The sequence below is a fragment of the Dermacentor variabilis genome, chromosome 9 (genome assembly GCF_050947875.1).
Source record: "Dermacentor variabilis isolate Ectoservices chromosome 9, ASM5094787v1, whole genome shotgun sequence".
Classification (NCBI taxonomy): domain Eukaryota; kingdom Metazoa; phylum Arthropoda; class Arachnida; order Ixodida; family Ixodidae; genus Dermacentor; species Dermacentor variabilis.
This window is the reverse complement of record NC_134576.1, coordinates 33,601,392-33,673,480: the sequence shown is the minus strand read 5'-3', so window position 1 is coordinate 33,673,480 and position 72,089 is coordinate 33,601,392.

Genomic DNA, 72,089 nt, shown 5'->3' with positions numbered 1-72,089 from the left:
TACAAAAAATCGTTAGCAGTAAGAGACAGAGAAAGCAAAGACAGGAAAGGTAGAGCAGTCAACAAGGCGAGCTTGCGGCTTGCTCCCTGTATATACTGAGGCAAACGAAAGGGTGAACTGAGAGAGAAATAAAATGAGAGAGTGAACACCGTGAACATGTAGGAGAATGCATGGGCCGTCACTCAAGCTGCTGCACTTCAAGTTTTGCCTAGCCATTCTAGGGCAATCGCAGTTCCTAAACGTAATTCCCCGAAAACCTCTAGGACCTTGTCCTATTTCAAAGTTTGTGCGTAATGGTTAAAAGGTAGTTATTAGGAAGTTTCTGAAGGGTATGAAAATGGTGTTATTGTAGTTAACGGTTAGCCTCTATAGTCGGTGACAATCTAAGAATTCTATGCAAGCCGTAGAAGCGCTGTGCACCGACCCTTCACCAGCTGGCTCGGCACTCATCGCTAAGTAACTTTGCTCGGCTAATGCTAGGCTAATAGGAAAACAGAAGCTTGCGGATGAAAAATCACCAGACAGGCGCTGGTGCCTGGTGTCCACAAACTAAATACGTAGCTGAGCCCGCTCAACCAGGCGGAAGCCCGACTCCGCCGATTCTACTGCTGCTCACGCACCGTCAGCATGCTGGGCGTGTCGTATTTTGTGACCGGACTATCGTGACACGTAGTAGTGCGCTACAAGCTCTTTGTTTCAAGCTGAAAATTACCTTTGGCGGCGCACTGATATCAGCATCAGCCATAAAATTTGCCTAGGCGTTCAGGTTCTCTCCTAAAACCAGTGCCACAAAGGCAGATTTGTACGGAGAAAATAGTCGTTTCAAACGCGCAAAACCTCTTCACGTAAGGGAAATAAGCAAATTTGATTGACTAGCGCATCTATGCAAACTGTGTTTGAGTTGGACAGCATACATACAACCGTTTATTCTTCGATTGCCACTGACTATAGCAACAGTTGTCAAACTACTGGTCGAACAAGTGCATATTCTATTTACTGTTCTAATCTAATGTTGCGAGATATTTTTGTGGGGGCCGATCCCAGATTTTGTGAACGCTGCGCTGCTAAACGCAAAAATGCGCTCACTGCCTGCGTCGCGCCCAATCAATCTCGTCCACGCTACACAGCGGACAGCTGCGGCTAGCTGTTGCTGTTTGCGGAGTGATCGTAAACGCCGCTGTCTGATGACGTCATGAATGGCGCCACACCACACGCGGCGTTTTTCCGCCGTTTCAGATGCGTGGATTAGATAAGAACGAGGTCAGCCGTGTTGCTCGAGGGTTCGCAAAACTCGCGGCTATGCGATGACGTCACAGCAGTGTCCATCGATAACTCTCTATGCCACTAGTACTGTCCTAAAAAGAAACGAAAGAAAGGAAGGATCGAACTACACGCACATGCACGCAAACAAGAGGGAGTGGAGTGGCCACTTCGCTGTTTTTTATCTGTCGAGGTAAACTTCTATTTGCTTTTGGTTCTTTTAGAATATTGCAACCAACCCGCCAACGCGTAGTTCACTGCGTCCCATCTTACGAATTCCATGCAGCATTCGGTGAAAGCATCCGACCACTGCGGCACTTATTAGCGTATTACCTTACGATGCCACCTGCCGCGGGGCTTTACTGGTTGTGGTTTCCTGCTACTACGTTCGAGGTCGTGGGTTCGACTGACAGCTGTGGCAGCTCCATTTCGACGGGAAACGGTAAGACGTACGTGTAGGCTCTTCGCCGATATAAAAGGGAGCATATCAAGGGAACCCGTATCAACGAATCGCACAAACGAATAAGTCGGAGTCTCACTAATTGAATTATTTGCTTCCAATCTGCAAACATCCCCGAAATTTCCGTAGAGCTTGCGAATTCTGGCTAGTTCTACCATTTTACGAATATTTCGTCATGTTTTACGAAAAATAAATTCAGCCTGCTAAAAAGCTTCGCTCGTCGCTATTAGATCATTCTCTTGGAAGTCTGGCAATAGCGGAAGGACGCTAGATTGGCGCCTGCCGAGAGCAAGCTTATTCAGACATATTTCGCCTGAAGCTGGAGGAATCGGCAACAGCTCAGTAGCTGAAAACGTCATCGAGATCTAAAAAAAAAAAAAAAGAGAGCTACAGGGTCTCTTAAGATCTCTCTTAAGAGGTGAACGGCGAAAGCCTACTCTTGTTCCTCTTATCACTCGCCTCATTAGTAAGCATTTTTAGCCATTTGTTATCAGTTTTAGTCGTTACAATTCGTCGTTAGACCTATTGGCCATTAGCAGTCATTACTAATCATTACAAGTCATTTCAGTCATTATTAGTCATTATTGCGGACTACTAAGTATTTTTAGTCATTTGTAATCGATTTTGGTCATTAAAAGACATCGCTAGACATGATCAATCAATCAATCAATCAATCAATCAATCAATCAATCAATCAATCAATCAATCAATCAATCAAAAAGTGAGCTTTATTTAAACAATTCAAGGCATGCGTACAAAAATAGTTGGACCAATTGTCTATGTGGCTAGTAGCTGGTCAATGCACAAAAATACATATACAGGTCAAGCAAGTACACATCTGCTCAATGAGTTAAGGGATTGCGAAAGTGTTAAAACTGCGGTTGATGTAGATCTACCTTAAACAAAGCCATGCTGCTGCGGGCAGATAACGTTATTGCTTACAAGAAACGCATTTAACTGTAGTACAATGAGGTTTTCAAATAGTGTGTTAACTGCACTAAGAATTGAAATTGGTCTGTAACTACTCGGAGGGTTCGGATCACCAGCTTTGTACACAGGAATAACCTTTGGCACTTTCAGTATATTTGGGCAAACATTAGTACTTATCCCCGGCCACGGCGGCCGCATTTCGATGGGGGCGAAATGCGAAAACACCCGTGTACTTAGATTTAGGTGCACGTTAAAGAACCCCAGGTGGTCGAAATTTCCAAAGTCCTCCACTACGGCGTGCCCCATAATCAGAAAGTGGTTTTGGCACCTAAAACCCCATAATGTAATTACTACTTATCGCATGGTTAAACACTTGATAAAGGGGCAGGCATAAGACATCACTATTGTTTTTCAATATCTTAACCTGAATACCATCAGGTCCGGATGCCTTATGAGCCGATTATTTGCCTATGATACTTTTTATTTCGTCAAGAGTTATTTCACGAAACGAAAAATCACTGTGGACGCTTTTGTGGATCCTGGTTGTGGGAATTGCAAGAACAGACTATATATTGTCACCAATTTTCGAGAAACAAGCATTGAAGTCATTACCAATCTGAGGGGACATATTTTCAGGAGTAAGATACTGTTTATCTTGTAATCCTACTACATCTATGACTATTTTCCATGTTTGCCTTCCATTGACACTTAGTCGTTTAATGAAGTTCGCATAATAGATCTTTGAGTGGCGAAGTAGCATAACTGATTTGTTTCGAAAAAAATTAAACTGGATTTTGTTGTAGTCGTTAGTTTGTTATGTTGTAATTTATTATTTCATTTCATTTCATTTATTTGTTGTTTGAGACATACAGCTGTCTCAGGTGCTGCAGCAAAAGGCAGTATTCTTGCCTGACAAAGGCTGCAGCACCCAAAACATGTTGACAATCTGCAGCAAACAATGGCACGTGTTACAATTTTCGAAATGTGATAACATATCAAAAACGATTAACAATACGAATCTCAATCAGACCATCTTAAAAAGGAAAACAAAACAATAACATTGTGGTACATAAGGAAGTTATACAATAAAGCAGCGAAGAAAATACGTTTTAACCGATTTCTTGAACCTGAAGCTTGATTTCGAGGTTTGTAATTGTTCCAGAACAGTGGGATTATTGTTTAGTAACGTCGATATTTGAAAGTGTAATGCCTGTTTCCCGTAGTTCGTGCGGGTAAGCGGTATAGAGATTGAGTCATGTCTGAGATTATGCGGAGTTTCTTTAGTGGCGAAGGTCTGATTAAACTGTATGTGATCAGCTTGACGGAGACGGAACGCCTCGAGCGATAGTTTATGCAAAAACAGGTGGTCTATATGGAGTATGCCAAGCTTATCAAAAAACGGTTTAGTATGTGCAAAACTACCCTTACGGCTCTTTTTTTCAGCCTATATAGTGACATAAGGCTAGTTTTGGTAGTAGTTCCCCAGACCAGATGGGAATAGTGTAGACGAGATTGTATTAGAATGTAATATAGCTGTTTCTTTAATTTCATTGGAATAAGATGCTTTAACACGTTAATCATTCCCGTCGCTCTACGAATGTCGGCTCTGACGGTCTCTACATGAATGGACCAATACAGGTTTTCGTTAAACCATACGCCTAAAAATTTTACGCACTTCGTATTTTCTATAATATATTTTACCCCAATATTTAACTCGTAGTGGCCCATCAACTGCTTTCCTTTAGGTCTAAATATGACATACTTTGTTTTTTCGCAGTTCAGTTGTATTTTATTCGAATTTATCCAACATTTGACGTCCCCCATTCATCTATTGGCTGCGTTAAATGCTTCTTGAATGTTATGATCAGAGAAGAAAACGCTGGTGTCTTCTGCATACAAAGTTATACACGGTGTGTTTGGGATGTTTACAATCATTTTTATAGAGAAGAAACAAAGTTGGGCCTAGGATTGAGCCTTGAGGAACACCGCAGTTTAAATCAAGAAGTTGGGACTTAGTATCTTTTAGGCAAACAAACAGCTTACGAGAGCTGAGATAGTTCTTAATTAAAGCATATGCTATACCTCTTATGCCATACCAGGGTAAATTTCGGAGCAAGATATCGTGATTAATAGAGTCAAAAGCCTTTCGGAAATACAAAACACTCCAATAGTGTCTGTTTTTCAAAGTTCTTAATTAAGTGGTCTTCCGCATGCAAAAGCGCTTGCTCAGTAGACTTTGGTTTCTGAAACCCGAATTGTGCTGGTACTATTGCTTTGTTTTTTGTCAAGTGCCCAACTATTCTTATATTTAAAATGCGTTCAGGGATTTTAGAAAAGATAGGAAGAACTGAGATGGGTCTGAAATTATTGAGGTTATCTGACGCACCCCCCTTATACAGTGCCACTACTCTCGCAATTTTCATGAGCACGGGAAATTCACCAGTCGATAAGGCGAGGTTGCGGATATGCGAAAGCGGGTGACATATCACTTGCGCTACACTCTTTATAGGCTTTGTACTTATTTCCTCCTCCGCTCCGCATGCGCAGTTATTCTTTAGCGTAGATATGACGTCTGCTATCTCGGCTGGGCTTGTTGGGTAGAGGAATATAGTGGGCATATCAGAACATCTATTGTTTGCTTCGCATCGGCCTACAGGAGCATCGCTACACTGCGCTGCAGAAACCTTGAAATGCGAGTTAAATTTGTTGGCTAGGCATTCCGCTGATAATGCTATCCCGTCGATAACTATTGACTGAGGACAGTTCGCTTTGTTGCCCGTCATTAATTCTCGAAATGTTCTCCAAAGCAGTGAAGAATTGTTTGCAGCCGCAGTAAACTTATTCTGATAGTACTCGCGTTTAGCCTTTTCATTTCTGAGTTTGTTTTAAAAAACAAAAACAAAACGAAAGATCACCGTGGACGCTTCTCTGGATCCTGTTGTGGGAATTGCAAGAACAGACTGTTTATATATATTGTCACCAATTTTCGAGAAACAAGCATTGCAGTCATTACCAATCTGAGGGGACATATTTTCGGGAGTAAGATATTGTTTATCCTGTAATCCTACTACATCTAAGACTATTTTCAGTATTTGCCTTCCATTGCCATTTTGTCGTTTAATGAAGTTCGTATAATAGATCTCTGAGTTTCGAATTAGCATAACTGATTTGTTTCGAAAAAATTTAAACGGGCTTTTGTAGTAGTTGTAAGTTTTCTTATGTTGTAAGTTATTTTAATAGTAATTTTACTTTTCCGTAGGGCAAGTATGGACTCATTTATCCACAGACATATGACGTAATCATAGCTTTGTTGTGAAGCGTACCGCAATTCTTCTATCGCATTTGTAATGCAGTCAACAATGTTTTGACATTCCGTGTGAGCGGTGTCGTTGTAGAGGTTATCGAAATTTGTAGTGACTAAGATGCTGCGTACACGTGGATAGTTAAGTATTGTCGAATATCTGCGGGGAGTTTGGCGAAAAAAGCGCAAACAATCCCGAGGCAGAAACAAACATGCAAATGACAAATGTTGGTCATATCATAGTCATCAGTAGTCAATAGCAGTCATTTCAGTCATTATTAGTAATTACTGGTCATTACTAAGTATCTTTAGTCATTTCTAATCAGTTGTAGCCGTTACAATTCGTCGTTAGACATATGGGTCCTTTCGTAGTCATTTCGGTCATTATTAGTCATTACTGGTCATTACTAAGCATGTCTATTTATTTCAAATCAATCATTGTCGTTACAAGTAGTCGTTAGACATATTGGTCATTTCATAGTAATTATTAGTCATTACAAGTCATTAGTAGTCATTATTAGTCGTTACTGCTCATTAATAAGCATTTTAGTAATTTGTAGTCAATTATGGTCATTGTAAGGCGTCGTTAGACATTGGTCATTTAGTAGTAATTAGTAGTTATTAAAATTTATTAGCAGTCATTTTATTCATTACTACTCATTACTAGACATTTCTAGTCATTTCTAAAGAATTGTGGTCATTACAAGCCGCCGCTAGACATATTGGTCATTTCGGAGTCATTATAGTCATTAGAAGTCATTAGTAGTCATTACTAGTCATTACTAGTCATTATTAAGCTCTACAAATCTCTATTATAACGTTATCATTCACTAACGGTCAGTATCAATCATTGTCATTCTTTAATCTGTCTTTAACCTGTCTTCATATTGGCCTCGAGCTCCACCACTGGAAAAGCTGGCGCCACCGTCGGCGTGACGTGCTAGGAGGGATCACGTGGACATAGCGGCCGCGTCGGCTGCTTCGGGAGCGCCGAAGCGAGCTGAAAACGAGTTTGAATTCCCTCGTACGCTGCGGTCCTCATTTAGTGGCGAAGTTTTCCCGCTTCGAGTGTCTCCTTTACAACGCTTGAAAGCATTACAATAGGTAGTGGCTGCCTTTGAAGGCGCGCAACATGGTAGGCTGCTGCTCGGTGCCGCAGGGCCGGACGCACGTAACGGAGGCCGGTGTCAGCCTTATTCACACGTAGCCGCAGGACAAGAAGCTGCGTGAAGCTTGGCTCGGGAAACATGAAACCGGCAAACAGTCATCGGCTACAACTCGGGTATGGAGCAAGCACAGACGCGCGGAAGATTTCTGCAACGGCGCCCGGTCTGCGATGTTCTGAAAACGCGCACTGAGACGCTCGCCCGAGTCTGCTGCACGACTAATGTTATGACGGTTTGGTCTATCAACTTGTCGATGCTATAGATACTGGCAAGTTCAGTGGAGTAGAAAGGCAGCGGTAAGAAGCACATTTAAAAAAAAAGCACGGCATATGTCGTGTTTGTGTTATCAATTAATGCACTGGATTGCAAAAAAGGAGCAGCGGGAAATTGCGCGCTGAGAACACCGATAAACATACAGTGCGACGCAACTCGAAAAATAATATTGAAAAGTCAAATAATTTAGAAAAAAAAAGATTGAATCGTCGCGACGGCACATCATAGTCCCTGTAGGCGTCGAAGTCTCTACAATGAAGTTATTTTTGAACAGCTCTGATAGCTCCCACGCAACAATGGTTGCTTGTATACTGTCAAATGCTCATATTCTGCGGCCTAAAGCTCATGGCACGGTGCGAGAACGCGCGCGCGGAGAAAGCGAAACAGTGCGCCGACAAGCATGCAGACGCGCAGTCGGTCGCTGCCAATCTGCGCGATCGCTGCATTGAGGCTTCTTTCTATTACGCTCCATTTAGTTATACAAACACTATAAGAACATATTTCACATATTTTTCTCTCAGCGTTTACTTACCTTTCACGCAAGAAGCCGGTTCAGGAGACTCCATCGCGGCGACCGCGCGCAGTGGCGTTCACTGTACGTATTCGGTAAAGAGCGTCTGTAAACGATTGTGTGCTTTCAGTTTGCCCAAGGTTATTATTTAGACAGTAAACAACTTCTCTCGTATCGAAAGTACTTACAGAAATGTCCGGGAGAGCTCGCGCGTGGTGTTTTCAGTGAGCGCGGACAGCAAAACCTATGAGGAGCGCGCCGCGTGATCCCTCATACTACGCCAGCGAAACGCTTCCGATAGATGGCGACTCCGCAACTCCTCGCTGCCAATAGCGCGAAGACGCTTCGGCGGACACTCCGGCGGTCAGGTCTGCTGGCACAAACTTTACCATGAACCTCGAAAGGCTTTCGCCTTGAAACAGAGTGTGGATTGCCAACTACAAATTTGTTCTGCTGCCTGTGTGCTGTACGTGTAAAGGTTAGTAGATTTGTGAGCTGTTAATAGAGTGTGTGCGCATCCCACAAAATGTTTGTGCTGAGAACAAACCTTTTAAAAAATTAAAAAATAGAGCGAAAAAAAAAGAAAAAAAAAAGAAGCCATTTCCCTTCTTCTCCACCCTGTTAGCGCTATCATTTCCCACCTTTCTTTCTTTTAATTTTAAGGTACTTTCAAGTTACAAGTATATTTCGTTTCACAAAATTAACTCCTCAAAATCCGCAAAAAATATTACGTTCACAGGTTGGCAGATAGGTTTGTATACGCATTCTCATTCCAAAAATCCTCTTATGACAATTTCGTTTTCTTTAGGCGCAGCAACAATTTGTCGGATTTAGGCGCACATCTAATGTTGCATTTTAAGAACCCCTAATAATTGCGCTAACTTACTTGCATGGTATAGGAACCTTCAGGTGGTTAAAAATGATCCAGATTCAAACAACATGGCGCACATCATAGCTCACTGTGCAAGTGTGGCACGCAAGCGAGCGTGATTTCTTTTTTTTTTTTTTTGCACTGTCCATGCAGTCGGCGTTCGAAGAACCTCAGGATACTGGGAATACTACGGATACTACGTTTTCAACGTAGTGAAACTAAATCGAAGGAGCAGAGGCAGGAATGACGCTAAACAAACAGTTGAGAAACAACCATTCCATTCTGTGAATATGGAATGGCAATGAAAGCTGACGACAGTCAAAGCTCTCAAACGAAAAGCAAAGTGCCTTCGCTGCCATTACATCTCCACAGAGTAGAATAGTTGTCCTTTTTTCGTGCAGCATCGCGGGAACGTTCTTCGTTGGTGGTCGTTTCGCGCCTATGCCGTTTAAAATCTCGTTACTGTTCCCTCCGGCGCTCCTCGTACGCATGTTGTTCTTCGGGTGTACGAACTATACGTGCCCGCCCCATCGACAACGCAGCTGTTTTTAGCGCCGGTACCTCTCCTGCTTATATACTGCGATAAAATTGACGTTGCGCTATTTTTCTCGGCGAGCGTTCAAATCGGTTCCGCATATTGACATTTGCGCCGCCGTACTGCACCCGTACGTGATCGCCCACAAAGCAAAAAATGAAACCCATTCTGTATGGGTTTGTTAGAAATTGCTAAGTCCGTTTCTGTTGCTGGACGCGGAAAAAATTACGGAAGGTTAGTCATACACAGCTTTCGCTGTAAAAGGCACAGTTTTTAAGAAGAAACGTCGTTCAAGAGGATATTCTGGTTCAATTAATTAGAGGTTCTGTAAGTCAGACTCCACGTAGCAAGAGTGCACTGTGTAGGTGCGCCGCGCTAGTACAGACTTTGTTGTGCCATGTGTCAAGTAGCATATCGGCGGGATTCGGGCTGGGATGGCCCTGACACTCCTCGTTACCTGAGTCGGGGCAACGGCAACGCTTCCCCAAGAAAAAAGAAACGTGCTCGAGATGCCCGACACATGTTTTCGATGGGCACTGGTGGAACGCGTGTAATCAGGCTGAATAGGCTGAGAAAGACCCGACAGAGGGCAGGTGTGCATGTATATTAAAAAAAAACATTCTTGTGTGAAGGGCAACTAGTTTTCAGAGAGATCACTGCAGTTCCAGCGCGATTTTTCTTTCTCCTTATGCCTTGCGGTTAATCCTTCGTTAAGTATTATTATTATTATTATTATTATTATTATTATTATTATTATTATTATTATTATTATTATTATTATTATTATTATTATTATTATTATTATTGTTATTATTATTATTTGTCTTGAACACATATATACAATTAAGAGGAAAGGGAAAGCGAGGAGCAGGCTGGCAACTGCCACCGGAAGGGGCACAACACCTGCCTACTCTTCAGAAGAGAGGTGACAGCAACACAAAAATGGAAGATAGGAATCACTGACATTTCTGAACATGCTGCTTTAGTTACGCCTCCGCCTCCAAAAGATGTCACGAAACACTTATTCCCTATTTACCTTACAATCCTTGACTTACACAAAAAGTCTGATATACCTGTTTCGGCAATATTCCAATTGGCTCAGTCTCCCATGTTCCAAAAGTTTCCAGATTATCTTCAAGTATTCACAGATGCATCTGTAGACAGCGACAGTCAAGGCGCCTCTGCAGCTTTTTTTTTTTGCCCTTGGACTCAAGTACGGCGTATCTTTCAAATCCCTCATCCAACTTCGTCAACAACTGCTGAGCTAGCAGCGATTAATGTTGCACTGAAATACATGCAAGAGGAGTTAACTACATCGAAGATTGTCATCTTTACGGACTCCCGCGCTGCCCTTAGCAGGTTACAAAGCAGTGAGATTGATTGTCCACTTGTGCGCAGCATTACTGACTCTGCGAGCAAAATTTCATCACGTGGCGTATCTCTCGTTGCTCAATGGATACCTTCACACGCAGGAATCGCCGGAAGTGAAGAGGCTGATCGACTCGCTTCAACTTGCGCTCATGACAACTGTGACTGCCCAGAAATATTGTGCAAGCTTGATGACGCTCGCCTGCTGATTCGTCGTCACCTACTCCAGCGGCATCCAGACCAGCGCGTCGCAAATGGAACGCTCCCGCCCCGTGTTCGCTGTCCAGGCTTGCCTCGATGCGCTAGAACACAACTGCTCAAGCTGAGGGTGGGCTGTGTGAACGTGCACGAACGTTTATACAGAGAAGGACGTGTGGCGAGTCCATCATGTACGTCTCGTGGCCGCTGCGAGACACTTCAGCATCTTATATTTGAGTGTCCCGCTTTCAGTGCGCAGCGCATGTCGCTAGTGAGAGACTATCATCTCCTCGGCCTGCGGTGCACGACACTCGACGAGTGTTTGTACGCCAGTGGTTGTGCGTCTAAACAAAAAGCCAGGAGACTACAACCATTCACTGGCTCTGAGCTCACCCATTCCTACAGCAGCTTTATCTTATACCGGTAACCACCGTCTTCAGTAGTGTGGTGAACTAGTCTGGTTGGTGCATTATTAAAAGGAAATAGAAGGGCGCTTTAGACAAGACGGAAGTAATAACGACAGGAAAGTGCCTGTCGTATTTACTTTGTCCTATCTGAAGCGCTGTTCTATTCCCTTGTATGAGATCACCATCTTGTCTGCTTGCTTGTATATCTCAACGGGGCAGGGTTATGGCCAAGAAGCAGGCGATCTTTAAAATATCTGTCGGTGGGGGGCGAGGGTGCGGTTGAGGGATAATGTATTGAGAACGGGGGGGGGGATAAGAATATGGGAAAGACCAATTAGATAATTGAAGTAGTATTCAAAGAGATAACGACAAATTTGTTGATGTTAGAGTAGGAAAGGCGTTCGTTAAGTAAATAGTACTGTGCAAGAGAAAGAACTCCGTTTGACGCAATGGTTCTGCGGAAACCCGCAAGGTGGAGAGAAGTAATTAATAAAGGGAAAATGAGACCTCCACCTAAACGTAGCTAAGTGCTACAAAGGAAACCCATACGGGCTCCTCGAAAGGTAAGTTTCGCAGTCGACGAAAAATTCGTCGTGGTCCGGGACTCGAACCCGAGACCACCGCCTTTCCGGGCAGCCGCTCTACCATCGGAGCTAACGAGGCGGCTAGCAGATGGCAGGCAAAGTCTAATTTCTCTCCACCTTGCGGGTTTCCGCAGAACTATTACGTCAAAGTCTTGCCTTTGCTTCTGAGTTGTTGATAAGTTCGACTTCGCCCTGCCATCTGCTAGCCGCCTGGTTAGCTCAGATGGTAGAGCCGCTGCCCCGGAAAGGCGGTGGTCCGGGGTTCGAGTTCCGGGCCAAGATGAATTTCTCTTCAACTGCGAAGCTTTCCTTTCGAGGAACCGGTATGGGTTTCCTTTGTAGCACTTAGCTACGTTTAGGTGGATGTCTTATTTTCTCTTTATTAAGAGAACTCCGTCTAGAAGAAAGAAACAGTCATCTCCGAAAGCTCTTCCGCTAAAGACTCTTCGATGCGAGACGATAGAAGCGACGCGAAAGAAGAGCCCGCTCGACGACGCAGAATGGGGGCTCCTGGTGGGCGCTGTGCTCGCAGCCGCGACAGCGAGAACGCCAGTTTCACGTTGCACGGCACTGAATGGAAATAGGAGGACGGATTCTTGCGCCAGCCTGTTGGCATGCAGTGCGAGACTGGTTTGGGTTGCGGCTTGCGAACGCAGAAACGCTGGCCGAGAGTCTGCAGAGATCGAGCGCATATATGCAGCGATTTCCCGTGTTATCGCGGCTGGCGCGCCTGTTTGTTTCAAGCGATCGGAGAGCTTCGCAGAACCGCGTATTACGTAGGTACCACGCAAAATGTTCGGTCATTGGGGCGAGTTTCGAGAAATGCGCGCGATTTGCATGTACATTTGCGCACGTGTGCGTCAGGCGCCGTGAGCGCCTTACCTCACGCTTACCTTACGAGCAGCGGTGACGTAGCGCCGGCGCGATCACCTGCGCAATGCGTTCGTGCAGATAGAGACGCGGGGGAGGAACAGCGCAACTTTAAACCGACGAATAAAGAAGAGACACACCACTTCGTGCATGTAATGTTATGCTATTTTTTTTTCACCATGCATCTATGCCAATTCGCCTGAATGTCAGCTCACATAGACGTAATTTGCGCGCGTAGACATACGCTAAAAGGGGAGAGAAAAAAATGCCCCCGCTGTTTTCGATTTCCACGGCTAACGCGCTATGCCAAACCATTTCCAACTAACGCTAGCAAGTACAAGTGATCAACTGGGGTCAAGGGGTCAAACGAGCGATGTCCAGGCTGGAGCGAACGTTTCGACACGGGGACATATATATATATATATATATATATATATATTGTTTTGCAGCGAGTACGGACGATACGAGGTAGAGATACACAGGACGAGCGCTGACTCTCGAGCGAAAATTTTACTAATGCGAAAACATTATATATTCCACGAGGCAGAAAATTCGGCGTGATGAAGCGACGGTTGGGAAAAATGGCCGACGGCGCAAAGAGTAAAAAAAAAAAAATGCACGGATTGACGCCAAATTTCTCAAGGAGGTTCCCGTAAACAAAGTGAATTAATGGATTTGGAAGAAAATTTGGCACATTTGGGTCTGGGTAGGAATCAAATCCGGTCCTCGGTGGTGTGAGAAGAGCACGCTTCTCCGGCACCAAGGCGACTCCACGGTTCTCTAACTGAAGGTGTTCCTAGTGCGCGCGTCATTGCACACGTGAGGCGTATGCAATGACGCTCCTCCCCGCTTTTCGTTGTCGTCTCAGCGACCAGCAAAATGGAAGAAAATAAGAAAAAAGAATGAAGATAAGAATAGATCACAGCACAGGTATTCACTATACAACTAATAAAAAAAATCCAGCAGAACCAGTCACACGATAAACGTCGACGTTAATGCGATTAGCATTGAATGAACATGTAGCGACGCATCGTTTGGCGTATAGCATCTGCCGATCGAAGCGCGTCATGCGTGAGGCCTGTGTGCAACCGGGCTCCTCTATCACGCTTCCTTTTGGCCAAATTACACGTACGCTTGCCGGGGCGTGAGAGCTCGCGCCCGCGTGCCTCGCGTTTGCGGCACTTCGCGAGTAACGGCGGTTTGAACCTACAAGACGCGCGCCAACGCGCGTCGACTTGGCTTACATTTTCGTCTCGGTAGACTGGGACGCCTTCCGAAAGAGAAGGCAGGATGACCACGAAAATTACGAGTCATTTGCGGACCTCGCAGCGCAGCTCAAGAAGGACGTAGCTGCGGTCACCAGGACCGTTGAAACGGACCTCAAGGTCGACCGCATGGACGCTCGATTGGCGCACCTGCTCGAAGCCAAGAATTCCCTCACGGCCAGATGGAAGACGCAGAAGCTGAATCGCAACCTCCGGAGGAGGATCACGGCCCTCAACCGCGAGATCGAATCGCACTGCAAGGAGCTCGGCCAGCAGCAGTGGAACGAAGTTTGCGCGTCGGTCGACGGCCAGATGCGTGCGGGAGGCAAGTGGAACCTCCTCAAGCAGTTATTGGACGACACACAGTCCAAGAGAAACCACACTCTGGCCATCGATAGGCTGGTCCACAAGCTCAATAGCGAAGGCGCATCTAAGAACGAAGTGATGGACGAAGTGGCGCGTCGCTACCTCCCCATCGGGCAGTCCGGACCAGAAGATTACCCGGCCTATGGCGGCAAGGCGGACGAGGAGCTCGACTCCCCCTTCTCCGTCTCGGAGGTCAGAGCGGCCCTTCAAGGCCTCAACGGAAGATCGGCGCCCGGGCCGGATGGAATCTCGAACAGACTCCTTCGAAATCTGGACGACGGCTCGATCGAACTGCTCACTAAAGAAATCAACGACGTCTGGGAGTCCGGCATCGTACCGGATGCCTGGAAGGAAGCCACGGTGATCCTAATTCCGAAGCCGGGCAAGACACCAGCCATAGACAGTCTGCGACCCATTTCGCTCACGTCTTGCGTGGGCAAGGTGGCGGAGCATGTCATCCACAACAGAATATCGAGACATGTCGAGGAACGACACCTCCTCCCACCGAATATGGTCGGGTTCAGACCCTCGCTGTCCACTCAAGAGGTCATGCTGCTGATCAAGAGGCAGATAGTCGACGTGGTCACGAGAGACGTCCGAGGCATCTTGGCGCTGGACATCGCCAAGGCCTTCGACACGGTCAAACACAAGCACCTCCTCGACTCTGTGACGAGACTGAACCTTGGCGAACGCTTCCATCCGTACGTGAGCTCTTTCCTAAGAGATCGCAAGGCCACGATCAAGTTGGGCCAGATCAAGTCGGACGGATACGCGCTGAGAGCCTGCGGCACGCCGCAGGGTGCGGTGTTATCTCCACTGCTCTTCAACATCGCCATGAGAGACCTATCAGTCCGACTCGACCGAATCGGGGCCGCCAATCTTAATCACGCTCTCTACGCGGACGACATCACCGTCTGGTGCGGCGGTGGGTCGGACGCAGCGGTGGAGCGGGCCCTGCAAGAGGCCTTGCACGTCACAGAAGAATTCCTCGAGGGCACGGGACTGGTCCTCTCGCCGACCAAGTCGGAACTCTTGCTGTATCGGCCCGACAGAAAAGGCCGCAAGTTCGACACGACGCTGGACCAAGTACCGATTGAACTCAGAACGAAGACGGGTCAGCGTATCCAGAGGGTGGATTCTCTCAGGGTGCTCGGACTGGTCCTCAATGCAAAGGGCAGCAACGCGCAAACGATCGCGCGCCTGAGCGCGAAGACGGAGAACATGCTCAGACTCGTTTCGCGAGTGACGAGCAGGAAGGGGGGCATCAGCGAAGCCGACCTCATCAGGATCTACCACGCCTTCCTCATGAGCCATATCAACTACGTGGCTTCTGCGCTAAGCTGGTCGCGGTCGGAGGAGAACAAGATCGACGCACTCATGAGGAAGAGCATTAAACGAGTCCTCGGCATCCCCGTGACGACTAGCACGGAGAAGCTGATGCAACTCGGGGTCCACAACACCCTGAGCGAAGTGATCGAAGCACAGAAAACGGCACAGATTGTTCGCCTCTCTACCACCAAGGCCGGCCGTCGAATACTCGAGATGGCGGGTCTGGCAGCCATGGCCGAGGAGTCGTGCGCAGTCCCGCTCTGCGAGGGTGAAAGGGACGCCTTTCGAGTCTCCCCCTTCCCGAGGAACGTTCATCCACAGCACAACGAGGCCCGGCGCGCAGCCAGAGCCCGAGCACTCATCAAGACTGCCCTGCAGAACCCAGAGCTCGCGTTCTTTGATCCGGGATACCGCGCCGCGTCGACAAACTCCTACGTGGCTGCGGTGGTTGACCCCCAGGGCAAGATCCTGAATGCGGCGTCTATACAACGTTCGACGGCGTCCGTCGCAGAGCAAGTCGCAGTGGCGCTGGCTTTGTGCGAACCCAGGCGCACGCAGATCTTCACGGACTCCAGGTCGGCGGCGATGGCCTTTCTCGCCGGCTCGGTCTCGGCCGAGGCTGCAGCAGTGCTGAGGACCCGCAAGACAGGCACGACCCGTCACGTCATCACTTGGTTCCCGGCTCACATGGGCCGGGACGTCTCCCCTGGCTCGATCAACCCGAATGAGCTGGCCCACGACCAGGCGCGAGGTCTCATCAACCGCGTCGGTCCGAGGGGCCCGGCTTCGCAGGGGATCGACCGAACCACGGACCCGCTGCTAACTTTCCGCGAGATAACTGCTCACTACCAGCTGGGACGCAGACAGTTTCCGGCTCCTCACCCGAAGCTAGGCAGACCCCAGGCGTCGGTGCTGAGAATGCTGCAGACGGGCTCCTTTCCGTCTCGCTCAAGGCTCAGCCACTACACTCCGGGTGTGGATCCCCGCTGCCCAGACTGCGGTGAGGAACGATCCACTTTGAACCACATGCTGTGGCAATGTTCTGTGTTGCGCCACTCGCCTTTCAACAGGCAAGAAGATTGGGATGAAGCCGTCAAGAGCGACAAGCTTCAAGTCCAACTTCGGGCTGTCCAAAGGGCCTGCGCCAGGGCTGAAGATCACGGTCTTCCGCCCCCGGCGCGGGTGCGGCCCGCGACTACGACAACGTAGTCCCTTCGGACCAATTAAAGTTTCTTGTCTGTCTGTCTGTCTGTCGGTAGACATCGTTTCGTATCTTTCTGTAAGGCAGCCAGAACACCGATGTTTGTCTGGAGCAGATAAACAGCTTTATATTAGCGCTTGTCGCTTTACGTATACAGGTCGGCCCCCTGTTAGAGGGAACACGCGAGCGTGTGGGTCATGCTCCGCGCAGCGCCGTGTACGGGAAGCGGGACAGCGCACCCACTGCTCCTCTAGCCACAATAATCCTGTTGTCGCCATGGCAACGCGTCTCCTTAGGCCTATAGGGGCGCCGGAATCGCAGAACAATCTCACAAATTGAACGCACTAGGCGCTCATGACTGACGTTTCAGGTGCGTTTAGACAAAGCGAAAACTCGTTTATATAGTGCATGCGCAGTCATTCTATTCCCCCTGGACACGCTGCGCCGTCTAGCACCGCCGTCACAAAGTTCGCGCGTGGCGCATGCGTGAATATACAAGTTAGACAAGGTTTTCGGGGTATATACGGCGTGAGTTCGACTGCACCCAGCTGCGGATAAGATTTAAATGATTTCTTTGCTGTTACCATTTAAGAGCTGCACACATCCAGTGACCCAAGTGGGCGGGAAAATGGTTAGAGAAATAAAAATATCCCGTGAAGTGTGCGAAGTATCCTAAGAATGATAACTGCATTAAAATTAAACTCTAGAGTTTTACGTTCCAGAACAGCGATGCGATCTGGAGGCAGCCGGTATGGCGGGGGGCAGCTAATTTTCACTTCCTTGGGTTCTTTAACGTGCTTCACTAACGACTACTCTGCGTCCGTGAACTGCCTTCGAAAAATAAAGTCTTTAGGGGCACCTGTTCCGTCACCTAGTCTTACGTGTCGCCTGCTTTTGTGCAACTTCTCACCGAGATGTGCGCGATTGAAGTTTCTCTGAATTGACCGCAAGAGACCCTTTCCCAAATTCGCAAGTGCGCTTCCCAGCGTTGCTTAGTTGTCCAAGTGATGGCGGCTTCAGCCATGGCTCAAACGAAGACAGAAATGCCACGCACACATGCAGGGGCTTGTCTCTTGTGAGCGTGGTTTCATCTGGAAAGTCACGCATACATTTTCCACGTCAAAAAACAAGCAAACTGCGCTCGCAAAAGTGCGGGTTCCAAAAATGACTGCGTCGTCATTAGCTTGGCAAGCTGCATGTCGGGAAAGCTAGTAAATCAAATTATGCTCTGTATTCCGCGCTTTATCTTTTATATAACTTCTAACCCAAGGGTCCCGTTGCAGTCTCTGACTATGGGACCCTTGTCTGTATATCATTTCTTGTAAAATTGTTATGAACGAATAATAAACTGAAACTGAAACCAAGGACCCTACTGAAACTGACGTGCCGGGACCATGATTTTATTAGGAGGCACACCATAATGTGGGACTGCGGATTAATTTTGACCACCTGGGGTTCTTTTAATGTGCACCTAAAATACGAGGGTGTTTTCGCATTTCACCCCTCATCGAAATGCGGCCGCCGTGGCCGGGATTTGACCTCGCGAACTCGTGCTTAGCGGCGCAGTACCAAAGCCACTAAGCAACCACGGCGGGTCCTCTCGGGAAAGCTAGCTTTACAATTATGAAAGCGTTTCTAATAAATTAGTCGTAATGTATTTCTTGCATCTTTTAATTGTTGTTTAACACACCGGTGCGCTAATATTCCGAAGGTTTATTTACGACACAAACACCCCGAGGGTACAGCTATAATGCGTTATCTGTGAACCTATTGGCGGCAAGAGGTTCGTTTCTGTCTGGCGAAGGCGGCTTTCTTTACTGTTTGCGGCGCCAGCTGAGCGAGGCTCGCCTGAGGCGAAGCGTTGCAATCGGAACCCGATCGCCCTCTCGCATCTGTGCGCTTTCCGGTCCCGAAGCGACGTGACGCAATACTGTGCGCGGCGCCTTGCACCGCCCCGGTAGCGAGGCTCCGTTGCACTGCTTATCTTCGGCGTCGCGCGTTTTATCAAGCAATGATTAAAAAAAATAAAAGACGAGGAAAGAAAATGCCATGGGCAATTCGGAGATCTCGCGACGGAACGGCTACATTGAGGAAAGGAACACGTCTTGTTTGAATGCATTGTCCAATGAACTTCATTAACAAGCCTTGTACGCCTGTGGTTACGCCGCGCTATTCACTATTAGCGTGAAAGTACAGAGCATCTGAAACGCTGTATCCAATTGGTAAAGTGTGGCTAGAAAGCAATCTATCTATGCCATTAGGCTGACCGACGACGCATCGGATTGTTATGTGCAGTCAGCAGCACGATACATCGTTAGATAATTCATGTCACTTAGCGTTTCTTCATCCTGTTCTCTTATTTATTTATCTCTTCTTTATACTTATGGGCCCACTTCTCCCGCTATCGGGTGAGAGCAGAGACCGTTCCCATTGCGCGGGTGGTTATCATAGACCTGTCCTTCCCTCCTCTTGGCTATGCACGATTGTCCTAACGAACGTAAACGGAATGATCAGATTAGTAATGCAAGCAGATTATACTATCAAACCCTCCACCTGCAAGTTCATTACCGGCAGAAGGGCAAATATAGGGAGGAGAAAACGAAGGTTAGGCCCTCCCTCTCAAATTTCGTGTCATATCCCCGTCACTGGTGACGTCGCTGTGACGTCACGGATGTTATTTTTTAAAATTATTACTTATTAAGGGCCTCATAAAAATTCCTTCAGCGATAGTTGCACAACAAGGGTGCTAGAAGAACAGCATATAATGATGGTGCCAGAATAAGCACAAAACTTCAGCGAGGGATAATTATATGCAGAAGAAATGGAGCTATAAATTGAAAATATAGGTAAACATATCGTAAGCAATGGTACAATCACAGTTATAGATTCCAGCGGGCATTGCAATACAGCATAATACAGTTAGAACAAAGGCAACCAATCACCATACAAAATTGTGCAAAATCATGGGCACGGTTAACTTATAGAACGCTGTAATCAAAAAAGCAACAACAGGCACACATTTTTTGATAGGGGAATACAGGATGATTAGGATTGCGAAGAAAAATAATTTGCATACTTTTAAGGAACTTTTCTGGCTGTTGCTTATACATTGCTTTATTTCAGCTCGCTGGGTTTTTTTGCAGTAGAAGTTTGGAAATTCAGCTTGTTCAGCGCGTGTAGGATTCAATGATAATATCATTGCCAACAATAAATAAATAAATAAATAAATAAATGAATAAATAAATAAATAAGAAATAAATAATAAATAAATAAATTGTAAAGGCGTTTATTAGTCACTGGCGTTTGCGACCGACTGTTAGCGCACGGACTCCCGGCATGAGCGGCACTCACGAGCGAACGCGCAGACGACCCACTATATCGTTCCAATCTTTCTCTAGAATTATCCCCGGGAGCGAAAAGGGAGCCACCCGGCGACCTAACAGCTTGTCACTATGAGTGGGTCATAGTAGGTGATGAGACGGTCGACGTCGACGTTGTCCACGACGGCTCATATCCGATGGCGGTTCGACGCGCTCCATCACGTAGTTGACCGGAGATGTGCGCTGGACGACGCGGCGGGGGCCTTCATTCTTGGTTTCGACGAGAGCCCAGCTGCAGTGGAAGGGACCGAGAGCCACATAAGCACTCCGTGGAGGAACGTGGGCGCAGAAGTGGTGTCACCGCGAACGCTCCTTTGGCCCTCTTGGTCATTTAAAGTAAAGGCCCGCGGGAGATCACGACACTCTTCGGCATGTCTGACTGTGGCAGAAATAGGCGCGCACTCAGACGCATCCAGCTTGTACGGAAGGAATGTGCCGATTGTGTGCGAAGGGTGCCGGCCCTTCAATAAGAAAAATGGTGAAAAGACAGTGGGGCTCTGAGTGGTGGTATTGTAAGTGTAGGTTGCGAAGGGCAGAACGGCATCCCAATTTGTGTAGTCGGAAGCTACGTACATTGCGAGCATGTCGCCAAGGGTACGGTTAAAGCGTTCCGTGAGGCCATTGGTCTGCGGACGGTGAGCAGCAGTGGTGCGGTGCGCAACGTGGCACTCTTTGAGGATGGCTTCGACGACTTCCGACAAGAAGACACGTCCGCGATCGCTGAGCAACTCCTGTGGTGGACCAGGACGCAGGATGATCGACGATGCAGGAAGGAGGCAACATCGCGCGCTGTAGCAGCTGGGAGAACGGCAGTTTCGGCGCGTCGCGTGAGGTGGTCAACAGCCATCCTGGCTCAGCGGTTACCAGAAGATGTCAGGGGAAGTGGCCCATACAGATCGATGCCGATGCGCCCGAACCGCCGGGTAGGGCAAGGTTGCAGACTAGTTGCAGAAATAATTGCAGACTCGCTGGCGAGAGGCGCGGGGACGATTTCCGGCTCTGACAATCGGGCCACGAGCGAACGAACTTCTGAACTTCTGAAATAAATAAATCAGATTTGCTCATCTACAGCTCGAGTTGAACGACATTCTGACGGCAGAAACAAGGCACACCTAACTGTGCCTGTGGTTATTGCCTGATTAAGGAACTGTTACTTATCTATTATCTAAGGCTCGCTAGCCGAAACTTGACCTTTAGCACTCAATAGCTGCAAGCAACCAACACAACAAACACAACGACAATTTCAGAAATACGAGCACGGGCGTGCGTGCGGAGGCAGATACACAACTTTTATATAATCATACAAATACAGAACAAGAAATAAGAACGTTTCCAGACGCTAAAGGACAGAGTGTCGTTAAAATAACGTTTTAATGTACCTCAGCGGTAACCGTTTCCTGGAGACGAAGCCCGGGAGTTACATTTAGTCCGAATCGTCGACGAACCTAAGGGGTGACCGTATCGGATCTTTCCTCATAAATCTTTGTCCACGAGGACTTTACTCTGAAGGGTGCATCCCGCAGGCGCCGTGTATGGTTTGGACGCACCAGCCGCTGCAGGGTGTCCGGCGTGTGACGTTCGTTCACGCATGTTCCTCGAACTCTCTTTGTTGAGTGAGGCAGGTGGATACCCCAGAATGTGGATGTGAAAACGTCGCCGTAGAGCATCGCACGCGTAATGCGAAGACGTGGGATCGTTTTCCACCGACGGCCAGTTTTTTTTCATCCAGTTTCATTTCCGTTAATTTATCATTTCTCTAATTCAATATGAAAGTGCAAGTAATTTTCACTATGTTGTCCCTGTTGCCTTCGTTTGGTCATTGTTGTGGCGGTACTAGAGTCGCTTATCGTAGCTCTTTACACGCTGTAAAGCTTCCTTGGCGCCTGTGCTTTTCACACAGGGGAGGCTCACACACCAGCTGCGTCTTATCGCCTTTATCGGAAGGTTCGTTTGAACTAGTGACTACAGACAAGATATGTAAGCCGGCACTGGCTTCATGGATGGTGTTTCTGAATGTTTGTAATCTGAACGTTGAACTTGTTTTCACTGTTGCGCATCCCTCTTTGTATGTCATCATCATCCCTCACCACACCTTTATGTCCCCGTTCCCCTGCCCCCTGTGCAGAGTAGCAGGCTATAGCCCGCTATCTCAGGCCGACCTCTTTGCCTTCTTTCAAATAAATTTCCTCTCTCGTTTGTGGGCTCCTTATGATAAGATTAATAAAAATCGGGCCCATCAGTTCACTTTCTTCTCGTACATCCCAAGACAAGTGACATGGTATGATGCTAATGATGATGATTTATTTGCATCCCCTTTGAAATCGGGCGGTCGCATAATCACCTAGCCAGATTGATTTAATCAGGTATACAATACATGTTCTTTTTTCATTCTAGCGTTTTTGCATTCATCTCCTTAACCTTCTTTTTCTTGCTGAAACCTTCTCTATCTACCGTGTACCACTACCTATGCAACTGTTAGATGACGTTCCACCTGGTGTAATAATATCCTACTGCAATGCAAAGTGAGCTCGTATCGACGGGACGCTACGCGGCGAGCATGTCACATCGCGCGTTTGTTCGAGCGCTATAGGACGCGTTTATAGGACATGTTTCCACTGCAAGCCAGCAAGCGCTGGCGTGGCTCGGGGGTAGAGTAGCCTATTCTCGCGCAGCGGGTCGGAGTTCGTGCCCGGAGGGAAGCGGGACTTTGTTTCTCATTCTCGGCGATAGCTGCTGCGGACACCAGCAACGGTGGCGGCGGCGGCGGCGGGCGACACCGCCAACCGAAACGGCTATTGGAATGAGCCCATTACAGCTTGCGCTGTAATACGCTGTAAAAGACAAATTTACACAAGGAGATATACGAAGAGATGAGAAGAACTGTCTGGCAAAATACCAACGGAAGGGGTGTAGCGCTTGCCAAGATTTCAGAAAAGAGGAGATGCAAGCGTAAGAAGTGGCAGAATGGAAGCAAAGAGGAAATAAAGAACAAGATGACCCACTACACGCACAAGAAAAATAAAAGATACAGTGACGTTTCACTTCGTCAACGCTGGTGACGCGCAAGCGTGTGGGTGCTACAGTGCAAACGGCGCTGTCGGCGCGTGCTGTGCCCAGACGCCTACACTGGTCCGCATCGCAGATCGTATTCAAGACAGGGCTCGCGCGGCCGTGCCATACGCAGCAGCCACCCGAGTAGAAGGCGCCGTTGTAAACATTCGCTTACTATCTAAATTACCTAGCATGGTGTCAACATGCACAGGTAAACATGAACACTTGACAATCGATGACCACGAACATTCGCTGTCAAAACGCTGGCGTGAGGCATCGCGGAAGCAGCAGCGAGCGAAATGACCTTCGTGCTGTCTATCGCTTCAACGCAAACTGAGCTGTGAGAGCACAGCGCGCGCAGAGCTACGAGCCGTCGGCCCACCTAGGCTGTGCCCTCCATCGCAGATCGCTTTAAAGATAAAGCCCGTATTCTTCACTCGTGACAGCTAGCACTTTGAGACGCTGTCGTTGAGACGTTGCGCCTCTCATCGCAGACGCTGCAACCAAAGGCGGTGGCAGGCGCTGCACGGGGTTCCGAGCTAATGCCCATAAATTTATTCCTAACGCGTTGCTTCGGGAAGTGACGCTCGAAGTACCGGTTTACTTCCGCGTAAGGATAAGGCACGGTGGTGAGTGGGAGTACCCTCCATAACAGAGTGTAATATAGTGTCGCAAATAACCACTTCCCAATGCTTGCTCAACGCGTTTCCGAATAGTAAGCGGGGTTGGTCCTTCGTAAGTTTTTTGTTTTGTCATCCATCAACAGGAAACATTTCAGCAGCGCTATTTCAGGCATATGCGTGTCAGAATTTGTGTTCCAAGTGTTAATTTCGAGAGTATGAAGGACACTTAACGATCTTTATCTTCAAATTTCCGCGTTGTCGTTGCCCATAGTGCTAACTAAATGCGCAAACGAAATTTGCAGGCAAACCGGAGCCAGCACAGACGCCCAGGCGCCTTCCTCGTTCGCTTGCCTCTCTGTTTCAAACAAACACCGCCGATTTCACGAGCTGGCCAGTTACGCTTGCTCGTAAAAATAGGCTACAAGTGAGAAGCCAGGTCAGTTGTGCAAATAAATAAATAATTGAAAAGTGAAAGGTTTCGTTTTGTAGCAGGCCATCTCTCCGATGACGTTTTCTCGAGGCGCGATAGACAACACAAGTACCACTTCGATCGAGCCAGATCCACTGAGGCAACTCTTCTGCGGGATCGCGTGTTACGTCATAGCTGAGAGAGTGGTTGGCGAGCCGACAAACTCCGGACATAATGTAATGTACTGGCTTGACTATAGTTCATGACTATAGTCGCCATGGCTGAAATGTAATACTGCACGAAGGATTTGTAGAAGACGGCAACGAGACGTCGGTTCTGTTCTCCACTGTGCAAAAAAAAAAACATAATTGTTACCGTTGCCAATCACACCGGCCTGAATATCACATGGTCCTCGTCTTAGTGATAACGACGACGATGAGCCTTTAAAGCATGACACGTGCTCACAATGGGTGATTAGTCAATAATCGAGTGGGTATGCGTATAGATAAGAGCATGAATTAATTGAAGAACTACAAAGGGTGAAACTGGGAGCAAATATTAATGCATAAATAAATATTCAGACCAGGTGAAAGGATAATTACGAGGGGTATTGGAATATTTAAAATTATGAGTATGAATTGAATAGTCCTTGCTGTTGGATTTGTACGCGATTCAAGACTTCACTGTGCGAAAATTTTGAATAGTTCATGTTCAAGTACGAGGGATAAAGAATCTCTTTGAAATCTCGGAGGAGAAACACGTACCGATGAAAGTGGCGACTGTTTTGAATGATTGTGTGCTGCACAACTTCTGCTCAATATTTTCTAGTCATTCAATGATAACGCCTGCTTTCAGGCTGCCTATATGCGAATATGTTATCTTGAGTTACGCGAAAAAATTTACTATCCATATCAAAGAAAAAGCCACAGCTTCATCCGACGGGCGAATCATTGATTGTGATAGAGAACTATTGGACAGCTACACGAAGTAAGGTTAGTCACTTTATAAGTTCCATAAGCTGCTCTAAAATTAGTTTACTAACTAAATTAACAAGCACGTTGTCACACGCGCACGATCAAACACTAACACATCTCACTCAGCACCAGTGGCACTCGCTATCAGAACGTTGGCGTGATGAAGAGCAGCAGCAGTGGCGAGCAAATTCCCACTCGTGCTGCCTCTCGCTTCACAGCGAACCAGGCCCGCGAGAACACAGCGCACCCGAAACCATCAGCTATTTCAGGTCGGCTAGCCTTCGAACCCAGCGCAGACTGCCTTCAAGATAAGACGCGCGCGGGTGTATTCAGCGGCAGCAGCTGGAGTAAAGAGGAGATGCGGACTAATTGCACCGCCCCCTCCCCTTGCGCGCGTGGGAAGACGGCGCCGTATGAAGCCACCATGCTTCTCGACTCACCGTCGCAAATTTGTGCTCGCACCTACAGCATACGGCGCGCGGCCGCGATTCACACACCGAGCATTTATTCCACAAGTTTAAAATTACCAAAGTGCACGAAATTTATGGGCGTCGACTTTTGCACAAGTTTTATCACATGAACAGGAAAAGTGATCTATCCCTTGTTAAATTATCATGTTTAGAAGAACGTGTCCCCTCACGTTTTACACGAAACACAATACCCTGGACAGTGCACCGTTTTAGAACTAATTACAGCTCACGAATGCTAAAGAGCAACTTACCAGCGCTTTTAAATGTTTACAACAAATCTGGAATTGATATATGTGTCCGTACCCCATCAGAACTTTCTCGACTTAATCAGCGGGACTAATATTCATGTTTATACGGTCAGCTATTTCAGAAGTGCAAATTAGTAGAGTTTACAGCGCTTTGTTCACATATATATTACATACATATGTGTATATATATATACGTTTTTTTTTCATCTGTCATGTGGGAAACGTTCTTGTAACTTGCAAAACTTGCAAAACTGTGCATCTTTGTATTGTTAAAAACACGCGGCAGCTCCGCGCTGCCCATGTCTTGTGGTCATAGGGGTCAGGGTGTTTGTTCAAGCTGCACTTGCAGCTTTTCTTCCCCGTCTCCCCCAATTCATTGGAAATAAAGATATATATTCAAATATTCAAATGTTATCGTATCTATACTTGGACTTTACACGGAACATCATGGCGTTGACGAAGGCGGAAAGTCGCATTGAGTGTCCCGTTAATTCCTATCACAATAAAGTAAAAAGGAAAGAGCAACATACTACCGATGTATAGGGCGCGCATGCTCACATTCGGGAGGCAAACCGGATGCGCGCGCCTTGCTATGCTAATTACTGGTCGACGGCACGCACTGTACATTCAATTAGGCTTCGGGCCGGCGCTCCGCTGTTCGCATTTCAATTATTTCTGAAAGCGCAACAGCAGTCGTGCTGACCGCGTAATCTGATTAGGCAAGACTCTTACACTATAGAATCGGTGATAACATTAACAGAAATTTTCTGTCAAGAAAATTTCTGTTAATGTTCTGTCAAGTGGTAACTGCCAAGTCGCTTCTGCCAAGTGATAACTTCCTATAATTCGCCGAAGGAAGCGGTCACCGGCGAAAGGCAAAACAATGAACGAGCGACATTCTTCTTGTTTTTAATGACAACAATAATACTAACAATAATAATACCATTTAAATATAGGGTAAGCAAGTAAAAGTATATCTCCCTCTTAATCTCTGTGTAGAAGTTCTAGTTTGCCTCATACACAAATGCCTTTATTTAATTACCAAAAATAACCTTGCCAAACAATTTCGCCTTCACTGTTGACGCACTTACCTCCAAGCGTCGCTTGTAAGCGGTGTCACCTAGGTTTCGCTTTTGAACAGTCTGGCGATGGCAAATGCATTTCTCTCATTCGTAATTATGATTAATACGCGATGTCTGCGTAGGCGAGTCTGGAAAAAACGCTCGAAATGCAAATGTCGGAGCGTTTCCGTTCATTGCATATAAAGCACCTAGTCTACTATCTCGCTAAAGGGTGGCATGCTGAAAACGCGGACAGTCGCAAGGCGTGGGTAAGGACGACGGTGAAATGAGATTTGTGCGCGCGATATTGAAGTGCGAACTGAAGATAACAGCGAAAGTGCAATTAAGTTCCTTTTTTATGGAGTAGACGCACAGCAGGATAAATGACGCAAAAGAGCGGCAAGAGTAATGTAATAAAATAGGGCTGTTCAAAAGTACTGCACAGCATAGAAGCAAGCACCTGAAGAACTAAAGAAAAGAAATGCGTCACAATTTGATTATGGGGTCCGACGTCCTTTAGAGAGATACCCGGGCTATACATGGGACATCATATACGGGGTGATCATTCTATTGCGATAGCAATATATAGACACTTCAAGCGCAATTCTGCCGTCGCTGTTGGCGTTGCCATGAGTTTTCGTATAAAGTCCCAAAGCGATAAAATCGTCACCGCGCGCCGTGTGTTGTATGTGCGCGTGAAAGTATGGGAGAGTGAGCCGGAGATCGCGGCTTAATGTCACCCACGCAAGGGAGGAAAGCGGGAGCAAGCGTGCCGCCTTCCGTCGCGCACAGGACTCCGGAAGGAGGATAGGTAGCGGGGGCGTGCATTCTACACCAGGCAGTCCGGACTGCCGCGAGCGCGGCTTCATGTCACTCACGCAAGGGAGGAAAGCTGGCAGGAAGCGCTCCGCCTTCCGTCGCGCTCAAGGCTACGGGGGGAAGATAGGGAGCGGGGGCACATTCTACACCGGGCGGCCCGGACTGCCGCACGCGTCTGCCCGGGTCGCTGTATTTTGAAAGTAATCTGCGACGGGGACAGAGTTGGGGCGAACTGTTTCCGGCGCTTAGTTGACGTTCATGCGAGACGCAGCACGAAGATCAATTCACTCGTTGCTGCTGCTGCACTTCCTCACCATTGTGACAGCGAGTTTCCGCGGTCATCGAGTGAAATGTGTTCATGTTTACATGTGCGCGCGTGATGCCATGCCTGTCAATTTAGTTAGCATGCCTATGTTTACAAGTGTACAAGGCCGATAAAACTACAATCCTTATTTAGTATAGCTAGCTGTCCACTAATTCGCTTTCACAATCGATGCTTCGCCTTTCGGTTTAAACTACGACTTTCTTAATGTTTTATGGAAGCTTTAAAAATCACCTGTTACAGACAGCATTGTTCTTGTCGTTGAGCTGGATTATTCGAAGAGGCCGACATTACGAGAAATCGAAACACATATTCAACTAATTCACAAAAAGTGACTAATTAACTTATTATGTGATTACTTACGGCAGAAATTGCAATTTAGGAATGGCAGCCGGTGAGTTTGCAAGAGTGATCCACTTGAAATGAACTCGCAGGTTGACACCAGTTCAGAAATATTATTTCCTAAAGTGGTGGGGCAATTGGGCGTTCCATTTACTTTTGTCATTCGATGCATAAAAGAGCATTTTGTTTTAAAAATAAGTGGAACAACAGTGCATCTTTACGGCGAGCTTATGGCACATATCTCTAAACTGGTGTCACTCTTGAAATTCATTCCAAGTGGGATACGTCTCGAAAGCTAACCGGCTACAATTCTGTAGCCGTGTAAGAGTACGCTGAAAAGCGTGTACTCTGCTGAATAATATTAAAGTGTTTGCATGGGATGTTGCCGATGTGCCGTAGTGTAGACGGGTGAGTGACAACAAGGCTCGTTTGGTTTGGGCGCAGCTTTGAGCTGGACTAAACTTCCCTTCTGTCTCGGCTTAGAGCCTCATCAACAACATTCCGGGTAGCCCTTCGCCACCAGGGCCGTTTTGAAGTTCTTTGCGTGACTTGCGAAATCTGTCGCATCAGACAAGGTGCGGTGGTATCGATGGGCTTGTGAATACGGGATCGCTGTCTTGGAATGTATACGGGATCGCTGTCTTGGAATGTCGTCGATGGCAATTTGTGAAACGAAGGTATTGTTGGCGGTCAGTTAGTTGGCTTTTTATGCAAGATTGTGAGTACTCGACTGCCTTTAATTTGTACAGTGAGATCAAGAAAGCTTGCAGCTGACTTAGAATAACTGTGTGTGAAAGAGATTGATGGGTCAGTTGAACTAAATCTGCTACAAACTTTAAAAGACTTTTTTCGCTGTGGTGCAAAATAAAGAATATGTCATCTAAGAACCTTTTATACATGAGTGGGTTCAAAGATCTGACCGCAAGAAAGGGTCTTCTAGAGATGCCATAAAAATGTTGGCATAATTAGAGCCACCTTGGTGCCCACTGCCGTTTTGCTTATCCGGAGAAAGTGTTTCTTGTCAAATTCGAAGTTATTGTGGCCTAGTGCTAAGCGCAGTAGTGCGGACACCATGTCCTTGCGTAAACTTACGGCCGTGTTTGCCTTCATGTAAGCGTCGACTGTCGCGTCAATGCCATACGCGTGTGGTAAGTTTGCGTACAGGGACACTAAGTCCATTGAAACGAGGAAGCTCTCTTTTCAGAACCTCGTGTCCAGTTGTTATGCGATGAAAGTTGTTGGTATCCTCAATATAAGATGGAATGGTCAGCTGACTTAGGCCTGTTCCGGACCACCGTCAGTTGCACTTCGCTCCTCGAAAAGGCAGCGCGGGTGTCGAGTGAGCTTCTGAATAACACTTTGCAATGTCGCGAACATGGTGTAAATCATGGATCCGGGACCGCAAGTAGGCGCGACGTAATGCGAACGCATTACTCTCGCATTTACCGTTAAATCGGCACTGACTAGCTTTCCTCTTCAAGCGTTTTTCTTTCTTTTTATTTGTCTGCTCGTGTCTCCTTCTATCATCTGTGATTCCCTTCACCCCCTTATACCAGCACTGGGTAGCCAGCCTGTCTATGTACTGGCTAAGCACTCTATCTCTCACTTCCCCATCCCCCCTCTTCTTTCTCCTGCTCTCGTGTTGCATAAAAGTAAAAAAAAAGATGGCGTCTAACGTCTAGATGGCGTTTCTGCGACAGCCCCGACGCTTCAGGAGAACATCTGATCATCGTGTGCCCTTGACGTGACGAATAGCAAACTTGTGTGTGCAACAGTTTGGACGTGCTCAATGGGCCTGCCCATCTGTCAGTAAAAACACGCTGCGCTCAATCCTTGCGACGCATTCATGATAACACCTGTTCTACGTGGATGTGCTTGTCTGAAAACTAAGATGAATTTCATTATGAGTATTTCATTTCATGTATATAACCCTGCAGTACTCTGTATCTTCTGTATTTCTTTTTCTACAGAGAGTATGTGAAACAGTAGTTCGTGCCTGAAATTTTGATATTGAAAGGTATGCTGTTTTATTTTTAAAGCTTTTGTGCTCACATTATGTTTCAAATGTTAGAGTATCACTGGTTTATCCTACTGTATGCCTTGTAAAGGGGGGTCCGAACCGCTCTGAAGTGAATTAACTTTCACTTTTTAGTTCAGAATTTCCCTCGTTCAATATGGAAATAAACTCAATTCAATTCAATTCAATGTGCTTGCACCGTAGTGACTCCCTGGGTAGCACAGGAGCCCTTCACGATAATTTAGTGAACAGTGAAATATCGTGGGCTGCGTTTGAGTGCTATTGCCTCATCTCTCTCTGCTTTCCATGGTGCTTCCTTTTTCTTAGCCTAAAATTCGAACGTGAGTTTGCGGAGTCCGTCCTTTCCTTTACGCAGTCAGCGTCAATTCGTCATTATCGTGTCGTTTCAGGCAATCTCGTCATTCTCAGCTTCACGCTTGCCATATTGAAAAAAAAAAACAGAAAAAGAAAGCTCCGAAATGAACGAACCTTTGCTCACAGTGACCATGGAGATCAACCCCATGCCACTTCGACGATATGCGCTTGGTAGCCAGGGTGGCCAGACGAGCTAAAAGAAGTGGACGTTATGCGCATCACACACAGACTGAAAAAGGTTATTTTTGAGAGCACTCTACCATATTTTGCTTTTTCATTGCCGATTCTTGTCCATCTGGAAAACCTTCCACAAAATTCCGCCACGACAAATAGGGTTATAAGACTATCGACGTGGCATTTCTTACTTTTCTTCCGTTCTTGCTCTAAACGAATGTCTTCAACTTCAAAACACCAGCAAAAGTACTGCGAGACCTGGGCGCACGCTAATAATTTTGGCATACCAGTTTCTATAAGGTCATTTTCTGTCTAGTTTCCCGGGAGGTACGTGTACTTGTCGTGATGTCATGACACAGAATGCGGTCACGTGGCAGAAGGACATTTTAACGTTCTGGCACTCACTCCGGCTCGCCAGGTTGTCTTCAATAGTCGTCACGCGGCTCAACCTATGACATGTTTATTTATTTATTTATTTACTTATTCAAGGTACCCCTAAGTCCATGAACGTGATGGTGTTACATGATGGGGGGGGGGGGGGGGTAACACGCCACTTTCATAGAACAATCCATCTATCATACCTGACCTCAAGCTTGATGTTTGAGCCAGCCAGCCAGCTCAATGTGACAATTTAGCTTCCGTGTGGAAGCCGAAACGTCTAGCCTCTTCGACAACACCATTTTGGTCGGGATTCTGTTGACTGTCCTTCTAATATGAATTACATGCTGACCAGACAAGATATCACCCAATCATTGATTCACCACAGAAGAAAGACTAGTGAAATTGTAATGTCAAAACAACAACCGAAATGAAAAAAAATAAATAAAACAATATTCGGGGCATCACCCAGAGAAAGAATACAAAACAGTGCAAAAATAAAAAAAGTAATGACCTACAGAAGCTATGTCATAAGAAAAGTCAGGTGTTATTAATGCGTATAAGCTCTTGAAGTTTAGTTTGATCAGTTTCCATGGCGGTTTCTGATGTAAGGTCATTCCAATCTTATTTTTTTTTGCGCGTGCTAAAAATAATCTCGCATAAAAAGATGTGCGCCGTATGGGAAGTTATTTTGTTTGGATTGCCTCGGCACTGAAAGAGAGCTGCTGGTTGAGCGACGAAATCGTCATCAAGCGATGCTTTATGATAAAGCTTGCGAAGGAGTGATAAGTACGAAATATTTCGCCGTATTGATAAATCTTTGACGTCGGCCCGTTTTTTTAAACGCTGTAATTGTTGTGTGGCGTGAACACTTGGAAAAAAGAAAAAAAGAAAACGGACAGCACGGTTCTGCAAGGATTATATATCGTTAACGAACTCTTTTTCTGGGTCTCACATGGCTTATGCGTAGTCAAGTATTGGTCGAGTTAGTGTTGTAGAGACGAGCTTTCGAATATTTAGTCGAGCTTGTTAGAGGTTTCGTCTGAGAAGGCAATGTGAGCGGTGAGCTGCGGCAAGGTTGAGGTTGGTATGGTAGTTTCATGTTAAATCAGGTTGCTAATAGGCACTGAGGTATTCATGTGTCTCAGTAAGTTCTACGGGTCCTGTTGTTTAGCGTGCAGGACGTAAGCATCCTGTGAGTGCGATGTGTAACGGGCATGACTTTTGTTTTAGAAGGATTTAGTGTCATTAGCCAAGAGGAGCACCACGTGGTTACTGCATCCAGGCCAGATTGGAGGGCTAGCTGGTCACTGTCAGAAAAGAGCGACGCGATATATTACGCCGTCGACTGCAGAAAGCAGCATTCAGAAAGAAACAGAAAGTCGTCAATGTAAACTAAAAAAAAAATGGATGGTGTTTACAAACCACGAGAATGCAATCACTTGAAGAAGAGAACAGGTCATAAAAAATCTATAAGTCTCCTAAAAGGCTTATGTTATTTAATGTTGATGCCATGGCCTGTACTTTTATTTTTGTGTATTTGTGGCACACTGTTGCGAGATTTAGGGCTCTGAGCGTTTGTTATGTTCTATTTTTAATTTTATGACTAGTTTTCTTGAGCTCTGTGATCTCCTGTTCTTTTTTGGCAGACTTATGCTTCTCGTGCGACAAGGAGCCGCCGATGCTGATGCCTATTTCTTTAATCGAGTCATTTGAAGAATGTGTGTGTGTGAAGTGATTTTTAAAGAGAAATGGAAGAGATAAGTGCAGTGCCGTAACTGTCTCTCACAGGAGGACACCATTGAAGAATGAGAGTTAGAACCTAGCTCACTAAACGTGTGGATTTAATGAGAGTGACCTACATTATTTGAGAAGTGCAATCTTCCACTCAATTCTTACGAATTCCCTTAGGTGTTCGTCGAAGGTTGAGTGTCTACAGCCGAGTCGTAACGGTCAGCGTGACCTCTGCACGTGCACACTACTGAGCCCCGTGCTAGTGGCATTTCGCATTAGCGCCAAGGACGCAGGCGCCTGAACTGACCTTATTTATATGCAGCGTGCCTACTCGTATGGTACAACGACGGCTCAAACCACCTTGACGACTCGTACACTATCCTCACGGGCAGGCGTGGCCTCTCGTAAAAGGCTGCTACGTTTCCCGACAGCTGTGTCACGATCGAGACGCAAGCGACTGGAGGGTGGGTGACGGTGACGTCAGCGTGTTTGTGTACACGCATGACCCTGCGCGGTATTCAATCGCGTAGGGCAAGGCGCTCGCGCCTACATGAGCCCGGACACGTAGTCCCGTTATAATTGCAGACTCGCCGTTCCAGGCTCGTTCTCATCACACCCAAGATAATCGAGCCTCCAGGGGGTGTACGCTGTTTTTTCTGTGTGTGCATGTGTGCGTGTGCGTCCGTGCGTGCGCGTGCGCGCGAATGCTTGTGTCGTGGCAGTGGCAGCGAGCCTTACAAGTATACAAACGAATTTTGCTGCAGAGTCACGCAGAGCCAATGACTAAAACACGTGCCTACGCCGGCAATTACATAATAGGGGTGGCCGTTGTTAGGACTGTAATTCTGGACATGTGCGTGACCGTATTCGTCAAGACGGGTGGCAGGCTTTATCTCTATTTATTTAATTTATTTATTCAACTACCCTCATCGAGCCTAGGTCGTAGGAGACGGGTTTCGGTAGAATGTTCTATAAAAAGGATTCGATAAGTAGTGAAATGGATGTCCCCCCCCCCCCCCCCCCACATCCTTACCCCTGCCCTAACAGCCATCGCTAGGCTCTTTCATCTCTCTATTTGATTACCGGGTTGCGGTGAAGATTATGCTCTGCAAGGTTTCAACGTTTCGCTCATTGAGCTGTACACGTGTGATGGCTACTCATGCGAGGACGACCCTTCGACAGGGCGTCCTTGGCGACGCCACTAAGGCTACGTTGTACATCTGTATTACTCCGCACGTACGCTTTGCGTATAAGAAAAAAAAAGTAGACTTGTTGCGCGCGTTCGTCAGCACGCGCACTTGTTGGCATGTCGGTGATAAAAAAAATTATGGGGTTTTACGTGCCAAAACCACTTTCGGATTATGAGGCACGCCGTAGAGGACTACGGAAATTTCGACCACCTGGCGTTCTTTAACGTGCACCTAAATCTAAGTACACGGGTGTTTTCGCATTTCGACCCCATCGGAATGCGGCTGCCGTGGCCGGGATTCGATCCCGCGACCTCGTGCTCAGCAGCCCAACACCATAGCCACTGAGCAACCACGGCGGGTCCATGTCGGTGATGAAATGCACTGACACACTTGCTATGACATGGCCAATAGCAATACATGCTCTGTTCGCGTAGCTTAGCGTTATGTTGAAAAAAAAAAAACAATGGACGCATTCAGTGCATTCTGCCATAATCTTAATCAATCATTGACCCGTTCGCAGAGTTTAACTTCTCAAAACAGCACTATGCCAGACGCGACGATGGCCGCCTAGGGTTATTTAACGTGCACCTAAATATCAAGAGTGCTTTTTATCAAGAGACACGAGTGCTTTAGCATACACACACTGAAATGCGGACGCCGCGGCTGTTTAGCAGCAGAACGCCACAGACAGTGCACCACCGCGGCGGGTGTTTGGATCCGACCTGCTGGTACGATCTGTTGGGAACTCGGCGCTGACGCCCGTGGTTGTACCTGGGTCGCAAGCCCCAAGGGTAGCGTTGGCCTGGCGGCCTGGGGTACAACTGGAAGCATCCGAAGGTCCCGGCAAAGCATCAGTCGACTGGTAACAACGAAACAACTTGTTTATTTTAACATCGCAAAGAGTTGGCGGTCAGGTTTGACCGAAGTAGAGAGACTGGAGAGCACTCCACTCAACAGAAGAAATCGGAGCCCCCCTTTTTGGCGTCCGGGGGCAGCTGTTTTTATACTCTCGCAGTTGAGGGCAAGAAGGAACCCCTCAAAAGACGAGCACGTGAATGTACAATGGGCTAATGGTGACGCACACTGTCGTAGCGATGCCGTAGCACCATGTCGAGCACGATCTCGTAGCACCCTGTCGTGGCGCTGCCGGTCGGACACAATGACTGTAATGAGAGGATGGTCCCTGCTTTGGCATCGCCTGTTTCGGGCACAATGACTGGAATGAGATCCCTGCTTTGGCATCGCCTGTTTCGGGCACAATGACTGGAATGCGAGGATGATCCCTAGGCGGTCGCATCGCCGCAGTCGCGCCTGGAAACACCTGGCGATGAGTGTTGCGGCGACGACGATCGGGCCAAAATGTCTGCCGCCCCGCCGCAGTCGCGCCGGCAAAACCACGTGTCGCAGGCGAAACGCAACAGACCGCCCCGCCGGGGGAAGGAGATCCCGATGGACAGGGGACTGCATCCGCTGTCCGGAGGGATGTCGCTCGATGATGCTCATAACCGAAGTCGGGCGTCCCTCGACGTTTCTTGAGCGCAGCGCACAGAGAAGGCCTCGTTCTCTTGTTCAGGTTCGCACGGGACACTGCAAAGTGACTTCGGGAGAGTTCACATTTTTGTTCTCGTTCCCGGCAAGCGTTAGAACTACGCTGAAACTCAACCGCTCAGTCAGCAAGCACGGCACAACCCTCACTAAGCCCTGCCAGGCTCTTTCCCCTTTTTATACCACTGCCTAGTTCCTTACAGTAGTCTAGCATCACTCAGAACGCGTCCACAAATTGAAAAATTGCACTAGAAAGCATATCATCACTTTGAAACACTAAACAAAAGCAATATGTTAAAAAAAATCCTGCCTCAGGAAGAAAAACATCAGTAACAAACAATTTTGAGGCTGATTCCTACGTTAGGGGCTTCGACTTAAGCCATCGGCGTTACCGTTGAGACTCCCCTTTTTGTAACGCACCTCAAAGGAATATTGTTGTAAAGCGAGGCTCCAGCGCAGGAGGCGGCCATTTTTGGGAGAGATGGTCTGCAGCCATTGGAGAGGGCAGTGATCCGTCTCAATGATAAACCTCGAGCCGGCTAGATAGCATGACAATTTCTGAACGGCCCACACGAGACATGCACACTCTTTCTCGGTGGCGCTATACGCCTGCTCACGACTGGTCAGCTTACGACTAGCATACAGGACGGGGTGTTCTACTTCTCCATTTTCCCGTTGGCACAGTACAACGCCCATGCCTCGCTCACTAGCATCGCACTGAACAATGAACCCTTTTGTATAGTCTGGCGATCGTAGCACAGGCTGGCTTGTTAGGGCACTCTTTAGGGCGCTAAAAGCTCTTTCCTTGGTCTCGTCCCAGACGACTGTTTGAGGCTCTGTCTTTCTTAGAGCATCCGTCAGGGGAGCCGCGATATCAGAGTACCTAGGGATGTACCTCTGATAGTAGCCGGCGACACCCAAGAACGACCGAACATCGGTCTTGGTGCGCGGTTGCGGAAAGTCTCGCACAGCGGCCACTTTTATTTCAGAGGGGCGGCGACGACCCTGACCAATCACGTGACCGAGGTAGACAACCTCGGCCTGTGCTATCTGGCACTTAGGAGCCTTTACTGTCAAGCCCGCTTCGCGCAGGCGGGTTAGCACTGCCCGCAAGTGTGTCATATGCTCAGACCAGGATGCGGAGAATATCGCTACGTCGTCTAGATACGGTAAAGCGAATTCTTGCTGTCCCCGCAACACTTTATCCATGAGGCTTGAAAAACAGTATGGCGCGTTCTTCAAACCAAAACTCAACACTTTAGGACGGAATGTTCCCATTGGTGAAATGAACGCCGCATACCTACTAGCCTCTTCTGTAAGTGGAACCTGCCAATAACCCCTGACAAGATCTAGGGTGGAAATAAACTGAGCGCTACTAACTTTCTCAAGGCGCTCCTCGATGTTAGGGATCGGATAAATTTGATCCTTAGTGATGGAATTAAGCCTGCGGTAGTCGACGCAAGGACGAGGTTCCTTGCCCGGTACCTCAACTAAAATCAAAGGGGAGGTATAATCACTCTCACCTGCCTCAATAACACCGAGCTGTAGCATTTTCTTTACCTCAGCCTCCATAATATCGCTCTGGCGGGGTGACACCCGATACGCCTTGGATCGTACTGGCTCTGTGGAGGTAAGTTCTATATCATGAGTAAGTACAGAAGTCCTACCAGGCCTCTCAGAGAACCGACCTTGAAACTCTTGTAATAGCTGGTGTAGTTCGGTTTTCTGCTCGGGCGACAGCGGTGCTTTACTGATAAGGTCACTAATGACTTGACCGGTGTCTTCCCTGTTCGTCACTGAGCCTAGTCCCGGAAGCTCGACTGGAAGCTCTTCAGGAACGTTTATCATCATGCACACCACTGCTTCCCGTTGTCTATAAGGTTTGAGCAGATTACAGTGGTAAACTTGCTGTGCTTTCCGCTTTCCTGGCAGACTTACCACGTAGTTAACGTCCGACAGTTTCTGAACAATTCGTGCTGGGCCCTCCCACTGCACGTCTAGTTTGTTGTTTAGCGATGTGCGCAATATCATGACCTCATCGCCAACCTCAAAACGACGGGCCCTGGCTGTCCGATCATAATAAACCTTGGCCCTCTGCTGGGCCTTTGTCATTGCTTCACCTGACAACTCCTGTGCCCTTCTTAAGCGTTCGAGGAGCTTAAGTACGTACTCCACCACGACTGGGTCGTCGCCCCTACCTTCCCATGATTCTCGAAGCATGCGAAGCGGAGATCGAAGCGAGCGACCGTACACCAGTTCAGCTGGCGAAAACCCCGTAGCCGCATGCGGCGCGGTTCTTAACGCAAACATCACCCCAGGCAAACACAGCTCCCAGTCAGTTCGATGTTCAAAACACAACGCTCTCAACACGCGCTTCATGACGGAGTGGAGCTTCTCAACGGAATTCGACTGTGGGTGGTACACTGAGCTGTGTAGCAGCTTTACCCCACACCTTTCGAGAAAAGTTGTCGTCAAAGCGCTAGTAAACACTGTGCCCTGATCTGATTGAATTTCTGCAGGAAAACCAACTCGCGCAAATATGGACAGTAGTGCATTAACTATCTCAACTGAGCTGAGTTCTTTAAGCGGCACTGCTTCAGGGAACTTTGTCGCTGGGCAGATCACAGTCAAAATGTGTCTGTACCCCGTGGCTGTTACCGGCAGAGGTCCCACAGTATCAATAACGAGCCGTCTAAAAGGCTCCGTAATGATAGGTACCAATTTCAACGGCGCCCTCGATTTGTCCCCTGGTTTGCCCACCCGCTGACAAGTGTCACATGTCCTCACGAAATGGTCTGCGTCCCGAAAACACCCTGGCCAATAGTACTCTTGCAAGAGACGGTCCTTAGTTTTCTTAACTCCTAGGTGTCCGGACCACGAACCCCCATGTGACAAGCGCAACAGATCCTGACGATAGCATTGAGGCACGACCAGCTGATCGAACTCCACTCCTCTGCGGTCTAGATACTTCCGGTACAGGACTCCACCTCTTTCCACAAAACGCGCAGTTTTCCTGGCGATACCTTCTTTGACATTGCAGCGTATGTTTTCTAGGCTACCATCCTTTTTTTGCTCGGCTATCAAAGCCGACCGGCTGACTTTTAGCAACCTATCAAGTCCGTCTGACGTAGGCGCGATGAGCAAATCAGTAGATAGCTCTTCTAACTTTCCCGTGTCGGGCGTTTCCTCTCCAGTATCTGGCGCCTTTAACGTTACAGACTCAAGTTTATTCAGTTCGGGCGTGCTCGGAATATCAGCTTGCTGCGCCTCTGACCCTTTTTCGTTGTTTGATAACGTCGGCCCCGCAACTACCGCCTTTGCAGCGAGCTCCCGAACCTTCGATCTGGTTAAGGCCTGAACACTAGCTTCACCAAACAAAAGCCCCTTCTCGCGCAGGAGGTGATCGGACCTGTTTGAAAATAGGTACGGGTACTGGGGTGGCAGCATAGATGACACTGCCGCCTCTGTCTCAAGCGCTCCGAAAGGTCCTTCAATAAGCACTTTTGCTACTGGCAGACACACGCTATGAGCTTCCACGGCTTGCTTGATCCATGCGCACTCGCCCGTGAACATATGGGGTTCTACGTAAGACGGGTGAACTACATCCATTGTAGCTGCGGAATCGCGAAGCACTCGGCACTCTTTCCCGTTCACGAGGAGGTCTCGCATGTAAGGCTCGAGAAGCTTCATGTTCTCGTCAGTGCTGCTTATTGAAAAAAACACAACTTTTGGTGTTGTTTCCGGACACTGCGCCGCAAAGTGACCCGGCTTCTGGCACGTATAACAAACGCCCGCTCGCCTCATCTCGAACCGCTTTCTGCGTTCGGCTTCGGCTGCCGCCGTCTCTTTACGTTTGGTCGGACTGCTTTCACTTGCATCCTCACTACGCGTGTTCCCCTTTGCTCTCATGGGTGTGAACTTCGGCCTCTCAAACTTCGAGCCAAATTCACCCTTTTGACCGTCCTTAGCTCCGCGAGCTCGACGCGTCACAAACTCCTCGGCTAGCTCAGCGGCTCTAGCCACCGTACTCACGTCTGGCCTATCCAAGACCCAGTATCGCACGTTCTCAGGTAACCGACTATAAAACTGTTCTAGCCCGAAACACTGCAGAACTTTATCGTGGTCACCAAACGCTTTCTCTTCTTTGAGCCACTCCTGCATGTTCGACATAAGCCTATACGCAAACTCTGTATATGACTCACTTCTGCCTTTCTCATTTTCCCGAAACTTCCGACGGAACGCCTCCGCAGACAGCCGGTACTTTTTTAGAAGACTCGATTTCACTGTGTCGAAATCCTCTGCCTCCTCTCTATCCAAGCGAGCGACTACGTCGGCCGCCTCGCCGGGTAACAAAGTGAGCAAGCGCTGTGGCCACGTTTCCCGAGAGAACCCCTGCTTCTCGCACGTTCGCTCAAAGTTAACCAGGAACAAACCAATGTCCTCTCCAAGCTTAAACGGCCGCATCAGGTCAGTCATTTTGAACAATACTCGTTCTCCTGCACCGTGTGCCTGACTTCCATTACGAGCGCGTTCCATTTCTACCTCAAGACGCTTCATTTCCAAAGCGTGTTGACGGTCACGCTCTTGTTGCTCTCGCTCTTTCTGTTCTTTACGTTCACGCTCTTCTTTTTCTTTTGCAGTCTCCCTCTCTTCAATAGTCTCAAGGCATTCCGACAGCTCGTCATCCTCAGCCTCTAACTCAAGAATAGCCTTTAGCAGTTCAGGTTTTCTTAGTTTGTCTGAGACATCCAGACCCAACTCTCTTGCAAGCTCCAACAATTTCGGTTTGCGCAACGACTTCAAATCCATGGCTGCTCTGAATGCTGCTTTCTCTACTGCTTACTATTGTCTTGCCGCAAACTAACCCGGCAGCAACGACAACCACAATTACCAGCTCTGTTTCTGACACTAACAAAAGCCTGGCAAAGCTCAGAAGAAGAAAGTCCCGCACTCACCAAACCTCGCAGGCAGGAATTCCGCGCAGTCGTTCCGCTGCAGGCAACCAGTCGTCACACAGGGCTCGTTGCACTGCTCCCGGATCGTCGTTGAGCTGCTCAGCATACCGTCAACTGCATCTCTTCGCTGCTGGCCTCCGTTGTCGCGATCTCACCGCTGGCAGACAGTTGTTTGAAGTCGTAGGCGATCTCACCGCTGCCAACCAGATGTTTGGATCCGACCTGCTGGTACGATCTGTTGGGAACTCGGCGCTGACGCCCGTGGTTGTACCTGGGTCGCAAGCCCCAAGGGTAGCGTTGGCCTGGCGGCCTGGGGTACAACTGGAAGCATCCGAAGCTCCCGGCAAAGCATGAGTCGACTGGTAACAACGAAACAACTTGTTTATTTTAACATCGCAAAGAGTTGGCGGTCAGGTTTGACCGAAGTAGAGAGACGGGAGAGCACTCCACTCAACAGAAGAAATCGGAGCCCCCCCTTTTTGGCGTCCGGGGGCAGCTGTTTTTATACTCTCGCAGTTGAGGGCAAGAAGGAACCCCTCAAAAGACGAGCACGTGAATGTACAATGGGCTAATGGTGACGCACACTGTCGTAGCGATGCCGTAGCACCATGTCGAGCACGATCTCGTAGCACCCTGTCGTGGCGCTGCCGGTCGGACACAATGACTGTAATGAGAGGATGGTCCCTGCTTTGGCATCGCCTGTTTCGGGCACAATGACTGGAACGAGATCCCTGCTTTGGCATCGCCTGTTTCGGGCACAATGACTGGAATGAGATCCCTGCTTTGGCATCGCCTGTTTCGGGCACAATGACTGGAATGCGAGGATGATCCCTAGGCGGTCGCATCGCCGCAGTCGCGCCTGGAAACACCTGGCGATGAGTGTTGCGGCGACGACGATCGGGCCAAAATGTCTGCCGCCCCGCCGCAGTCGCGCCGGCAAAACCACGTGTCGCAGGCGAAACGCAACACGGGTAAGCATTGGAGACCCAAGCCAGGACGAGGTCTAGGGGACAGATTCACCCCTGTCGGTCGCTCGATGGAGTCGAGCCGGCCCGTTGCTGAGACATTTCCGGACATAGTTGACGTGGGCGGGACCCAGAGTTTGTTTGCTCTAGGTTGGTTTCGTGCCCGAAGCTATCAAAAGCTGTATGTGTGTCGAGGGCAAGACGCGGGCTTCTTAGGAGAAAGAGAGAGAGAGAAACACCGCAAAGGCAGGGAAGTTAAACGAGAAAAAGTCAGGTCGTCTACCCTGCACGGGGCAAAGTGAAATGGCATTGAGATAAGGAAGACGAGTTTATAACGGGTCGGGAATCGGCGCACGTCACTATACCACATAGATAAACGTTCCCTGGCACAGGATCCACAGGCTGAGTGTCAACCAAGAATTGTAATATTCTCGCCGACTATTGAGCGTCACCTTTGCCTTCAGCATAATAAACTTCAGCACCACTTTTAAGCTTTCTCGGCTTAGGTCTTCAATCGTTTGTTGCCATTCATCGCCATCTTTGCTGAGCAGGACGATCTCATTTGCAAACCTGAGGTTGCTGTTCTTCCTCAGTAATCCTTTCCAGTCCAGTAGCTTGAATTCTTCCTCTAAGCACGTTGTGAACAGCATTGGAGAAATTGTCTCCTTGCCTGAGCTCTTTCTTGATAGGTGTCTTGCCACTTTTCTTGTAGAGAATTATGGTAGCCGTGGAGTCTGTGTATACTGATTTGCTTGTGCGTGTATTTACGCAATCTTCTTGTATTTATTGATTGCGTAATGCCTCCTTGATTGCTGGTATTTCGACTGAGCCTAATGTCATTTCATGTTTTCATAATCTATGAAAGCCATACAGAAATGTTGGTTGTACTCCCAAGTTTAATTAGTTACTTGACTGAGGACATGCATGCGATCCATTGTAGAATACCTCTTTCCGAAGCCCGCCCGTTCTCTTAGTTGATTGAAGTCAAGTGTTGCCCTGTTTTTATTGGAAATTACTATGGTCAACGTTTCATACAGTATACTGAGAGTGTATCGCCCTCCGCCTCCTCGCTCAGTGGGCTTATAATTCCCAAATTCTTTTGGTGTTGAGCCGTGCTCCCCCAAAGCTGCAGAAGACAAGGCGGTTGTGCCTGGTGATGCTTCGGAACAAAGGAGGCTTCACCGGCAGACGTGCAGCTGTCTCGGGTGCTGATCACGCCTCACCGTTCACTCAAGGCAACTCAATCAGCATCCCCTGAGTCTTACGGACAAGCAATTATGTTCCGTATCATCGGCTTTTAAACTGCCCAGAGGTGACAGGCGATAGGAGTGTCCGCCCGGGCTATAGGACTGGACCAAGCGCCACGGTGACGTGTAAACAATGACAGCTATCTTCAAGATGACAATGCCGCCCTTCGACTTCCGATCCTGACAGATTGACCTTTGCGAGGAGGCCACTAATTGATGAAAGGGACATTGTCGAGGACGCCCGGGAAATGGCGTCGACGTCAGGTTCACAGTTTTCCACGTGGTTGCCTCGTATTGTGCAACGTTGGAGGCAAGAGAGCCGGCAAAAGGGTGAGAGTTCGGCAAAAAGGTGGGACGTTGGGGGCGGGAGTTTGTGAACGGTTCGGCGTTTGTGATTGGCTAGTGAATTCCCTCGACGAGTGGAAGAGGGAAATAAACGGCATAAAAAGTGGATCTGGGCTGCTGTGAGAGAGGCTCGGACATGCAAAGAGTCTAGCATGTAGTGTGCTCCGAGAGATGGAGCCGTTTCTGTAAAACTTGATCATGTGTATATGTATATATGCCTTTTTCTCATCTCTTAAAGGGAAGCTGAACAGTCTGTCGAATTCAATAAGATGCTCATATGCGGATGCGGGAACCTTATAAACCATGCAGGTAAAATCTTGGTGGTGATTTTTTCCTTAGGAGTGACGTAATCGTCGGTTAAAATCGCGCAGTCGCTCAGCCCACCGTCGAGCGCCGCTCACGCCGACGATGCGAGCGGAGACCGGAAGCCGCGGCGTAGTGACGTCAGCACTGGTGTTCCGTTCCTTCGCCGTTTCCGCGACCGTGCCTGACCGCGCGTGTTTCTGCGTGCGTGCCGTCATAAGCTGCTTCGCTCAACCCTGCATTCCTTTGTTTGTGTCTATGGAGAGTGGTAGTTAACGTGCGCACCATCAATTGAAATGGTGGGCCGACAATGCCGGCGTTCTGTGCAGCCTACGGTTGCATGAAAACCAGCCGCCGCGACGATGTTGTCTTCCATTACTTCCCGCAAGACAAGAAGCTTTCAGCTAAGTGGGAGGCTGCTGTAAAGGGAAAGAACTTTAAGGTCTCAAGAACAACACTGCTGTGCTCTTACCACTTCCGTGACGACGATTACTACCATAGTTTATCATTAATGCGTGCTTTGGGTTCTCCTTCGTGTTAGCACGCTGAACGGAAGGTGCATGTTTTTCTCCCCCCCTTGACGCATGTTTCGTCGCCAAGCGCGGCAAATTTTCTATTCGCACGCGTGTTGTGAAACAGCCTGCATGCAGCTACCATAACGCAGTGCAAGTGCAAGGTTTGCATGTGTTGGAAAGCCGAATCACGCCAGGACGCTGCACTCCCCCCTTCTCTCGCGCACTGTTGCGTACTCCACGGTAGCGTATCGTACTGCTCCCGAGTTGTAGCGGCGCCTGCCTATCGAAGCTCGACCGACGTTACTTATTAGGTAGCGTGGCGTTGTCGGCGGGCTGCAGGCATCCGGTAGACCATGGCGACCAAGCAAGGGGAGACGATTTCTAGTGCGAAACTTCCATGGTTTATTCAAAGGTAGATGAAAGAAAATGAGAAGAGCACGAAGTGTTTAAAAGCACATTTCGGAGCCCCTTAAATAGGCTCTATACAATCGTAGGTTGCTTCCGTCGACGTCACGTGACCGGCACAGAAAGAGCTGCTGCAGAGAGGAGCTTGCTGCAGAGAGGAGCTATACCGAGCTTGCTGCAGAGAGGAGCTTGTCACACCTCCTGGAATTGTAGACGCCTGTCCGTCTCTTCTGCGCGTTTCGGGTTCGTGGAAGTTCTCCTCTAGGTCCAATTCGAGGAAAGGGCCTCTATAAGCTCGCACACCCACACACACATACACACACAAAAGAGGCCTGTACGCTGCGGGGCTTCCGGCAGACAGGCAGACACTCGAAACGGTCATGGCGAATTAGGAAGTCACGCTTCATTTCGACGAGGCCTGGTGGAAGAAGGTCGGGTGAGAGAAAGTTCTTTGTGCACGAGGTGCGGTCGCCAACCCTAACAGCACATAGAGAAACCAACCATCTCACATAGCCGACGGGATTCACCGGTTAGGAGTAGCGTGCGGATGACGCGCTGATGAATGTTCTACACTTCACGTGCTACAAGAGGCGGTAAACTTTTCCCGCGTTTAAACCGTCTGTGTAGATTGCCGACAGCTTCGGGGCAGCGGCGCACAAATGCCGAAGATCGCATCACCGCTTACGTTCTACGAGAAGGCATGCAGGAACATAACACTACAGTTGTTTGCCGCTGATCGCTGAGTGCAGCTTAGCAAAAAACATACTCACCAACGAACATTTCTAACACGAGGAGATGCTAACACTTTGCCTTCATTCGCGTCGAAAGCACTGCTTGCCCCAGCCTTTTTTGCTTCTTGAAGAGGCCGGCTCTTCGCAATCGGCTCGTACATGTAGGGAGTAAAGTATAAACCCCATACAAGCTATATTGCACACGACAGCGACAAGCGAAGCGATGGAGATGGCTTTCGGGTTCACTCGTCGCCTACAAGCCGAACTCCATGCGAGCGACGGCTTTGAGCGACGACTTCCTGGTATGAGGGCAGCAATATATGCGCCGAAACTAGCGTGGGCGCATGCTTTATTAATTTAAGTTGATGTATTTTACTGTAAAAAGGAGCACAAAATATTTCTGAAGGTCTTGCACTAGGTTCTTATTCTTGCACGTGTAAAATTCAATAGTTTGCTCGTTCCGTGCGACATTCAGTAGCATTTGAGTTATGTACATTTAGTTCCGGCTTCGCGCTGTTGGCTAGTCGCTCATACCACTTCCGGGCGACGATCGACGAGTTCTAGATTTCTGGAAACGAGCGATCGAGCGACAACACCGAGTAATCTGTTCAAGCGGCGGCCCGTTTTGTCGCTCGAAGCCGTCGCCCGTCGCTGTCGCGCGCAATATCGCTCTCATGGGGTTTGGACTTAACGCCGAACACCTAAAAAAAAACGCAAGCTCTCGAAATTTTCCATTACCGTCTCAGCAAAACAGCACCAAACTACCTTGCACCGTGCTCCATGTGTAGCGGCCGCAGTCGGTCAGGACGAACACCATTGTTGACGTCACGAGGCGCCCGACCAATCACAGGTAGAAACGAGGCGCGCGAGCTGCCCCGAGTCTGCTGCTGCACTTTTCGTCGAAACAATATCTGTTTGTGCTTCGAAGTTTCGCTCAATTTCGATGCGATATTCGAATTCGGAGGGTTGAAAACCATGACGTACAGCTCTTCACTCATTTCTTCTTGAAAACCTTTCAGCTTCCCTTTAAACGTCGCTCGGGACATTTGTTTCTTCCGGCACCTGGCACGGCACCATCCATCGCACCTTCGTGACTGCACGGAACCCCGACTTCATAACAGTGCCAACCTTTGCCTTCTTCATAAAGAACCACACATCCCCAATTCTTTAACGTCTTCTTAGGAATCAGTATAATGTGGGTATTTTTCCAACTGTCGGGTACACTTCGTCTTGAGGCATTGTGTGTAAATGGTTGGAAGCTTTTGCGCTTGAAGTGTGATATTCATTGCATCTTTGATTAAGTCAACTGTTATTCCATCTGCGCCTGCCGCTTTTCTCCAAGAAGTGACTTCCAGGCTAATTACTGACAGGTGGCTCCGATCATAAGAAAGACATTTATAGAATAAGAATGCTTTGGAGCACATATCACAGGTACTGCCAAACTATTACCTCTAGCTTACCACATTCCTAGAAAGGAAAAGTGTGTAATCATTGCATTCTACTGGCTTCAACATATGGGTCAGAAACTTGGAGGCTAACAGTCAAGCTCGAGAACAAGTTGGGGACCGCGCAAAGAGCTATGGAACGAAAAATGTTGGGGGTAACATAGCGAGACAGGAATAGAGCGGTGTTGATCATAGAGCAAACGGCGGTTGCCGATATTCTAGTTGACGTTAAGAGAAAAAAAGTGGAGCTGGCCAGGTCGTGTAATGCGTAGGGCCGATAACCGGTCGTCCATCTGAGCTACAGCATGAGTGTCAAGAGAAACGCATTCAAGGACGACAGACAACTAGGGGAGTTGATGAAATTAGGAAATGTGCAGGCACAACTTGGAATCGGCTAGCGCAAGACAGGGGTAATTGGAGATCGCTGGGAGAAGCCTTCATGCTGCAGTGCTCATAAACATAGCAGAATGTCGATAACGTCACTATGCCAGTCTATGTCGCAGGGCCGTGGAACAGCAGGAAGCGAACTTAGTGCTCCGGCTGCCCTTAGCGCACACAACCGTTGTGACCGCAGGTAAGTTGTGCTCCAAGAGTGGCCGGTTGTCCAGTGTCTCGATAACTTGGTACGCAAGAGGTGCTGCAGTATCCATTGGAGCAGCACATATTCTACGCTCCCCAATCTGCGTACGTCCAGCGACGGGGCCGTGAGTACGCGCGGTGAGACTTTCATTGAGACTGGATATTTTGAGTGTTCGACTTGAGGAGGAGGAGGAAATGAAGAGAGAAGGCAGGGATGTTAACCGGAAATGCGTCTGGTAGGCCACCCTACTCTGGGGGACGGGAGAGAGGGCATAGAAAGATGAGATAGAGGGAGCAGAGGAGGCAAGAAAGGTGGCGGTGGAGCTCGCGCACGACTTGAGATCGCATACGTGGCATATTGGCTCATGGAAATGTTGGCTCCTCTGTAAATTGCTGAAGTGGCTGTAAACGCTTTTGTGTCTTGTGAGCAAGCTAACAGCGCCGTTTCGACGTGACTCCGGTCTGCGCGTCCGGGGGCGTTGAATGACGCTTATCGCCGATGCACGGTTCCGTGCTACGTAGGTAAAATCGCCTTTTCGGAGCGGCGTCCATACTGCTTTGGCTTATTGCATTCATCATCAGCCTGTTTACGCCCACTGCAGGGCAAAGGCCTCTCCCATACTTCTCCAACAACCCCGGTCATTTACTAATTGTGGCCATGCCGTCCCTGCAAACTTCTTAATCTCATCCGCCCACCTAACTTTCTGCCGCCCCCTGCTACGCTTCCCTTCCCTTGGGATCCAGTCCAGTTATTGCATTGGGCGGCGTTTAATGCTGCCCGATGCGTCTTCCGTGCGTGGTTTCTGACGAAATCGACTCGCAACGCATTTTCGCCCAGTGCCACGTAAGTTACACTGACCGACGCCGATCGAGGTCACGCCGGAAATAACGTCGTAAAAACACGTTCGACGAGGTTCGCGCGTTATACCTACCCGTTACGCAAGGCCAGTGCACAGCAAGGCCTACCTACGCAATGTGTGTGCTCGTTACGTCAGTCATACGCGATCTCGTTTTATTTTTCTTAGATCACATGTGTTCAGCATAATGTATGCAAATCTTTCGCAAACGCTACGCGTTGGCAGAGAGACCGGTACCGATATTCCAGACAATCAACGCCGCGCCGCGGCCGCTTTTTATTTCTATCCCGGCGCCGCGGGACCGTGGCACGACGGCTCGCAGAAGCGGCCCGTCCTTCCGGCGAGGCCCACGCGGTGTGCGGGGAGAACGTTGCGGAATCGTCGTCCTGCTTTCGTTGTTGCGCCGACGGCGGCGTTTGTGTTTCCGCCGGTGTCCTTGGCCCCCGCGAGAGCGGTGGCCTGCTTCGGCGAAGTGGCCGCCTTCTTCCTGGCGCATTGCGCGGCCAGGTTCGTTGGCCGGTCGCCGGCGACGGCCAACCTCGGACGGCTCGTCGAGCGCGCCCGTTGTTGATGCTGCTGCTTGTTGTGTGCTGCGGCCGCGCCATGCGTCGCCCCGACGCGCACTTTCGCCCCACTATCGCGGCCGGCCCGCGAGAGGACGGAAGGGGGCCGACCGAGCCTGCCGGTCACGGCATCAACAGCGCGTTCTAACGCTACGAGTGAAACGCGGAGGTATACCTTTTATTTTTGTTGGGCTATATAGATGACGAAACGTTGCTACGCGGACAACAGGCACACGGAACAGATACGCATACAAGCATCTTGTCTGCTTATTTCTGCTTGTGCTTTTTTTACGTCCCCTTCTTGTTTCGATGAAGACTTGCCGTAAGGCATAGTGTGTGGTGTGTATTATATGTGTGCGTTCAGGCCTGCGTTGCGTATGGATTCAAGCAGTGCTCTGTGGTATCTGTAGTCGTTTGCCCAGCGATCATAGCTGGTCGTGACACTGCAGCGAAAGCCAGCTTGCAATAGGAAAGCCAGCTTGCAATAATTCCTGTTATCGCACGTCGTTTTGCCTAAATCTGAATTGTACTTAAATTATTTACTAATGGAAAGCTTGTGGCGTTCATGCTTATCTTTACTTGATCCTTAATTAATTTAATTATGGGGTTTTATGTGCCAAAACCACTTTCTGATTATGAGGCACGCCGTAGTGGAGGACTCCGGAAATTTCGACCACCTGGGGTTCTTTAACGTGCACCTAAATCTAAGTACACAGGTGTTTTCGCATTTCGCCCCCATCGAAATGCGGCCGCCGTGGCCGGGATTCGATCCCGCGACCTCGTGCTCAGAGGCCTAACACCATAGCCACTGAGCAACCACGGCGGGTCTTACTTGATCCTGGATTAGCGGTTACAGCTGCGGTCCAACAGACTATTCTACATGATCTCACTAGGTTACGTACAAATAAATAAATGAAGTAAATGGTATGAAAGTTAAAGGAATACGCTAGATACAGCTCCAAATCCGTTAGGCTAGTGACTCATCATGGCGGCGCGTATATTTCGCGCGGTGAACAGGAAAACAGCGGGTCATTTTAATACGAAAGTTATCACTGCTTCTGTTAGACGCAGCGTGCCATCCATGGTGTCGGCGCCGTTGCAACTGCGTGAAAAATCAGTTTTATGAACGGCCTCGAAATACCAGTGCCAGTGAACAAGTACCAGTAAAACAGTACATTTTCATTCTCCGTCGTCTTCATGCGGCTGCTAAAGTATAGGGAAACGAGCCCACGGCCTCGGGTCCAGGTCGACCTGCATTGCGGTTACGTGGACGAGTCATTTTGTACGAGATAAATAATGGTAGTTCCCTCGCTGCGTGTGATCCTTCCCGCAGTGGGTCGAGCATTTCGTGCAGCTTTCTCGCGAAGCTAGCTCGTCGGCCATGGCCGAAGTGATTGTCCGCTTTTCCTTTTTGCACTGAGCAAATGCTAGCCTTAATTCTGCGCTCAGATTTCAACAGGTCTTTTGCTCTGGCGCTGCCGGCCGGATCACTGACGCGGAACGCGAGAAACTGTTTTCTTGTCGCGTGGGAATGCACCGGAGAAGAGGTAGCTGGTGCCGCATCCTTGAATTGAGTTCTTGAGTTTTTACGTACCCAAACTACGATTTGTTCATGAGGCACGCCGTAGTGGAGGACTCTGGATTAATGTTGGCCACCAGGGGTTCTTTAAAGCACCCCTCCCTCCCCTTGCAAGGGACAAGGGCGCTTTTGCATTTCACCGCCTTCGAAATGCGGCCGCCGCGGCCGGGATATGATCCCGCGACCTCTTAGCAGCGCAACACCATAGCCACCAAGCCACCACGGCGGGTTGCCGCGTCTTTAATAGGAAGTTATTTGTTTCTTTATGTCTGATCTACCAGCTCGTCAGGTGCCGTTGTAGTTCCGGCTACGAAAACTACAATCAATTCAAACTGTCACACATATCAACGGCGACAGAACTTGCTGCCCCTGCGTGCTGCTGTCAAATATCTCCTGCAAGAGACACCTTAGAAATGGGTCATATCTTGCGAGGCTGAGGCAGCACTTCAGAGTCTGCATTTTGCCCTATATCACAGTACTCAAGAGCAGCTAGTATATGAGATAGGAGAGGACCACTATCAAGCTCTCCCTAAAGGGCCGGAAAGTGCATTGCAGTGGCTGCCTGGACATACCAGCATTGCTGGTAATGACTTTGCCGACGAAGCCACCCGGTCCGCCTATTTAGAAGCCCGACCAGCTCAGACCCCTTACCCAGAGCCGACGTTGCAATAAAGGTTCGTTTCGTGGCTAAAGCTATGACCCACAAACATTGGTCTTCTCCCAACTCCCCAAAGTGTCATATTCGTACACTTGATCCCTCCTTAAAGCTACAAGTGCCATAAAAAAAATTCATGCTGTGAGGCGACAGTGTTGCGCCGCCTCTGGCTCGGGGTGACATTTACAAAGGCCTGCCTGATCCACATTGGAATGGGGGATACACCCATTTGCGACTCTAGTGGAACTACAGAAACGATTGACCACATCTTATGTTTCTGTTCACGGTATTACATCGAGCGTGAATATCTCCAAGCAGAATTGAACCGGCGAGACCCTATACCATTTTCGGAAGTAAAGATCCTTGCACCATGACCCCATAGGCATCGGTGGCGCAGAAAGCCACGAAAGCGTTATTGCAGTACCTCAATGTTTACCGATTTTGTTAAGCGCTTGTGGACTCGTAGCGTACCTTCAGTTGTGCGCGAAACTGCTCTCTCTTTTCATCCCTACATCTCCTTCCCCCAGTGCAGAGTTGCAATAGGGTGCGTGTACGGTGAGCCTCCGTGGAGTTCTATTCTATTTGTATGTTTGTTTCCTCTATTTGTTTTTTATTGAAGTGAAGAGAACCATTTATCGCAGCATTCTGGGAACGACTGTTCGTTTCAATCTAGTTTTTTAAATAAATAATGTTGCAGTAGAACACGTTGTGGGGCTAGTTGATTCATAGATTTCAATAGATGGAAGCGCCTGCAGAAAAAGCACACTAAGAAAGAACACAGACAGGACAAGGCGCTTCCTGTCTTTGTTCTATCTTAGTGTGCTGTTGGCGTGTCATCTTTTGAAAAAAAAAATTGTTCAGCGAAACTTAAACACATCGTTAGACTATAGCGGTCTGCGTGGGAAACTATGTTTACATGCATACACTCCTTTGCCGCAATGGTGCTTACTCGAATTGAACACGTAAAGTGACAGTGGCTGTGCTTCGGTTTTAGCTTGCATGGGCGTCTGCGTCAGAAGGCTTTTTGGTGTGTCGGGACACCACGGACCCCAGCACATGGGGGTTGGACCTTCCAGCGTGTAGCCATGCGTGGCGTAGCCGTGGCCGGAGAAAAGGAGGATCCAGGGGGCTGAGCCGATGCTGAGAGTTTGGACCTTTATGGCCCCTTGGCGGAGCCAACACACCTCTTTGGCCTAGACTTCACGTCGACGGCACCCCCGGACTGATCCACCTGAGGAAATTGGTAGTTGCTTTTTACTGTCGCTTCCTCCAACCTTCGTCTTTCACTCTCACTTTCAATCTTTCCTGTCTTCTTTTCATGTCTTTTTACTTCCGATCTTCCCGGCAACAAGTCTTTACCTTGTGTGAAACAACCAACCTTGACTTTACATATCTGGCTATAGCGGAAACGGACAGTTAGCATCCGCAGGACAATTTTTTATTTTTGCGATGCCCCCTTGTTGGGCTCCAAGGTGGGCGGCTGGCGTTAGTGCCACAAACTGAAGATTTAGTATAGATGTTTCTTTTCCCATACTCCCTGATCGACCTCAGAAACGAGGCTGCACTGAAGCGCTTCAATTTTTTGGCCGAAACATTGAAAGCTTCCCCCGCTATCAAGTAATTCACTCTGAGAATGTAGGAAAGATAACGAGAATGATCTCGCCTTTCCTCGTTTCCAAATGTCAGGCTCAAACTATGCGCCCAGGCTATAGGGCATGGAAACTGGCAAGTCGAGACCTCCTCTTGGAACTTCATGACAAAAAGCAATATGAAAACCTATGTAACTTCTATAGTGTGTTTAGGGGGCGCACCAGTTTCAGTGACCCCACACCGCACCTTGAGCCCCATCAGTGGCGTCATTTCTGATGATGATTTGGTAGAGCTGACCGAGACTGAACATATGGAAAAATGGAAAAAAAGGAAATTGTTATCAACGCAAAACGAACGGAAATAACGCGCGGCGGGAAAGAAATGGACACTAAGCACCTAATTCATACGTTCTGTTCCACTATGCTGCCAGAAACCATCGAGGCCGGTTACGTTAAGATTCGAGTAAGGCCGTACATTCCTAACTGTTTCTTTTGCTTGAAATACCTTAGATTAGGCCACAGTTTACGGAACTGCCGGGGCCAAATGACCTGTGCTAATTCCAATACACCCGAACATTCAGCTGATTGCTGCGAAAGCGCTTTACGCTCTGTAAATTGGGATCGGGAGCACGCTGCACACTCCTGGTCTTGCCTATCCCGGGCAGGACCGCGAGAAATCATGGCAGTTAAGATAACAGGGAAGCTATCGTTAAAGGAAGCACGGAGGCGAGTGTCGTAACTGCCAAAGAACAGATCTACCGAGGTGGCGCGTCAGGGGGCAGCGTCACAACGGCTTCCGGCCGCTGTCCGGTCCGCGCGCCGTGAGTCGATGGTCACGCCGCCCGCCCACCCCCGTGGTGACTGCAGTCAGTGCTATGCCGCCGTGGCCCATCGACCTCCGGGCTGGTGGCCTTCAGGGAGTCGTCTCTTGATGCGAAGCCCTCAAGGCGAACACACCGCTCGCAAGAGTGGGTGTCCGGCGTCCCGGAAGAGACGATGGACACAACTTCCAGCCCAGGGGTGGATCCAGTGGGGGAAGTCTCTCAACTGCTCCAAAATAGACAAACCATGCGTTACGGGGCCAGAGAAGGGCTCTGTAATTTAATAGTTGTTCCCTACACATATAACACAAAGCTCCTTTTCAATAAGGAATGAATGAATAAAATTTATTGATAGGAAAGACAGAGAGGTAGACCTGAGCTAGTGCGCTCTAGTCTGATACTCTGCACTGGGGAAGAGGGAAGGGGAGGGAAAGTATTGGGATGGATGATGATGATAAGAGAAGTGGTGATTGCTTATGTACATGAGACAGTTGCCTCGCTAGAGCCGCTCGTCGAGCTTGGTGTCCTGCAGGAACTTCAACAATAAGGAGACGCAAGTAGTTCAATGGATTGTCAGGAGTCTTCACAATCTTGAGGGCGATAAAGAACTCATTCGCAAAATGAATCCCTGGGTGCTGTGTGTTCACGAAACACACTTCAAACACACGCAAACTTTCTTTGGCAATATGCGGCTTTTCGTAAAGACCGGCATGATGCAGTCTCATTATGTGGCGGTGGTGCTATTATAGTCGATAGAGGCATAGCCTGCCACCAATTAAAGCTTCGCATGCCCCTTGAGGCAGTTGTTGTCCAAGCGGTGTTTAATAAGCTGGTTACTATCAGCTCTATATGCATCCCTCCCAATTGTCAACTTCACAAAACGGAATTTCAAAACTACATTGATGAACTTTCTGAGCCATGCGCAGTTGTCGGAGATCTAAACGCGCATAACACTTTGTGGGGAGACTCCCGTTGCTATGGAAGATTGCTTTTAATAGAAAAAATTTCTCTTTTCATCTGGTGCATGCCTACGGAATAAGAAGGAGCCGAAGACAGATAACGTTGCAGACAAAACCTACTCCTCAATTGACTTACGCATAGTATCAGTACTCCCATACCCTATTGGCGTGTAGCGCTATTAAGAACCCTCACGGAAAGGACCACTTGTCCATAATTATACATTTTACAACACAAGATGAATGCTCATCCCAACATCTTTCTGATAGAAGGTTGATTCGTCGAATTGGGTACTGTTTCGAGAACTTACGCGTTTAGACAGGGAAGGCATTGGTGTTAATTAATATAGGCAGTGGTTTGGCTCAAAAAACAGGCTTTGTAATAAATTCTGCCACTAAACACATCCAACAAACGAATGGACTGCCTAATAAACGGCGCATTTTGAGTGTAGTAAGGTCCATAATGTCTTTCCGTAAACGTAAAATTCCGTAGTCAATGAGCTTTATTCCCGTCTGTGCAATGCGTGCATATCTAACCAACTTGCTGTGATCTGCTGGGTGTCCGACCACCGAGGCATAGAAAGGAACATGCTGGCAGACCAGATGGCCACGCCTATTGCCGCGAAAGCAAGCAACGCTTTCATGTCTATCCCTGTGACGGACTTGAAGCCTTTCCTGCGCAGAAAAAATAGGACATACTGGCAGCGAGTGTGGGACACTGAAACGTCGAATTAGCTTCATTTCATTAAGAATACCTTAGTAACTTTCGATTCGCTGATGATATTGCCTTGTTTAGTAACTCAGGAGACCAATTGCAATACATGCTCACTGACCTGGAGAGGCAAAGCAGAGGGGTGCGTCTAAGGATTAATTAGCAGGGAGCTAAAGTAATGTTAAACAGTCTCGGAAGAGAACAGCAGTTTACGACAGGTAGCGAGGCACTGGAAGTGGTAAGGGAATACATATACTTAGGACAGGTAGTGACCGCGGATGCGGATCATTAGACTGAAATAATCAGAAGAATAAGAATGGGCTGGGGTGCATTTGGCAGGCATTCTCAGATCATGAACAGCAGGTTGCCATTATCCCTCAAGAGAAAAGTGTATAACAGCTGTGTCTTACCAGTAGTCACGTACGGGGCAGAAACACGGAGGCTTACGAAAAGGGTTCTACTCAAATTGGAAAGCTATGGAAAGGAGAATGATGGGTGTAACGTTAAAGGATAAGAGAAGAGCAGATTGGGTGAGGGAACTAACGCGAGTTAATGACATCTTGGTTGAAATCAAGAAAAAGAAATGGGCATGGGCAGGACATGTGATGAGGAGGGAACATAACCGATGGTCATTAAGGGTTGTGGACTGGATTCCAAGGGAAGGGAAGCGCAGCATGCAGGGGAAGGCAGAAAGTTAGGTGGGCGGATGAGATTAAGAAGTTTGCAGGGACAACATGGACACAATTAAATCATGACCGGTGTAGTTGGAGAAGTATGGAGAGACCTTTGCCCTGCAGTGGGCGTAACCAGGCTTCTGCTGCTTCTGCTGATGATGATGATGAATTAAGATTCAGTTGGGCCACCAACAACAAAAATACGGCGAACTGAAGTAAGTCTACGTCGACTTAGGATGGGCCATCGCGACGGCAGCCACTCTTACTTGCTCTCCGGTTGTGAACTTCCCAGTTGCGCTAAACGGGGAGAGGCGCTTACCGTCCTCCGTTTTGCTCGACCTAATAAAAGTTCACTCACTCACTCACTCACTCACTCACTCACTCACTCACTCACTCACTCACTCACTCACTCACTCACTCACTCACTCACTCACTCACTCACTCACTCCATGTCCTGGTTGAATGCCGTGAATCAGAAGCTGAAAAAAAGCTATTTCCTCTAGTTTACGGACAGAATGTTAAAAAATTTCGGGGTTTTACGTGCCAAAACCACTTTCTGATTATGAGGCACGCCGTAGTGGAGGACTGTGGAAATTTCGACCACCTCGGGTGCACCTAAATCTATGCACACGGTTTTTTTCGCCCCCATCGAAATGCGGCTGCCGTGGCCGGGATTCGATCCCGAGACCTCCTGCTCAGCAGCCTAACACCATAACCACTGAGCAACCACGGCGGGTCCGACCGAATGTTCCTCTCCACCCGCCAATACTCCTTCATGTGGATTCATTTTTCAGTAGTAAATGGTTTTGCGACTACTTACATGATGTTAATTCATCGCAAGTATAAGTCCAATGAATTCGTAGCATGACCTCTCAACAGAGGCTACTGCTGCGATATTAGCACTTGTATGGCACGTGCCTCCAGAGCCTTGTATCCAAGGTTTCTTGTGAGGCAGCAGTGCTACTGGCACATGCACGTCTTAGTATACCATTCTTTCAAAGCAAATGTTTTGCGTTCGCAGGACATTTTACAAGTCTTTGTCGTAATCTCAATACATATATATTTTACGCACTCTACAGTGACAATTTTTTTAGCCGCGTTCCATTAGTGCTTTGCACTTCATTGCTCCATTGAAAATTCATAATCACTTGCATGGCGCTCTTTGACCAGACCTGGCACTTGCACCATTAAATCGTCATATACAATCGTCGACTTCGATTTCAGTCTTGTTTTGCTTGTGTCTTTTTAAGTTGCCAATACCTGCTGTGCTATTTGTGTTTGTCCTACGTATACAACGCACCGCATAGCCTATACTGATTACGGCGTTACGCTGCTAAGCTTGAGGTGGCGGGTTCGGTCTCGGCCGTAGTGGCCACATCTCGATGATAACGATAGACAAAAAAAAAATGTGGAGAAAATTAGAAACGCTAGTCTACTTAGATTCAGGGACACGTTAAACAACCCGAGGTGGTAAAAATAACTCCGGAGTATTTGACTGCGGCGGGCCTCATTATCAGACCGCGCTTTAGGCACGTAAAACGTCGAATATTTGTTTATACGTATCCACTGTGCTGTGCTTACTTGCTGGGGACAATGCTTGAGCATTGTTTATAGTCCAGCTTTACTTATGTATTATTTTATTATTCTTTGTTTTATTTGTTTGTTTGGAGCTGCCTAACTTCAATACGTATGCCATTTGACTCAGAGAGAAGTATCCGGCGTTATTGATGATACCAAACTCTCCTACACACACACATAACGAGAATGAAAATCAACTAAAATAAAACCAACCCGCGTCGGTGTTTATCGCAGGTATGTGGATATGTTTCATACATGCAGGACGCACCAATGAGGCTAATACACGCAGGTCCTCCGCGTGTCGTAAAGGCGTATGCTGAGAAAATTGAATTTTTCAAAGTGAAATGCGTCAGAAAAATCGTAAGGTGTGACTTACACACAACCTGCAGACATGATAGCGTCGGACTGTATTTTGAATGTACGAGAAAACAATTCTGTTAGGCGGAAACTCAAACACAAGCCCCTTTCATCGCGATAGCGTTTTCCAGCTGCCGTTTGAGGTCCGTCTTATACGAGCGGCGCGGCGCGCTCGGTTGCTTGCAACGCAACACCATTAAAAAAAAATACGCACAAAGCTTGCCTTCGTGCGTAGCCTTCGCCGCCAGCGTTTCCATGAAAACATTACGGTTACATAAGCTGCCGTTACGGGGAAGCCTGAGAAGCAGTGAAGGACCTTTGAGCGAGCTTACTTTTGTTTTATCTAACCCCTTCGTGGTTATATCTTTTTTGATGGTGTGCAAGGAACCGAGGGGGCCGCACCGCTCCTACCAAGATAGACCACAAATGGCAGCTGGGAAACGTTATTGCGTTAAAAGGGGTTTGTGTTTGAGTGTCCGCGTAACAGAATTATCTTTTCCAGTATATTCAAATTACAGTCCGACGCTATCATGTCTGTACGTTGTGTGTAAGTTACGATTTTTCAGCCTATGTTACCTTGAGAAATTCAATTGGTTCAGTAATCTCCTTGCGCCACATGGATGGGCTGCGCGGTAGGGCATGCCTGCTTCGAAAGTGTCTCTGGCGAAGGGACGTCCGACGCTGGACGCCGAGGGCGGATTTTCTGCGACACGGGCCCCTTAACACTGTCGCGTTAAAACGGCGCCGGACAGACGGCGCAACGGTTCGCTGCGCAAGAACGCTAACGTGCGGCCGTAGAAAAACCGAGCCAAGGCAGAGCCTTGAATTCGCCGCTGCAGTTGCTCTTGGTCAAGGGGCGTGGACCGTTCGGCAATCCCGCGACATCGCATGGACGTGGAATTCTCTGCTAATCACAGTTTGTGTCAGTTTCGCGAGCTAGCAAAACCGGCACAGCACCACGCAAGAGCGAGTCTACTGAAACGCGAAACCGCGGACAGCGCAGAGTGAAAAACGCGAAACCTTTCGACCACTCGCGTCGTTGTCAAGGGTAACGTCAGTGAGTTTCACTATATCTTTCTGAAAATCAAATAGAACGGGACAAGTAGCATTTTATTTCGCCTTATATTGCAATACGACCATCTTTGTTTTTACGAATGGTTGAGTACTAGCGACAGAATAATAATGAGGAGTGCCTTCGTCATCGGACTAGTACTTGAATGTCCTAGGGGAATCTCTAATCGCATCCTACATTTACGTAATTTTTCGATTGCTAAAGCTCTGTTCGGGATAATATTGACGCCTTAGACATTCTAGAGCAGCACTCCATTAATTTAGCATTACTTAATATTGGCTTTTGATGTCCCTTTAAAGCTAACGCTTTAAAAGCAACAGCAACGCTGGTATAAGGTTATTCGCTTGAAGTTGTGGCTTATCAAAACCAACGTAACCGTGAAACGTGCGGAGTGGTATATTCGTTCGAGCGCATGCTGCTGGCGCAGCTAGGGCAACGTTGCGTGCTATGAAACGTACTATAGCCAATACGAAGTAATGCAGGACTCACATTCGCGCTTTTGCTCTTGGCAGCCCATCGAAATGTCACCGCGGAACGCCCCAGCCAAGCCGGAAAGCACCCTCCCACTTAATCGCGAATGTCCTCGCTTCTGCAATGAGCGCCTGCGAATTGTAACTTTATGAGCACTTTATATCTTACATTATGTATGCGCCTTTATCAATCTGATTATTGGGCCAATAGCGGTAGTCAGTGCCGATTCGTTAACTGACCTTCCTTAAGCAACACGCAAAAGTGCATGGATATACATCGAACACTGTTGACTATGGTTTATGGTTCCACGCGCACACGCAAATACAATACGACTGCCCACATGCCTTCCTTGTCGGTACACTACAGCATGGAGTTTTCAAACAGCGTATATACGTTAAACACTTTGCCTGGTTCAGTGAGTGCTTCGAAGTTATTACGTCGTGCTGGTAACACCGCTACAATATATATATATATATATATATATATATATATATATATATATATATATATATATATATATATATAACAGCGCGTAATACAGATAACAAAACCGTAACAGTTCTTGAGTTAGCTTATAAAAAGTTAAGCAGTTTACCGAAAACAAAGTCCCATGTCCCATGAGACATTCCGTGTTTTCAGGCCAGAAACGTGAATGACTCGCTCACATGATCAACATGCTTACTTGACATCAGGTGCGCCCTTCCTCTATAGAAACTTTGGCTCGAAAGCTTCTGAGTACACCAGAAAGGAAAAAATCGTGTTTATCGGCAAACACTGCGCTAATGTTAATGGAATGATGTCTGCTAATTTATAAGAAGTTTGAAGTCAAGTAAATGCAAGGAACAATGTTTCGAATCATCACCTTGATTGATAAAAGGCTGACTCATCTCACCCATGACCTCAAGCTGGCGAGTGGTAGAATTGAATATGTCATGGTTAAGATCCTGCTCGACGTACCACAGCAGAATCAGCGCAGAAACAGCGTGTTCGTCCTCAGTATCTACAGCAACCCCAGGGACTCGCGCCAGCAGTTCAACAGCATCCTCAAGAAAGCGACCGACTTGGCCGGCTCTCGACCCTTGGTCGTCGTCGGTGACTTCAACGCACCGTACGGCATCTAGGGTTACGTCTTTCGACACTAACAAGGGGCGCAACCTATGGCAAGACACCAACGAGATGGATCTCACTCTGGTCACTGACAAGAATTTTCCTGCGCGCATCGGCAACTCCGTCACCCGGGACTCGACACCCGACCTCGCGTTCGTGAGGAATGTCGAGGACGTGGGCTGGGAGAACACCGCCATGGAGTTCGGCAGCGACCACTACATTCTCGAGACCAACTTCAAGGTGTCTCGAAGTAGGATCAAGGAATTCACGTTCATCGATTGGGACCGCTTTCGCAAGATTCGCGAAGAACCCGGCAGAGCCAGGGCACCCGCCACCCTCGAAGAATGGTGCGAAGGCGTCCGGAACGACGCTTCCGCGGCTACCAAGAAAGTGGAAACCGATCTCGACGTCGAGCGGATGGACAGCAGACTTGCCCACCTGATCGAGGCCGAAAACACCCTGCTCCGCCGATGGAAGGGTCAAAGGCTCAATCGCAGACTCCGAAAAGAAATCTCGGAGCTCAACAAGGTCATCGATGACCACTGCAAGGCGCTATGCCAGCAGCAGTGGGACGAGCTCTGCGAATCCATCGACGGACAGATGCGCAACGGCAATTCCTGGGGTATGCTGAAGCACCTTCTCGACGAAAGCGGCTCAAAGTCAAATCAGAGGCATACGTTGGCCCGGGCCCTTCACGAAACCACCAGGTCTCACATGGTCGATGAGCTCGTCTCAAAACTCGCACAGAAGTAAATTGCCCGTCCGTCGCGACGGAGATCCATTGACCCAACTCCCGGGCTACCGAGGCCCTCCACGCCCCGAGCTCGAGGAAGATTTCTCCGTTGCCGAGGTCAGACAGGCCATCTTCGCGCTCAACCGCAAGTCTGCGCCGGGTCCAGACGGAGTCACCAACAGAATGTTGAGAAACCTCGAGGACACGTCGATCGTCTTTCTGACCGACAAAATCAACGAGTCCTGGAATAGCGGCGTTGTTCCTGCAGAATGGAAGATGGCCTGCACGGTGCTCATTGCCAAGTCCGGCAAGGCACCGAACATCGAGAACCTCAGGCCGATTTCTCTAACCTCCTGCGTCGGCAAGGTCATGGAGCGCGTCGTCCTCAACAGCGTCAACGGGTACCTCGAAGACAACGAGGTTTACGCGTACAACATGATCGGCTTCCGCGCCGGACTCTCGACGCAGGATGCAATGAAGCTAATAAAGCATCAGATTGTGGATGGCCGTTCCAGAGACGTCAAGGCTTTGCTCGGTCTGGACCTCGAGAAGCCTTTCGACAACGTGCTCCACAGCTTCATCGTAAAGACCATTTCCCACCTGGGTCTCGGTTCCAGATTCCATAACTACGTCAGCTCTTTCCTAGCGGACAAGAAGGTCAAGCTTCGCATTGGGGACTTCCGATCCAACGATGTGCCCCTCGGAGGGCGGGGCACTCCTCAGGGCGCCGTCATCTGTGTAACCCTGTTCAACATTTGTATGATTGGTCTTTCCGAGAGGTTGGCACGCGTAGAGGGCGTCAAGCACACCATATACGCCGATGACATCACCTTATGGTGCTCCGGCGGCTGCGAGGGCAGAGTCGAAGAATCCATGCAGGAGGCGATCGACGTGATCTAGGAGTATCTCCGCCCCACCGGACTTCGATGCTCCCCCGCCAAGTCGGAGCTTCTGCTTTACAGAAAAGAGAAGGGAGGCAGACCCAAAGATTGGAAGCCAGTCTCCGAAAGCAGCATCAGTCTTCGCACTTGTGACGGGGGGGGGGTGATACCCAGGGTCGACGTTATTCGGGTCCTGGGCATGTTTGTCGAATTCAACGGCAGGAACGGAATAGCTCTTCGCAAGATCATCGCAAAGACGAACAACGCTTTCCGCCTCGTTCGCAGAACAGCAAACCGGCACCGAGGAATGAAGGAAAACAATCTCCTCAGGCTTATCAATGCCTTCGTACTATGTCATTTTACGTACACAATTTCTATGCACAACTGGCTCATGGAGCCAGACAAGCTCAACGCTCTCATCCGCAAAGTGCTCAAGAGGGCTCTCTGGCTACCCATCAGGACCCATACCGAGGATCTCCTCAAGCTGGGGGTGCATAACACTGCCGAGAAGATTGCTGCAGCCCAAGAACGCGCGCAACTCACTCGCCTGAGCACCACAGCGGCAGGTAAACACATCCTCGAAGAGCTGGGTTACCAACCTGCGGGATTCCCGATGGTCAGTACCCTGATCACTAGGTGCATTCGAGACAAGTTCAATGTGGCCCCTGTGCCCCGAAACGTCCATCCCGTCCATAACGAGGGCAGACGCAAGGCCAGAGCAGCAGCCATCCTCAAACAGATCAAGCAACGAGACATTAGAGCAAGCTTCGTCGACGCCGCGGAGTACAGCGATGGGAAGACCTTTGCCATCGTTGTGGTCGACTCCAGCGGCAAGATTTCCAATTGCGCCTCCATTCGCACATCAGACCCCGGAGTCGCTGAGCAAGCCGCCATCGCCCTCGCCCTGCTAGACGGTCGTGGGTCCGAGATATATAGCGATTCCAAAACGGCAGTTAAGGCTTTTCAAAAGGGTTGCATCGCCAAGCAAGCTGCTCGTCTTCTTAGCAGCTCGAGTCGATATGCTCTCACGCATCATTCAATCCACTGGTTTCCAGCTCACGTAGTGTCGGTCGAGGGTGCTCCCCCGAACCTCAATGAGTCTGCTCATGAGGCTGCGCGTGAACTCACCGACCGCGCTTCCTCTGCAAGAAGCACCGACTCCCCTCCTCCCTACGGCCACAGGGACGCTCCCGCTACTCAAAACGAGATTATGAAATTCCTCTACATGTATAGAAGGGTCTTTCCACCCCCTCACCCCAAGTTGAATAGGGCGCAAGCCGTTTCGCTTAGGCTTCTGCAGACCAGTACGTATCCGTGTCTGTCCGTTCTCCACGAGGCTTACCCGGACGTGTATAGCGACGACGCCTGCCCCTCATGCGGGCAGACCTCCACTCTAGCGCACATGCTGTGGGAGTGCGGGTCGACATACCCCAAGTTCATCACGGAGGAATGGTACTCGCTTCTGCGTAGCCCCGCTCTAGAAAAGCAAATCCTGGCTGTCCGGCGGGCCCGCGACCGGGCCGGTGGGCTAGACCTGCCGGTCCCGACGTGGGACTAGCCGGGTGCGCGACGAGTTCGCGTCCTCGCCGGACCTGCAATAAAATTTTATTCACTCACTCACTCACTCACTCACTCACTCACTCACTCACTCACTCACTCACTCACTCACTCACTCACTCACTCACTCACTCACTCACTCACTCACTCACTCACTCACTCACTCACTCACTCACTCACTCACTCACTCACTCACTCACTCACTCACTCACTCACTCACTCACTCACTCACTCATCACGTGATAATTTTTAAGGGATAATTCTTGAAAATTGATAAATTGCGGAAAAAGCTAAAGTACGAATACGACAGCGCTGTTACTCAGCAATAAAAAAAAACTGTTTTTCCAAATTGCACCTAATAATACATGTAAACGCGGGAAAATTTATGTATTATGTACCCATTTGAAATGCACACCTAATTTGTGAGCAGGACTTTTACGAAACCCTTGTAAACTTAAAAAATATTTACGCTTTAAATTTATGCACCAACTTTGTCCGCTTGCGAAGCTCTAACAGCTGCCATTCATAGCATTGCGATATCTGTTTTGCTTGCAGACTTACGAATTTGCAAACTTCATGCTTCTAGTTTTTTTAACTTGCTGGTCTTTGGCAATTCTTGTAAAAAATCCAGCATTTTAAATCACAATTCTGCTATTCACAATTGCTGAAGTGTAACTTAATTGTCTCTCGAATGCAACAAAGTTAACTCAAATCAGCCCCATGGTTGTCTAATTGCAACATTTCTGCCTATTACGTGTATTTGATGAGGGAAATTAGAGTTTGCGTAAAGCTAAAGCTTGCTCCGAAGATAAGAAAAAGAGAGAGAAACAGAGAAATGAGCAGTGGACTGCCAGGTCTATTTGCCTAGATGTACACCCGTGAGCAAAAGTACACGGACCACAGGGTCGCCAGGCTGTTCGATCAGTTTTCACCTCAGCTCTGTAATTTTTGCATAGGTTTTGCTGTTCATTAAGTTATTTATATCCTTAGAAGACGGCCGCATCTTTAAGGCGGTACTGTCCCTACGGCAAGGGTGCGACTGCTCCGGTGCCGGCATCTTTAAAGGGACAGCACCATCCGAAGGATGCCAGCGTGGCGGAGGCGGCCATGGCCTCGCAAGGCGTGGAGCTTCCAGACATCAGGGACGATCAGAAGTCCAGTGCGTCATTATCGCTCAGTGGGGACGACTCAACTATCATCGACCCTGACGAGGAAGTGGCTCATATGGCGGAAGTGGACAGCGACGGCTTCAAGGCGGTGGGTCATCGGAAGCAAAGAACGGTCAGAATCCCAGCGGTAGTTTTGCCGACAGAAAAAGGTGTTGATTTGAGAGAGCGGAACCCTACCATGCTCTTCGAAGCCATTAAAGTACTGCTGGGATCTGCTTCGGTTCGCAGTCGCTTCACAACGCAAGGTTCTCATCTCTTCATCTAGATATCGCAACGGAAGAACAAGTTCACGTTCTTCTCTGATGCTCTCAGATTGGTGACATAAGAGTTAAAGCCCGGTTGCCCCACTCCTACATGACTAACACACGCGTTATTAGGGGAGTACCTGTGTGGTATTCGGAAAGTGACCTTCTTGACTACTTGAAACCGCAAGGCGTTCTGCACGTGAAACGTCTGACACGCCGGGTGGAGACTCAAGAAAAAGAATGGGCAGCGAAACCTACTAACTCTGTTGTGATAACGTTTGCTCCCAACACCGAGCGCCCCGAAAAAATTGACCACGGTTTTACCAAGCATGCAGTCAAAAAATTCGTTAAAACTCCTCCCCGATGCTTTAGGTGCCAACGCTTTGGGCATCTAGTTAAAGTTTGCATCAAAGATCAACGTTGCAAACGATGCGGTGGCGCCGCCCACGATTACAAAGACTGCAAGGCAGATTTTGCTTGCGCTAATTGTGGGGGTGACCATCCAGCGAGTTTCCGTGGCTGCCTTTTCCGTGTAAGCGCCTTACACCGCCGAGTGTCCTTCATTAGTGGTCCCAAACCATAACCTACTGAGAAGCTGATACCTGGAAGTGACGAGTTGCCTGCGTTAGAATCGGAAGTTCGTGGCGTGGTAACAAGCAACGCCAGTGAGCGACCTGACCCTAGCAAGACGGCAAAGTCCTCTGTGGGTGACTCGGTTGTCCGATCTGCTTCAGCAAGTGTCCAAGTTTCTCAGCGACCAGATCACAGCCAGACTCGACGACATGGAGGACATTCCCTTGCCTCAAAAGAGATTAAGAAACCAGCTGCAGTGGGGAAGATTGTGCGTCTAGTCCGCATCTTTTGTTGAAGTTGTGAGGCAGTGCGTGCAGCAAAATAAGGAGCTCAAAAATCTGGGTCTGTCCGACCTTCTGCGAGTTTTGTTTGAAGTCGTCCGTTCATATGTTCAAGCGATGCAGACTGGCACTCTGAAGAACTTTCTACAGCTCGTTCTTTCCTTTGAGTCCATGATTACCGCCTTCGCAGCGAACTTTACCTTCTAATATGTCTAGCTTTCTTCAACCTCGTGCAACTAAATATAACCAAAAAGTCCGAACTTAACCTAAAATAACCGGAAAATTATAGGTCGATTAGCAGAGCTGAATTTATTTTTGAAAGAAACTTGTGTTCCAGTATTGGCCCTCTTGGAGGCTAGCCTACCAAGCGGGAGATCTTTGACTGGATATGTCGCCCAGAAGAATTGCAGGATAAAGTCATTTTCCGCAGGAAGTGCCGCTCTTTATATACGAAGACAGATTCCTCATGTAGCTTTGAACGTCATCGATCTTTGCACCGATAGTAGTGAGGTAGAAGCTGTGAGGATACGGCTCAGCTTCCGACATCTTTCTGTTGCATCTGTATACATGCCTCCGCGGAAGAAGGTAGCAATGGATTTGTTTCTCCAGCAGCTTTGGGACCGTTTCCCAGCGCCCCGAATTATCTGCGGTGGCTTCAACGCCCATCACTCTGTCTGGGGTGACAGGAACACAGATTTCCGCGGACGCAAACTTGTAGAAGTTATCGACAGTTTGGACCTGTGCGTGGCCAACGACGGAAGTCGCACTTTCTTTCGGCCTCCAGCCTCAGCCACATCTATAGACTTAACCTTGCATTCACCTGACGTCCGTGTGAAGTGGTCAACTGCACCTGACCGCATGGGAAGTGATCCCTATTCCATTTTAGTGTTTACTGCCGACTTCCATATGCGGGGCTCTAATTAGCCATTTTGGTAATTGGGACAAATACAGGGAACAATTAACACGTTTTTTCTGGTGATGTGATAGACAAAATCATTTCTGGTAAGACAGCTGCCACCACGGCGGTCAAGTTGCCTAGTCATTTTCCGACTCCAGATTTGAAACTCAGGAACCTTTGCACGGCGCGCAGAAGGGCGGAGCGACAACTGACACGCGAGAAGGACGACAGATCCTTGAAGACGACCTTCAATAGGCTTTACTTTACCGTTCGACGCCATCCGAACAAGCTCTGTAGCTCGCAGTGGGCGTCCTTCTGCGCTAGCTTGACTGTGTTCTCACCGATGACGAGAATTTGGCGAGTCATTGGCAGTCTTGCTGGTGATTCTCGTCCTAGAATGCCTTTCGAAGCGCTTGCACTACGCAAGCAGAAACCTCTCGCGGGCTTGGCAGAGGAATTTGCAGATGCCTTTGTACGTGCAAGTTCAGGATTTCATCCCTGCGTTCTGCCTGCAGCATCTACGTCTATTATGGACGCCCCGTTCACGCTTCGATAGCTACAGAGAGCCCTCAGCAGCCTGCGGCGTCGATGTGCACCAGGTCTTAACTTCCTACCCTACAGTGGCAAATAAAGTTGTTTCTCGCTCTCTCTCTCTCGGCACCAGGTCCTGACGGAATTACCAACTAGGTGATGCAGAACCTACCTCTGGGACACCGTAAGATGCTCCTAAGCTATCTCAGTCGATTGTGTGAGACCTTCATGGAAGATGGCTTGTGTCGTCCCAGTGCTGAATCCCGGCCAGGAAATGACAGACTTTGCCGTCCTATACCACTGACGTCGTGTGCGGCTAAGCTCATGGAGAAGCTGGTACTAAGCGTTTATCTTCGTTGTTCGAAGATAGAAGGGCTTCGCCAACATGTATGACTGGATTCCGCACAGGTTTAAGAGCACAAGATAGCGTCTTGGACTTTTTTTTTATTGCGACAGTGTGCCTTCTGGCATAAAGAAATATTTAAACGTGTAGATACACTCCGGATTCGCGGAGGAAGTCCAGCAATGTCCGGTGGTGGGGCCCCAAGAACCAACTTTCTACATCTGGCGGCCGACCTGCGGGTGGTCCACATCGAAGCAGGTGTTTCTGGCGGAGGGCATGTAGAGAAGGGCAAGTCCAGAGGAGGTGCCCAGTATCCACCTCGCAGACAGGAGCGGGACAGAAGGGGCAGGAATCGCTGATGGAGGCACGGTACTGTGCGGACCACGACCAGGTTACCGCAGGGGTGAGGGCGACACGGAGGCGTAACCTTCATAACAAGACCTCTTCCCAGCGCGCTAGGCCGCCAGGGAGGTCGGTGCCGCACGGAGGGACAAGTGCTCGTGTGGCGCGCCGAAGGTGTTCTTTTTCTGTGAGGAGCCTTGTCTCCGGAGGGGTGGGGGCCAGTTGAAGTGGACGCGAAGGTTTGTTATGGCTCGCTGCATCCACTAAGGCTTGTGTGGGATCTGCATTGCGACGTATCCATTGTACACGTACTGTAACGGGTAATTTCTCCACTGTGTCCTGGATCTCCTGTGCCAAAACGTCGGAATTCAGAACACGCCGCAGACAACGGATGGCAGCTGAGGAATCGGTAAAGATGTCAGTGTGTCTACTAGACGGCGGAAGCAGCGGACAGAGGATGGATATTGCGTCTCGGATTGCCAAGAGCTCCGCCTGTGTCGACGGCCAGGCAGGGGAGCAAGCATACGAGCAGGTTCTGATTTCTGACAATATTTCCGGACAAGCGATAGCCGTGGTGACGTGATCATCACTCACACTAGCGTCGACATACGCTACATGTCTGCACGAAGAGCTTGTACTCGTAGCTGATGAGCTACTTGCTATTACACTCGACTCTCTAAGGTGGCCAATGGATCGTGTGTGTATGCGAGTCAGAGGCTGATTGTCCGTAACTTGCTGATAAAGCCATGGTGGTCGTGGCGAGCAGGAATCGCAGGGCATCACTGAGCTGCCTGCCATATGCTTCTCAAGAGCTGCAGCTTCAAGGATATTATGGCACTTTGCGAAACGAGCTTGGCGACGCTGGTGGACCAGTTCGTCTAGCGTATTTAATTGCGCTTCGGCCTGGAGTGCGTGAATGGGCGTAATTTGTGGGAGGCCCGTAATGACCTGCATTGCTGCTCGATTGATAGATTCCAAGCGGTCCCACTCTGCTCGTGTCATGTGATGAAACTGGGCTTGGTATATCAATCTTGGCTGTAGCACAGTACGTATGAGGAGGCGGGCGATGGTGGTTGTGGCACCACCTGACTTTTGAGATATCCTACGGATGAGTTGCAGCATTTGGGATGTCTTCTGACGTGCTGTGCGAATCCATGGGCCGGCGGAGCCGGAATCGTACAGGTCCGGGCCGAGGACTCGGACTGAGTTGATGATTGGAATTCTGCTTCCGTGCAAGATAAGGACGTAGGGGTGGTGTTAAACGCAAGGCAGCCGCGCGCATTCGCGACCGGAAGCAGAGCCGTCTTTTGAGGCGACAACGTGAGTCCTACAAAAGGACACCATTGATCTGTATTTGTAAGAGCGAGCTGTAACCTTGTGGCTTGAATTTGGAGAGACGGGTGGACGGTCCAGACTGTGATGTCATCCGCATAAATGAGTGCGTGCAGGTCAGCAATGTCGCCCAATCGCCATGCCAAGGGTAGGAGGCTAATGTTGAAAAGTATGGGGGCCAGCACTGACCCTTGCGGTAGACCGCGATGTGGCCGAAAGGATCCCACATTCTCCTTCTTGATCTGGATGGCGAATTCACGAGATGTAATAAAGGTGTAAATAAACTTGCATATGTGGGCGGGTAAGTGAATCCAGCGTAGCACTTCAACGAGGGCAGCGTGGCTGACGTGGTCGTATGCCTTGTGCCCATCCATGCCGAGAACGGACATCACTCGGGTCGATTGGCCACCAATCAAAACCATAGAGGACAAGCGACTAGGCCGTCTTCTGCACCAAGGTGGGGGGCGGAAGCCAACTTGCGACAGATGATACCAGTGATGTACGTCTAGCCACCACTGGAGACGGTTAGCCACCACGCGTTCCAACAATTTCTATAATGTACACATAAGAGAAATTTGTCCAACATTTGATATGTTGTCACGAGGTTTGCCGGGCTTTGGGATGGCGATTATAGCTGCTTGCAGCCAGTGCTCCGGTGCTTCTCCTGACAGCCATGCAGCGTTTAACGAGCTAAGAACATCTTTCAAGGTGGCTCCTTCTAGGTTTTTAAACGCCTCATAGGTCACGCCGTCAGGACCGAGGGCAGTCTTCAATTTGGCTTGGTCTATTGCAGTGAGAAATTCAGCCACCGTTAACGGAGACTGCATCCCAGCGATAGCGTGAGCTGATGGGAGTGTCCCTGCCCTCGGCGGGAGCGTAAATGGGGTGGAGACCGCAGGTGGCTGCGTATCATAACCAGGAAATAATGCCTGCGCTATGTCAAACGCAAAGACGTCTGCGGTTTTGCCAGACGCGAGGCACGTGCTGTAACCCGGGTCAGGAGGACGTCCACCAACTTCCATTGCTCGGAACGTTCTCCAAATTGAGGCGGCGCTGGTGGTTGGACCTAGCGAAGAAGACCAGGCCAACCAGAGTTGACGTGAGAGGCGGCGTTCGTGGCGTCTAGCTGTAGCTGTCAGCTGACGGTGGCGGAGTTGAGCCTCCAGAGAATCTGGTTGTCGGCTGGCATGAACCTCTGCTTGGCGACGCTGTGCCCAAAGCTGTAGGAGTCGAAGATCTGGTGCCGGACGAGATTCCTCGACCCGTGACGTTATAGTGGCTGTTTTGACGGCCGATTGTAACATTCCGATCGGGTCGCATAGAGGGGCGAGAGCGTCCCTTGATAACGAAGCACGAAACTTGTCCCATTCGATCACCCTACATTGGCGACGGAGGCGGTCGGTTTTCTGAGGGGCTAAGCCGAGCCGAATGGGATGGTGATCACTCCCTTGGACTTGATAAGTCACATTGAACATGAAGGAGCCTTAGGCCTTTTAACACTAGCTACTTTCCTAGACGTATCAAAGGCTTATGATAGCGTCCTTCAGAGCTCAGTACTAAATAGTTTGCAGGCCATAGGCGTACAGGGCTATCTTCTGCGATTCTTTCACTCATTTATCAGTGATCGTAAAATTCAAGTGTGGTTAGGAAGTACCATAAGCACCGAAATGGCGGTATCGCGAGGTGTACCTCAAGGTAGTGTTCTTTCCCCAACGCTCTTGAATGTTGTAATGGCTATCCATCCCGATGAAGTGCAAAAACATTGCAAGCATGTCCATATGTCGATATATGCGAATGACATTAGTCTTTGGTTATCCGGGTATCAACACAGGCGTTTAGCTCTGATAGCTCGACAGGCATTACTTTCAGTTCAAAATTACCTTCAAGGTGTTGGGTTGACTCTCTCGGTGGAAAAATCTGGTTTCATCATGTTTCCAGGTAGAGGAAGACGGTATGTGCGGCTGGAAGATAGGCCTTGATCAATCTTGCCTTCGTCAATTCAAGTACAAGTGCTTTTTGGGCGTCATTATTGACTACCGTCTACAGTGGCGACGAGCTGTGGACTCGATTGTGACATCGCTACCTTCGTGTCTCAATGTGATCCGTAGACTTGCAAGTGAGCAATGGGCAAATCACCCTTCTTCAATGATCAAGCTGCACGATGCACTGGTGACGAGTCGAATTATATACCAGCTCCCTTTATTTCCCCCATCGCTATCACAGCTGGAATGACTTGAGGTTCTGCAGAGAAAGGGCCTAAGGATGGCTCTTGGCGTTCCGCAGACTGCTCCTAACAATGCAGTACTTTATGAGTCTCTATCGAGACCTCTTAGCCTAGTTGCTTCACAAAGGTTATTGATGCAAATTGGCCGCCTCAAACAGACGATAGCCGGGCGAGCCCCTTCTACAGCGCCTTCGAAAAAAGATTTGAGTCCCGAGCGTACTTGGCCCTTAACTTATTACGTACGCTGATGATAGAAACGTTTTCTTTTGATCAGACAATTTAATATCACTTGAAGTCAGTATATATAACCATTTAAGGCATCTTTCAGAATGGTTAAGGCAAAATAAGCTACGCTTAAATGCCAAAAAACAACCTATATGATATTCCGACCTATAAAAAAGCCTATAAGTAAAATAAGTGTAACATTTGAAGGAAATTGTATTACACACGTTAGGGAACAAAAATTTCTTGGTGTGTGGTTTCAGGAGGTAT